The sequence below is a fragment of the Hevea brasiliensis genome, chromosome 9 (genome assembly GCF_030052815.1).
Source record: "Hevea brasiliensis isolate MT/VB/25A 57/8 chromosome 9, ASM3005281v1, whole genome shotgun sequence".
In the NCBI taxonomy this organism is placed as follows: Eukaryota; Viridiplantae; Streptophyta; class Magnoliopsida; order Malpighiales; family Euphorbiaceae; genus Hevea; species Hevea brasiliensis.
The window spans coordinates 396,567-457,514 of record NC_079501.1 but is presented as its reverse complement, the minus strand read 5'-3'; the positions used below and the strand labels follow the sequence as shown (position 1 = coordinate 457,514).

General features: G+C 35.3%; 4 protein-coding genes, 1 non-coding gene and 2 pseudogenes across 8 annotated transcripts; 3 read left to right on the top strand and 4 right to left on the bottom strand.

Moving 5' to 3' along the window:
* The first annotated feature begins 522 nt into the window (after positions 1-522).
* LOC131183705 (small nucleolar RNA R71) lies at positions 523-629 on the top strand. Its single transcript, XR_009151742.1, has one exon. It is a non-coding gene; the product is annotated as a small nucleolar RNA R71 (small nucleolar RNA).
* An 8,037-nt stretch (positions 630-8,666) lies between these two features.
* Positions 8,667-16,737, bottom strand: LOC110663929 (eukaryotic translation initiation factor 4G). 2 transcript variants are annotated; one of them, XM_058152262.1, is made up of 11 exons: positions 16,423-16,737; positions 16,132-16,332; positions 15,876-16,009; positions 15,533-15,682; positions 15,346-15,419; positions 15,210-15,266; positions 13,473-14,888; positions 13,151-13,366; positions 10,146-13,045; positions 9,413-9,607; positions 8,667-9,311 (listed from the first exon to the last, which is right to left on the bottom strand). In XM_058152262.1, exons 2-11 carry the CDS (start codon positions 16,293-16,295, stop codon positions 8,981-8,983), a joined length of 5,637 nt encoding a protein of 1,878 aa, XP_058008245.1. In that variant the 5' UTR covers positions 16,296-16,332; positions 16,423-16,737; the 3' UTR covers positions 8,667-8,980. The 2 variants fall into 2 exon arrangements, with proteins under 2 accessions (XP_058008245.1, XP_021679115.2); XM_021823423.2 differs by having other exon boundaries at positions 10,146-13,366.
* Positions 16,738-17,596: 859 nt separating this feature from the next.
* LOC110663932 (probable dolichyl pyrophosphate Glc1Man9GlcNAc2 alpha-1,3-glucosyltransferase) lies at positions 17,597-22,612 on the top strand (annotated as a pseudogene).
* A 2,259-nt stretch (positions 22,613-24,871) lies between these two features.
* Positions 24,872-27,407, top strand: LOC110663933 (probable serine/threonine-protein kinase PBL19). Its single transcript, XM_021823429.2, has 5 exons — positions 24,872-24,995; positions 25,360-25,735; positions 25,823-26,083; positions 26,291-26,413; positions 26,620-27,407. The coding sequence occupies exons 2-5, from the start codon at positions 25,385-25,387 to the stop codon at positions 27,169-27,171; spliced, it is 1,287 nt and encodes a 428-aa protein (XP_021679121.1). The 5' UTR covers positions 24,872-24,995; positions 25,360-25,384; the 3' UTR covers positions 27,172-27,407.
* Positions 27,408-27,501: 94 nt separating this feature from the next.
* Positions 27,502-32,934, bottom strand: LOC110663930 (pentatricopeptide repeat-containing protein At1g09900). 3 transcript variants are annotated; one of them, XM_058152265.1, is made up of 3 exons: positions 28,818-32,934; positions 28,191-28,245; positions 27,502-28,030 (listed from the first exon to the last, which is right to left on the bottom strand). In XM_058152265.1, the coding sequence occupies exon 1, from the start codon at positions 32,116-32,118 to the stop codon at positions 29,371-29,373; it is 2,748 nt and encodes a 915-aa protein (XP_058008248.1). In that variant the 5' UTR covers positions 32,119-32,934; the 3' UTR covers positions 27,502-28,030; positions 28,191-28,245; positions 28,818-29,370. The 3 variants fall into 3 exon arrangements, with proteins under 3 accessions (XP_058008248.1, XP_058008247.1, XP_058008246.1); XM_058152264.1 differs by having other exon boundaries at positions 27,502-27,965; XM_058152263.1 differs by having other exon boundaries at positions 27,502-28,245.
* Positions 32,935-34,311: 1,377 nt separating this feature from the next.
* Positions 34,312-35,109, bottom strand: LOC110663928 (FCS-Like Zinc finger 3). The gene is made up of 2 exons (XM_021823422.2): positions 34,892-35,109; positions 34,312-34,801 (listed from the first exon to the last, which is right to left on the bottom strand). Exons 1-2 carry the CDS (start codon positions 34,981-34,983, stop codon positions 34,624-34,626), a joined length of 270 nt encoding a protein of 89 aa, XP_021679114.1. The 5' UTR covers positions 34,984-35,109; the 3' UTR covers positions 34,312-34,623.
* Positions 35,110-38,864: 3,755 nt separating this feature from the next.
* Positions 38,865-45,976, bottom strand: LOC131183402 (ATP synthase subunit delta', mitochondrial-like; annotated as a pseudogene).
* Between the last annotated feature and the right edge of the window lie 14,972 nt (positions 45,977-60,948).

The window sequence follows — 60,948 nt, the reverse complement described above, 5'->3', positions numbered from 1 at the left end:
TCTGAAATTCAGGGGGTGCTGGCAGTCTGTACCCTTGCTGCTTATTCATGGGCTGATTCTGCTAGTTAAACCATGAAAAATTAAGGTGGTTCCTCGATCCTGGGTTGTAAGTATTTGAGTATGGGTTGTTGAGCTGCCTCTGGTTGAAGTTCCCCTCGTTATTCACGTAGTTCATCTATTCTGTGGAAGGTTTATTGAAGTTGTTACATTCCGAAGTCATATATCGTCCTCCACAGCTATCGCAGTATTGGTTGCTTATTCCAATAGTGTTGGTTGCTTGTTCCAATCCTCTTCGTGAGCTGGTCAAACTGAGCATTTATCGTACTTAGGGCATCCACTTCCGAGATCCCTAGTATCCTCCTTGTATTTCCCCTTTCATTTGACCACTTGTAGTTGTGATACGCGACCCTCTCCAGAAGTTCAAGTGCTTGTGCTACCATTTTTTCCGCAGTTGAATCTACTGTGCTCCTTGTAGAGGGCAATAGCCCATTATAGAAATTCTGAACTAGGAGCCAAACTTCTATGCTATGGTGTGGACATTCCCTCTGCAGGTCTTTATACCTCTCCCATGCATCATAGAGTGATTCACCTTCCTTTTGCCTGAAGGTGTTGAGTTCAACCCTCAACTTTGCAGTCTTTGCAGGTGGGAAATAGCTTGCTAGAACAGCTTGTGTGAGGTCTTCCTAAGTGGTGAATGTTCCAGCTGGTTGAGAAAGTAACCACTTCCTTGCTCTGTCTCGAAGAGAGAATGGAAATGCTCTGAGTCTTATAGCTTGATCAGAGACTCCATTCATTTTGAATGTGTCACATAGGGCAAGAAAGCACTGGAGGTGGTAAGGTGGATCTTTTGTTAGTGAACCCCCAAACTGGGTCTATTGAATCATCTAGAGTCATGCTAGTTTTAATTCAAAATTATTGGCCTCCACTGCAGGTCTTGTAACACTGGGCTAGAATCCTCGTATAGATGGAGCTTCGTAGTCCCTCAAGAGTCTTGGCCTATTGTTATTGTCAGCCATGATTAGAGTTTCTGGATTTCCTTGACCTTGTTCTTGGTGTCTCCTTTCTCTCCTGATGGCTCTTAGAGTTCTATCTATCTTGGGATCTAAGTCTAAAACTTCTTCCTCTAACTTTTGTTCTGGTCATGCACTACCAAATACCTGAGAGAAAATAAAAGAATTAATTAAGTAAATTTAAACAATAATAATAAATGCCTAAATCAGCTAAAGTGCCTATCGCCTAATATTGTTAAAAATAAATTTCTCAGTAACGGTGCTAAAAACTTGTTTGCCAATTTTTCAACCCCGCAAGTGCATGAATCGCTAACAAGTAATAAAGTAGTGAGTAGAGTATCATCCCACGAGAAATTTAGTTAGCAAGTACCAAGCTACACAATAATTTTAACTATTTAAGCTACCGAATATAGATAGAGAGTAAATTAAATCTATTTTGGATGATGAAAATAAATTTTGAATAAAACTTTCTATTAAAGCAATTTCAGAATTAAGATTTCACACTTTAACCTTATTATGGATTTAAATCTTGTCTATTCATCGAATTGAGAATCGTTGCTTTGATAGAAATTAATCCTAAGATATCCTAGGTCCTCTCTCAATGCACCTAAAGTGTGTTTTAACCAGGACCAAACCCTACTTTCGTTGGCGATTAGTCCTAATAAAAATCCTTTAAAATCTATGATTAATTATGGAACTCCACGAAGCATTTCAGCCTATCTCTAGGTTAGATTTTCTAAGTTCAATATTCTAATTTTCCAACACTAACCTTCACCTTTCAGTCTTTTAATTAATATCTTATATCATGTCTAAGTGGGTACCAACACATATCATGCATTATTAACACAGAATATTAAATCAAAGAATAAAACTCAAATCCAATAAATAAAGCTTAATATTGATCCATAATAATGATTACAAGTGCTATTCTCCTAATTCCAGAATAAAGGAATTACTCACTCATTGTGAGTTTAACCAACATAATGAAAATAAAATGAAAGAACATAAAAAGTATGCTTAAAGAAATAGAACAAAAGAACCGAAGAGGATTTTCTGCAGCTTTGGACTTGTGAAACTTCGGCTAAGGATTTCCCTTTTGTGCTGATGCTCTCTTCTTCAAGATGGCTGTGAAGAATATGTATGTGAAAAGATGAAAGAATCCCCCCTTATGTTTTCTGCTGCTCCTCTTTATATTGAACGATCTAGGGTTAGGTTTTTAGAGTCCCCAAGGCATCAGGAGTCTCTTCTCTTTGCAAAAACTAGAGCTGGAACCCTAATAAGGAAACTGGTTGTCAGCTGATATGCGGCCCGTGTGTCACTACACTGCCCAGGGCCGTGTAATTACTGGAGCTTGAATGGTTGCATCTTGTGTCGGGGCAGGAGTTTACATGGGCCTTAGGTAGTTACATGGGCCTGATTACACAGCTTGTGTACTGTTGCTCTTCCAGGAACTCTTCGAGCTTTGCCAGGCATAATCTTACACGGGTCTCGGGGGGTTACACTATTCGTGTTACACGGCCCGTGTACTGTGTTTCTTCTCTGACTTCTTTGATTTTCTCCTGGCAGAAGGTTACATGGGTCTGTGGTTGTGGTTACAAGACCCGTGTACTTTGTATCAGCAACAATATTCTTTTCTTGAGTCTTTCTAAGCCTCCTTCTTTACTCCTATGTCTTGAAACTTCTTCAAAACACCTGGAAACATGCAGGAAATATAGAACTCAGTACAAGGTGATGAATTTTGCAAATGTTAATGAATTTAGAGATTATGTATGAAATTATCTATCTAAATGCTATGAAATACTGTATAAATATACTTAAAAACATCTATATAATACAAGTGTATCAGTAACCAGAGGGTGTACAACAGTAACTCAAACTATCTTATCAGATAAAGAAGCAAAATAAGTAGGCAGTAAGTTGAATAAAACTCAACCTAATAAATTCAAATATGCCTAATGGGAGAAAGGAATAAGGGATAATGGCACAAAGACTTGATGTTAAAATTCAAAATAGAGAGGCCTAAAGTCTATAATCAGGGGATAGGTAGGCATTTTCAGTGTGACCAACAGGATAACTTTGTAAAAAGATATGAGTGATAGTCTGATAATATGTAACAGACCACTAGGAGAAGATAGGATAGGACAAGATAGGTATAGATATTACTCACAAGTTATTAGAAAGTACAAAGATTAGAGGAGTGATTGTTAGCAAGACTGAAGTTAGTTCTAGAAGAATCTATTAGTACTTTATCTTCTAGAATATAGTAGAGTATAAGGGGCACTGGACAAGTGATTATAAGTATAGAGGACAAATGGAGAATAAAAAGAGATTGTAAATTCTAAGATGACATGTTAGGTGGGACAACAGTACAACAAAGGGTAGGTGCAGCTGATATCTAATAATAAAGCATAATAATTGCAAAGAGATAATGAATTTGTAAATGAGGATTAAGAGATATAGGTAAATATGAGAATGATGTCAGGAAAGCTATAGACAATAGATGTGGTTATATCAAAAGAATGAATGCATAAAATATCTTGTCTAGGATTATGTTACAACACACATTTCTTACTATTATGATAGCTTAGGTGGAACTTGTAAGTTCAAGAATATCTATCTAACCATGAAAAGCAATTCCCTACAAAGGATAGTAGGGAACAATAATATTTTAATGGTCATGTTATGAAGGAGGTACAGAAAGAATCATCCATTGTGAATTGCCTGAGTTTCATAATATGAGTTATAGGTTAGTGCTATAGCCAGATACTATATGGTGTTTGTGCTAGTGAAAGCCAACCACAAAGTTAGAATTTTGAAAGTAATGGAGTTAGCAATCAAGTTAGAATTAAGAAATAATAAAAAGGTTAAAGTTAACATTGATGGAATGGATATCTTCAAGGAAAAGGCAAAAGGTGAGAAAAGATAAAAAAGAATGGTATGAGAGGGACACTAAGGATGTTTAGAATAAGTTGTGGTAAAATGGCAGGTTAAAGGAGTAGTGGAGCCTTGATCGAAGTGCCAATGTGTCAGGAAGTACTTCAGATAGTAAAAAGTTTCAAACAAAAGTCAAGGAACTCCTTTTTTAGGAAAGGACTAGGATATGATAAGTCTGTTGACTGGGTGGCTAAAAAATACATAAATTTTTGTTATGTCAGAGGAGAGACTAGTTCATTTTCCAATGTTTATAGATGGTGTAAGAAATGTTTGGCTTTTGGATGGAACTCTGCACAGCTAATTACTTATGAGATAGGTAGGAGTTGGTACAAGGACCTTATTTGTGGCACAAAATAAGTGAAAAGTTCACAATATCATGGAATTAAGAAGTACAAGCGCTTCTAGCATGAAGAAAAGTCTTGCTAAGGTCCCAATGGTGAAACAGGATTAGCAATGATCTTGGGTAAAGTGTGTGCAACGATAGCTATTTCAGAAGGGCGCTTCATGAGACTTTGTAAACAAGCAATATGCATCACTTTTACGGGCCACAAAGATTGATAATAGAAAAGAACAGAGATTCAAACTTCAAGTTACTATATCTGAGTGTAATGGAAGAATAAAGAGTATTAAAGATATCAAAAAAAGATTAAAGAGTGGTTGGATGTAGGAGTTTCACTATGAAGGGATGATGATGGCTTAGACGCCACAGCAAAGTTAGAAAGTAGTAGAACAAGTTTAATGGCATAAGTAGAGTTCGTGGAGCAATAACCAACCACCTTCTTTTCCTTGGCCCTTTTTGTTTAAAATTTGGGGATGGATTTCTCTTAAGGAGAGAAAATTATAATAACTTGAATTTTAAAAATATAAATTTTATATTTTTATATGGTATTTAAATATTATTTAATAGTATCTAAGTAGTTTATACTTTTAGTAAAACTTTCATTTATATATTTTAATGTTATTTATAAACATATTTTATAAATTATTTAATAATCTAATTTTAATTGAAATGATTAATTTTAAATATTAATATTAAATCAATTAATAACATATATTACTACATTATTATTAACCTTGACTCTAAGATTTAATTTAATTGTTATTAATGTGATTATTATTATTATTATTATTATTATTAATTGTATTTTCTTTATTATTTAATTGTACATACATTTGTATTTTGGGGACCCATTTGAATATACCCAAAAAGTTTAGGGACTGAAAGTGTAATTAAAATTTTCAAAACTGCACAGACCCCCCCCCCATTTTCTCTCTCCTTGACTTCACTCTCTCCCTCACTTTCTCTCTCTCATTTTCCCACTGGTCGGCGAACCAACAGTGCCGATGGTGGACGATTAGCCTCTAGTGACGATCGGCGAGCTCCACGGCAACAGGAATGGTGACGGCAACGATCGGACAGCGAGGAACACGAGAGAGAGAGAGAGAGAGAGAGAGAGAGAGAGAGAGCGCCACGTCCGACTGTTCTGGCTAGTGCCGGATAACAACACCGGTCCCAATCAATTTTCTTCCACTTGGGGAAACTTTTTCGACTAGTATCACCGTCACCAGCCACTAGATTTAGCAAAATGAGGAGAGAGAAAGATATGAGTTTCGCCACTTTTCGGCAAGATTTCAGCCAATATGACCATTGGATCAGAAATCTGAGATCACCATTGAACTCAAAGCGACAAAAACTTTAAGATGGGACCGATCACACTCTGGTCGAACACCGTTTGAAAAAAGGCGATCATTAGACGGTCCAGATTGCTTGGTGCAATCGGATCGACAATAGCTTATTGGCACTAGGAATCGAGTTTCTAAGCCAGTCTGGGTGTCAAGTGAGCTATCCTAGAAATGGGTCATGTTTACAGTTATTCCTAGCATTTTTAAACATTTCGGACGCATTCCAGTAGCAGAACTTGCAAAGGTGATCAGTGTCAGCTATCTTTTCCTTCCAGCTAGACCAGTTGCAGTCTAGTTGATCAGTCTGTGAGTTGAATATTAATTATTTTTGTAATTTCAATATTAATTATATATTTGACATGCTCATGCATTCTATAAATAATTAGTTATGCACATAAATAGTTAATATATTAAGGGCATTTTTTGATTGCTGCACATTTAATTATTGATATTTGTTGTGATTGCCGCTCTGAGGATAATTTGAAGCTATGTATATGTGTTAGCGTGAGTATGGTGTGGATATAGATATGGGTAGGATGGGTAGTCAGTCTGGAACTTGACTCGCTGAGACCCGATCCTTATATATCGATAAGTTAGGGTGAGTATGGCTTTGAGTTGATCTCGTTGCCCCCCACACTTGGATTGTTAAGCGAAAGTCTTGCTTGAGTTGACCTCGCTGGCAGGTGTTGGATTAAAAGAGCTATATAAAGGATCGGCTTATATATATATATATATATATATATATATATATATATATATATATTGATATTGATGTAATACACTGGGTGTGCAAGTAGCTCCAAATTAACTTTTTATGCAAATATTAGGTGAATTAATTATTTTATGTGTTGGATGTGCATTTCATTGTAGGATTACACTAGTTTTATATAGTTATAGAAATTACATCTATAATCAATATCTAAACTCTCTGAGTTGAATGCTCATTTCTGTTCAAATATTTTTCCCAGATTATACGATGAGCGAGTTTATTTCTTCGAGTCTAACCTGCATTTTCCTCTACAGATTGTGCTTCTTAGTTATAGTTTATTGTGTCTATTTATTTATTCATTAACTAGAACTCCGCTGTGCCATTGATTTATGTATAAATTATAATAATTAATGAAAAATTTATAATATTAAATATATTATACATGATGGATAACAGGGTTAAGCTAGACTCCCCTAATTTTGGTTTCCTAATAGAAATCAGGTTGTGATGGCCTAAAATAAATTTATAACATTTGTTATGGGTTCGGGAATAGTGAGTTTTACTATAGGTCTCGGGGGTTCCATGCTAGCCCAGGTTCTAGTGCCGGTCTAGCCTGTGGAATCGGGTTGTGACAACTAATATTTTGATTATCCATATTTTATTATATTTAATTTTCAATAGAATTATTTTTAAATTTTAATTAAATATCTATATTTTTATGTATAAATTATTTCTCAACTATATTTTTATATAGAAATAGAATTTCAAAGATAAATTACAAATATAATTGTATTAAAAATTTAGCTACAAATAAAGATAATTAAAAACAATTAAAGTTGCAGTATTAAAATTATGAAATCCATTTTTAAAAAGTAGTATGTATTTTTAATATTTATTATATTAATAGAAAATGATGATATTTTAAATTTTTAATTTTTATGAGATATATTTATTTTATATTATAATTTATGTAAAGTGATAACTATTTTTGTTAAAGAATTATTTTATAAAAAATATATCATATTAATAAAAAAAGATTTTACATTTAGATAGGATAATTTTAAAAAATAATATAATATAATGTTATTTTTAATTAATAATAATATTATATATTTTCATTATTATTATTAAAATTAAATAATTCAATTCATCATCAGTAATTTATTTTTTTTATTATATTAATAACAAAAATATTATATTTATATATTTTTAAAATAATATTATTTTCTAATAAATTTAATGTATTTTTTGTAATTTATAAAAAATAATATTGATTTACATAAATTATGAGATAAAATATAAAAATTTCATAAAATTTAAATTATTTTTTGAATAAAGTATTTTTATTATATTTTAAATGAAATAACATGGAAATTACTATTAATATATTTATAAAAAGAATTAAATAGATATTTTAATTAATTATATCATAAATTAATTAAAAATTTATTATTATAACAAGAAAAATTTTATTAAATTAAATTAAATAAAAAAAATTAATTTAAAATTAATTTAATAATAATAATTTATCTTATTTAAAATATTATTAAAAATTAAATTAAAAAATAAAATTATAAATGGGCATTATGCAATAATGATTAATCTCATTGCAATTCTTTTTCTGTCATTAGTTGTGATATGCCCAAAAAAATCTGTAAAAGAAGCGGCCATCATGGATGTGAAGACCATCGTCCGCATTAAGCAACTCCTCAAAATTGTATCTACTGCTTGCCAGCTTTGATGTCTACGCTAAACCTTTCCGTCTCTGATATTTGATGCAAACTGCACTCTGTAATCCAATATATATATTTGATATTAAGGACTTGTCATAGTGGAGATTTGTCACTGTTGGCTAACAATTCTTATATATATATACTAGTTATTCTAGTTGATTTGAGCGGAAGGAGAAGGGATGTCCTCAATGAGAACATATGCATTGCTTCTTTTATGTTCTTTTGCATTCTCCTTGTTTTCATAATTGAGACTTTCGATGGTAGCTGAGCTGGGGTAGACCCCGAGCACTTTTGTTTAGCCTCTGAGCTCGACGAAGTTTTTTGTATTTATTTGAGATATTTTTACTGCCATATACTCAATTAAGATAGTAATTATATATATATATATATATATTCAAAGAGCACTCAGCAGCAAGCACAGAACGTCCAAAAAGGAGTTGCCAAAGCAGCATTAGCAATCCTAGACGTTTCACAAGAAACGCATGATGCACCATACTTGGCAACAATCTTCTCTCAGCAGGAGCCATTGACCCTTCCATCCATAAGCGACCGCAGCTACAATCGCATACCATCAATTGGTTAGGTAACATAAATACATTGACATAAAAATCATGAAAAATAATTGATCACGGATAACATGATAACATAAACGGTTGTTCCAATATCCTCTCCCCCTCCCCCCCAGTGATTTGAAGTCCTAAAATTCCGATGCTCAATTGAACCTTTCATAATTGCAGTGAATATTTTAAAGAATAACATTAGGACATTGAGATTATAACCCCATATAAGTCCCCACCACCCACCCATGTCGAAAAATATTTTTGCAAACTATAACCTAGATGCACTAGACAGTGGGAAATTTTTTTTTTTTTTTTTGTTCTAACAAAGATTACAATGAGCATCACTATCATCTAAATAAAATTTTCTAGTATCCTTGATCTGTTAGGATCTGGAGGCCGGAAATCCTCCAGATGCAAATTGGAGCTAATTCGAATCTCATTTAAGACACTCTCCCCTTTCTCTGCTTTTATCATCTCCAATGTACTTCCAAGAACATCCCCTGCAAGTCCAACCTCAAGAAGACGGCCTCGCTCCTCTCCACCTTCATGTAATAGCTGCCCAATCTCTGTCAAAGGGACTAAATTTTCTAATACAACTTTGGCAAACATGCGGCCAAGAAATTCTGCTGCTTTTGGGGCATCATTAACAGCATCCTCCAAAGAGGTGAGAACTGACTCAAACCTGGCCAAAAGGAATCAAACAGACGCATATTATATTATCTATTATTAACTAATAAAAAAGTAAAGCTAGGAAGCAACAAATACAGAGTAGCAATATCTTACCCTTTGATGAGCTGGGGTGGAGTTAATATGCCATCTTGAGACTTTGCAAGATTGACAAGAAGTTTAGCCAAAAGATCTCTCTCCATGTCCTTCCTCTCAAATGAATCCGTCACCCAGAGAGAGATCATTGAAGGATGGAAACTTAACGAATTCAATTCCTTGATGCACAAAGCAACTTCTTTCTCGTCTCTGACACTGAAAATGTCAAATTACACTCTGTTGTCAATAAATAAAATCATAACTTCTGTGCATGCTATGTTACACTAAATAACATTTGATATCTATAAACATGACTATCCAAAATTCCAAATGAAGATGCAAAAAAAAAAAAAAAAAAAAAGTGTGGTGCATAATAGACATTTGGGACAAAATTGAACCAAAAGGAATATATATATATATATATATATATATATATATATATATATATATATATATATATTCTAAATTGCACTACATCTATTCTTAAATTTCACTGAAGTTCAATCCCAGGTTGCACATCACTTGACACTAGAATTCTAAGCATGCTAAATGGACCACTGACCTAAATGCATATCTATTTTTTGAAGAAATTAGTTCAGTGACATATCCAACCACAGATGATAATTGGAGAAGCTATATATTAAATCATTGGTCAAATTATTAACTTTAATACTAATGAATCCTGATTCTAATGCAATAAAATAAAAACCAACACAAGACAAATACTTGGGTATTAAATGCTTGCATGAGATACCTGTAAAATTCTTTAATTGCTGCCATTGACTTGTCTCGTAGTTTTTCTTCAGGCCACACCTTTTCTGATGGAATATTTTGGGTGACAGCTGGTACCTGAGCTGTTGCAGGTGGAGATGTTGCATGAGGTCTATCAAAACTGCGATCTTGATTCCTAGTATCCCTATTGACATAACTCATATTTCGTTCCTGAGCACTCATTTGATCAAAAGCAGCTGGAACTGCAAATCTCTCAGGAGCATATCTTGCAACAAAATCCTCCCTTGGACTATAAGCTGGCCTCTCAGACACAGTACTAAAACCATTCAAACCTGCGGCGATTCTTCTCGAGTCGCCTGAGCTAGCAGAGAGATCAGCTACAGGAGTGCTTGCCATTGCAGGTAGCCCTCTAATAGACATTCCTCTGGCAAGCCCACCTTGTGGACCCAAAGTAATTGAATCATCACCAAGAGGCCGAGGTAAGGGAACTGACAAAGTCCTAGCCTCATATGGCTGCCTCTCCTCAAAACGAACATCCTGGGTCCCATACCCGCGAACCTGGGCAGGCAAACCATGGAAACCACCCATCTGAGCATTTGGGGAAGATAACATGGCCGAACCTCTTGGCCCAAAATCCCCAAGTGCCTTTCTTGCAGAAGAATTTATGCTAGGATTGCGAGACAGCCTACTAGTTTGATGCTGCCGTTCTTGAGCAGCGTCTCTATGCACTTCCTCAATCTTTTTTGGCCCTTCAACCTTCCTCCTCTGCTGCCATTTGTTCTTTCTCAGATCAATGGCATCCCTTAACATAAACCTTACCCTCGAAGATAGTTTCATGTTGTTTGATAACTTTGCCATCGTGTCAAAATAGGCATCCATATGCTCCTTGGCTTTGGGATGGTCAATCATATATCCAATTGTGCTCATTAGTTTGCATAAAGCCTCAACATCTTCCTCATCAGGATTCTGATACTGACCCAGGAGTTTTTTGATGCATTCATGCATTATTCTCTCAGTTAACATTTTCTTCTTATACAACTCCCCAATTAGTCTTATATTGCCAAGCATTCGTCTTCGTGCCTTAATTCTTTTTTCTTCTCTTTCTTCTTCAGACTGTTTAGTCTCACCGTCCACATCAGCTTTATTAGCTTCTTCTTGCTCTCTCTCCCCTCTCTCAAATTCCTCCTGGCACTTGTTAAGAAGTAACCTCTTGAAAGTTATCTTTTCATTATCTTTAGTAAAATCAGGTAATCCTCCAGCCAGATGATAGCAAAAGTTGGCATACATTTCACAGAAAGTAGGCTCCATTAAAGCTTTGTCAAAGATCTGCGAGATAACACCAGTAAGTGTGGCAGTATTGTCTATGTTAACTGCTTTCACTTGCTCAAAAAGTTTTTCAAAATTCTGCGGAGTTAGCTTGTTCAAGATAGCTTTCAACTGCCTTTGTTTGGCCTCTTCTTCATCTGACACTTTACCCACTTCGTACTTTTTCTCAGCCTTGTGCATCATCTGCAATGGAGTCTGAGGAGAAGGAATCAATCCCTTTTGTTGGAAATTCGTAGCACGCTGCCACCTATCAGCATCTGGGCTATTTCTTTGCATACCTCCCTGAGGACCCATTGACTGCACAGGCCCGGATAGGATACCTCCCACATATTGAGGACTCTGTGCTCGTGGATTCCTTAGAACACCATAATTTGCTCCTTGGCCAGGTCGAAATCCAGTATTACCTCCAAAACCAATATCCACACGTAAATCCCTCCCCATGCCAAAGGGACCAGGTAGTTTACTCCATCGATCATCATCAGCCATACCACTTCCACGACGGTCCATCCGAGATCCACTATTTGACCTGTCAATGACTCTTACAGGACTAGGATATGAATCCCGTTCAACAAAATGAGAAAGACTAAAAGCCTCTGCAATATCAGATGAAATTTCAAAATGTTCAGGAAGATCAGTATATTGCTCAGAAAATTTCAGAAGGAAGTCTCTGGAATACTTTTTTGCTGTATTAGCATTCTCAATTCTGCCATGTTGCATTAACCCACCAAGTGCCTGCTCCCCATTATCTGAAGTTTCCAGTTTTGGTGTAGAGATGTCAGCAGCATCTTCCCAATCATCCGGCTCAGCTTTATTCTGGATGCCTGTCTCACTTGTCATGGAATCCACTTCAAGTGTGTCCACAGGTGCCTGCTTCACATTAGAGCTAGTAGAGGTGTTTTCCATTGCTTCTGCAGAAGCAACACTTTCTTTCTTTTCTTCTGGACCTTTATATGCCATATAAAGATCAGAAGTTGTCCCAGCAGCATCAGCTTTCCGAAGATATTCCCTTCTCTTATTCTTCAGCTTGGCAGTGGTACTCTTTGTCCTAGTCAGGTCAACAGCTTTGTCCTTGGAACTCGATACTGCAAGGGAGACCAAGCCAGCACCACTATTTTCCACAACTTCTCCTTCATGCCTTGAAGTTGCCTCAGTAAGGTCCGAAGTTGTAACTGGGGCACACTGCTGATCTGATGCACCAGATTTCATAACAGATACTTCTTTACCACCCATATTATCACTTTTGCTTGAAGACTCATCCGACATCAGGTTGTCATCAGAATGGAACTTTCCAACATCTGCAGATTCCAAATTTTTGGATGCAGAAACAATCATGTTATCTGACATCCCGTTATTTTCTATGTGGCAAGTCACAGGTTCATCTAGCCCTTCCTGCATGGTCTCTATGTTTATAACCTCATTGCCAAAATCTGTACCTGTTGAAGCAGATTCCTCCGTACTTTGATTGACTATGTCTGCTGATTTTGAAGTAATAGATCCTGAAGAAATCTCCGAAATATTATCATCTTGTTTGGGACCTTTAGGCAATCCCTTGTGTCCTTGCCCTTCAGTTTCTGGAGTTCCATAATTAAGCTGTTCCTGTCGGGAAAAATCATTTACCTTAGCTTGATGAGCAGAATCTGCAATATCAACAATACCTTGAACACCAGAAAATTCGGAAGGAACACCAACAAAACCATTTACAGAATCATCAAATTTGGCTTCAGACACTTGAGAAGTTGAAGCACTGATCATTGGAACTGATTCCTGCCTTAATTCTGCCAAGCCTTCACTGGTTGCTGATGAAGAAGTAAGAATTCTTTTACTTTCTACAGAATCAGACAATCCGCTGTTAGAAGATATTCGCCGTTCTACATTATGACAAGAAAAGCCTGACATTGAGCTAGATTGCCCACCAATCTGTAAAAGACAAATCCACGCTGATAAAACAGTCTGAAACAGAATTTGAATGGTGATTAAAAAAAAATTAAAAAAAAAAGGTCCTTTCAAAATTACAGCACAGTACCTGTTGCTGGGACTGGTTATGTACTTTTTTGCCTGGCTTCTTCTGATGATCCTTAATGGAGTTTGACCTACTCAGAGTTTCCTTTCTTTTGCCTTCACTGTTGCTCCCAACAAGCATTAATTCTTCAGATAGAGCAGGAGCAGCAGGCAATGAAGAATTGGGTGCCACACTATCAACAGTGACTGCAGCAGATTGTCTAGATTCCACCAGCAATGATTTGGATGTTGAAGATTCACTATCAGGTTTTGAATGCAGTGAAGAACTTTCTAGAACTTTCTCTAAATCCTTTTGTACATTAGATGAATTAGCTTCCATGGAGGGCCCTGAAGGTTTAACATATCCAACCTTTTCAATTGCAGACGAGCTATTAGATGACACTGAATCCACAACCTTCTCCCCAATAAAACTAGCTGTTGGTTTCACTTTCACCTGTACAGTTCCTGAAGAAGCAGATGAGATCACATTATGTGCATCGCGAGTATGTTCCGCATTTGATGGTTCTGCCACATGCATTGAAGTCCCAGACTTGTTAACCGGCAGAGAATTAAGGGAAGGTGGATTCAAGGATGATACATTTTGTGGACCTTGGCTAACAGAATAGTTAAACCTAGTTGGCTGAGAATTGGGTGCTATCTGGCCACTGGTATGCGGTAGTGAACTCGAAGGTTGAAAAAATAGATTACTTTGATTATAAGAATTTGAATAGTAATTGATTGGATGAGTAGGTGCAAATGACGGAATTGGCTGGGATTGAGGAGGCATATTAGGATGATGTCTAAGGGCTGATGATCCGCCATCTACATATGTGTCTGTCCGCTTATCAAGCCTCAACTCTTCATGCGTTCTTGGATCAGTTATCTTAACTGTTGTTTTACGAGGACCACCAAATTTTCCTCCCTGTTGTTGAGGATATTGTGAGGTGATCCCAATTCCTAAGTTGCCTAACTGAGGAGGCAGCTGAGGACCCATTTGAGGTGGAAAACTCAAGCCCTGGCCCTGATGCATGATTCCCTGAGGCTGCATCGGATGGGGTTGAAGACCTTGAACAAACATTGGCTGTTGCACTTGAGGGGCACTTCCCATTGGTAATGCTGCCATTGGCATTGGCATTTGAAGTGATGTTGGGGTGAGACCTTGTGACTGCATCTGTGGATTTGGGCCACCAAACTGCACAGACACAGGTGGCTGGTGAAATGGCATTTGCATGGAAGGCATAGGAAGGGGAAGAACAGACGGCTTTTGTGTCTGGCTCACAGGCTGTGCAGTTGAGACTTGGACATCCTTCTTGGCTTTGGGCATTGGATGAGCCTCCCCAGCACTAGAATGGTCAACACCACCTACATCCTTCCTTGGTAATTGTTGCTTAGGAGCAGGAGTTGGCAATGGAGGAACAGATCTAAATGTATCATGGCGTGCCTGCAAGTTAAAAATCATGTAGCTAGTTTATATCTTTTTTATTTAATTTTAATCTATTCAAGAAAAAAGTACAACTGCAGACAGAAATATAATGTGAATAGCCTTACTAATATAAAGGATCCAAAAACAATAACTTGGGCAAATTCCATTCACAAACAGTCAAACAAAGAATTGGCCTATCATGTTTTACATTAATTATAGGACTACACCACTGATAACCAGAAACAAAGGGAAGATATTACAGGATGACAACCTGAACTCATCAAACCTTCTAATGGTCGACAAAGCATGAAATGCAAGTAGGAGAAAAGGCTTACACACCTGGTCACGTTTCTGCTCATCCAAATTTGGAGGAGCTGAGCTTGTTCGAGCAGGAATCTAGAAGATAATCCTTATGTTACCAACAAATAAAAACTTACAAAAGTTGCATTCAGAGCATAGAAGAGGAGAAAAATACCTGCATCCCATTCATGAAACCAGGACTTATAGACCCGAACTGAAATGGGAATGCCTTAGATGCATCTGCAGGACCTACACCATCAAAAAACATTGTGAATGATCAACTTAACTATGCCAGTTTGAGACTAGAAAACACTAACACCAACAATAACAGACATCATACCACAGCATGTAGACAACCTCACCTTTAGCAGGTGTCATAGGTGACGCATTCTCAGAATTCATGGTGGGAGATTGAGAAGTTGGAACCTTAGGAACAGCTCGGGTACTCCTCTGAGTGATCTGCATTTCGTTTGGCTTGCCAGTACCAATTGAAACATGCGCATCAGATGCTCCTATCACAAAATCAACAAAAGAGTTGCAAACTGTTCAAAATAAACTTACTGGGGCCAACACCCAAAATTATCTTCAAATATCCCATTCCTTAGCGTAGAAGATACAAAATAAATAATGACAATTTCGCAACATGAGTGGCTATTAGTACAGAGGAAATTTTATCTCCTTTTATGCTGTATGATCAAATCATACCGTGTAACGGAGGCTGCACATGGGCACCATTCTGCACATGTCGGGGCGCAGAAGAATTAGCAGGATCGGAAGAATTGACAGCTGGTACGTGTACCCTTGATTGCCGTCCTTGTACATTGTTAGGCTTCTTAAAACTATCATAAAAAATCAGAAAAGAGGGATAAAAAAAAAATAAACAAGGCATAGGAGATGAGAACAAACGGAAACCCTAAATTTGAAAGGAAAGACAAGAAAAGTTAGAAACCCTAAATCATACCTCCGATTGGAAGAAATAGAAGAAGACGGTGAAGGGGCGGGCCCGCCGCCGCCGCCCTTACCGTAAGCACCTGAGGAGGTCCGCTGCTGATTAGAGCCTGCGGATCGTCCTGATTTCAGATAGTGTGACTCGCTCTTATCGGACCTTGATTGATTGAGGGACATATATCCCTACTATTAAACCCCCTTTTAGCTTTTGTTTCTGTCGAGGCGAAACAGATCCAGTGAAAGAATCAATACCAGCAAACACACACAAGAAAAAAATGAATTTAGAGAAAGGCAGTTGAGATACCTGTGGAGTGAAGAGTGTAAAGATACGAAAATTAGGGTTTTAATGGACGGTCATGACCATACCCAGCGACGCAGAGATAGAAAGAAGAAAAGGAAAAAAAAAAAGAAAGAAAAAAGAAAAAAATAGAGGGAGGGAGAGAGAGAGAGAGAGAAGCAACAAAAGAGTTCTGGTAAGAGAGAGTTACTAGAGAGAGAGAGAGGGGTAACAAACTAACCAGCCAAGGTGGTCAAAAGGTAGGTTTTTTAGGAGATCGAAATCGAATGGGTCGCTCGTTCTGGGAGAGCTCTTCGCTTCTCTCTTTTTACTCTCTCTTTCCTTTTTTTTCTTTATTTTTATTTATTTAAATTACTCTTTTCAACTTATTGTTTACCTTTTCCATTTCACTGTGTTGCACCGACCTTCATATCTTTTCTTTTCTATCTCGCGTTTCTTCTGCACGCGCCGCCACAACACCTCTACCCACTGCCATGTTTCAATAGCCGTGAATAGTGAATTCCTGTGCCTGTGGGAACCTTATTTATATGGCCATTCGCCAACTCAAAATAAATTTATTTTGAGTGCCATTAAAACTAAAATACTTCGTACTAATAAATAAAATTGTAAACCTTTTTTTTCCTTAACAGATAAGTTAACAGTTTAGATTATAATTCTATATATATATATATATATATATATATATATATATATATATATATATATATATATATATTATATATTCATTGTTGTTGCGAAAAGTTTACTTTTGGCAAAAAGATTTTTCTCAAGTCTTTTTGCATTATTTGAAATGAGTTCATAGAGGGTGAACATAATATACATGATGCTTTATCTATAATTTATGAAATATTTTATTTATATTTTTAATTCAAAGTTTAATTATATTAAATCAAAACTTAATTGTTATACTATTAAATAAATATTAAAAATTATATAAATTAGCTTAAAAATATATAAATTATATATTTTTAATAATTTTTATTTAAAATCATAAAAGAATATAAATATATTCAAATAGTAAAAAATCTATTAAAATGAAAATAAACTATTAAAAATAATTTCGATTGAATATTAATATAATAAATTTAGTTTTTCTGTCTTTAAAATAATCTAATCAAATTAAATAATATAAATAAAAAATTAAAAATATATGGGACAATCCTCCAAAAATTCTGCTTTCAAATGATATGCCCAGCCCTTTTGCAATTGCCAAAACCCTGCCCACCAAAAAATGAACAGGCCCTAAACCCATGTCTGCTCTCTCTTTGTCGTTCTTCTTCTTCTTCTTCGATGTTCTCTCTCTGCGACTCTGCCTCCCTCTTCGATCTTCAATCAACTATTCACTCGTTTTTGTGTCGTGAATCGCTGCTAGCTAGTTGCTCTCCATTCTCCATCACTTGTGACTCGCCACCACCGGCCCCGAGATTGAAGACTGAAATTGCTGCATTTTGACTATCTGTTCTCAACTGTAAGTCTCTTCCTCTCTGGTTGATTACTGTATTTAGCTGAATTAGAGAAGGATTAAGGCGCATGGCTGCTGATCAATCGCTTCTCTTTATTTTCAAGAATTTATTTTCTCGTGAATTTCTTTTTAGTCAGGATGAACTTTGGAATAGAAAGAGTAATGCTTGATCAAATACTATTTCTCATTCATTGAATGCAGCAATCTCATTTTATTGTGTCTTCATGTATTTGCGAAAATAAATTTTTGTCATGTTGATTTACTTTAGAAATTCAATAGGGTGATTTTGTAGCAAGTGGTCATATTGTAAGTGGTTGTGGTGATCCGATTTAAACAGATTTTTAGATAAGCAGCCTAACGATAATAATTGTCCAACACTGATAAAACAATGACGTCATCTTCACCTCCTCTATCCAAAAGTCCGCTAGATAAACGACTCGTTTTCCGTCATATATATCCCCTTCTCCTCCTTCTCACGCGTTTTAAAGATTGATTATTGAGATTTTTCTAATTTCCTTAATAAAAATTTATAAGAGAAGCAGCACCATCTGCAATTTTTTTCCCTATACTGGTAGAATCCAATTTCTCTCAAGTATGTCTCGTTGCTTTGCTAACTGAATCTTCTCTGTTATCTGCCATCAATTCCATCCCTTGTGAAATTTATGTGGTGCTGATCTCTATTTATTTTATCTTTTCAAATGTTTTGTTTTTGTTTGAGACTTTAGCCCTGTCCTCTGTTTGCTTGCGCTGAATGTATGACCATATCATTCACATGGATATAGGCAATTTCACCCTTAGCTATATTATTACCCCAAAAAAAAAAGTAATAAAGAAGGAAACTAAAGATAACTGGTGCGTACTTTACCCATTTCAGATGTTTATTATTTTTTACAAGAATTTTGAATGCAAATCAATATATTATGTTTATTTTGTGTTCTTTTCCTTTCATTGTAACCAAACAATGTATTGCTTTTTGTAATCTTCATCTTTTTTTTTTTTTGGTTCATTTAGTATCACTTGTTGATGCAGACTCAGAAGGCATTGTTGAAGCAGTTGAAAAGTTTCATACACTTCTGCCATCCAGTGTACTAATTTTCTGGATACATTGGTTTTGACGTTGATAACATTGACAAGCAGTTATTGGATTCACATATTGATACATAGGCTAGTTATTGGATTGTCCCTGTGTGCATTTTCTTTCTTAGCTAATCAGCTTCAACCATGGAAGGCCAGAAATTCCAAATGCATGAGAGATCCATCAACTCACAGCAGCTTTTATGGTTCTTTGGCATAGCAGCATGCATAAAGCTCCTACTGATCCCATCATGCCACAGCACAGACTTTCAGGACCATAGACATTGGCTCGCTTTAACCCACTCACTCCCTCTCCCTTAGTGGTACTTTGACGAGACAAGCCTATGGACTCTTGATTACCCTCCATTCTTTGCCTATTAGGAATGCATTCTCTCTTTCTTTGCCCATTTGATTGACACCCGAATAGTTGACAACACGGTAGTCTATTTCCAAAGGATCAGCGTGATTGTCTCAGATTTGTGTCTTTTATATGGGGTTTATGGATTGAGTCATTGACTAAGAATTTGGAGTCTAGAAAGGGAACATTAATTTGGATATTGGTGGTTTGGTCCCCAGGCCTTATTGTGGTCGACTATATGCATTTCCAGGACAATGAGTTTTTGCTAGGGCTATTGATGTTGTCCATTTCCTACTTGCATGAAGGGAAGGATTTGATGGGTGGCTTCTTTTTTGTGGTTTTATTATGTTTTAAACACTTGTTTGCTGTGGCTGCACCAGTTTATTTTGTGTACTGTTGAGGCATTATTGCTGGAAAGGTTTTTTAAGTTGTTTTGTGTGGCTTACAGCTACGGGGCTTGTTGTTGTTGTGGTTTTTGCTGCTGCATATGGTCCATTTTTTGTACCATGGGCAGGTAATTCTTCTCTCCTATGATTTAACTTCTTGTAAAAATTCAAGTCAATGTGACGTTTAATTGCCATATTATACAATTGTGTCCAACTAATCACATCATGCTGTTTTATTTTTCTTTCCTAGCTATGATTTTAACTTTTTCAAATGTCAGTTTAATATGGGGACTGTAACAGATATAATAAAATCATTTTTTTCATAAGTTCCATCTAGCCGCCTGTAATTTTGCCTAGTTTCAGTATACCTTGACTTAGTCTGTAAGAAATTTGTATGCTTACTATTTTTAAAATTTTTTATCATACAGGTGTACTTGTTTTATACCTTTTCATTGGACTGGGTGATTTTGGAGTTTTTGATATCACATTTGTTAATTATTTTCTGGTTCTTTTCCTCAAATGTTTTGAACAATATTGACTTCTTACGAGTCTCTTTAGTTGCCCAGCATGTAACTTTGTTGAGCAATCTGTCACAAGGATGGATTTGGGAACCTTTGTCAAAATCCCCAGAATGTTTTGGGCTAGTACAAAGCAAAGGATTTCTAAGCAGGCTACTTATCTATCATTTAAGATAGAGTTTTATGCATACAGCCCTATGTTAGGCTACACCAATCTGTTCTCATGGAGCACATGCTCATACCCATGAATAGTTCCATGTGTTATTAAGATGAGGCTAGCTGCTCATGCTGATCTCCAGTCCTAGAGATTTTACAGCTTTGACAATTTGCATATTTTGTGAAAACAAAGGTTTGCTAGACTGAATCTGTATAGCTGATATGTTCATGACAATTCTCTTTTTATGGAAATGTACTCTCTCTCTCTCTCTCTCTCTCTCTCTCTCTCACACACACACACACACACACACAAACACGCAGGCATGCACGCACACACACTCACGTGTTGTTTTAGATGTAGCATTGCTTCCTGATTTCCTATGCATAATTAATTTTCTGCAAATACAAAATGATCTTTGTTTGTGCTTTGCAGATACACATCTAATGTTCTTGCTGATGCAATTTGATGACTAACAGCTAAGTCATTAGGATCTCTTGTACTACATTTGCATGGTGCATTCATTATATAATTTGCACTTTGCAGATACAACAAGTTATCAGCCGCATGTTTCCTTTTGGCAGGGGACTTTGCCATGCATACTGGGCCCCAAATTTTTGGGTATTTTATATTATATCAGATAAAGGGTTAGATATCTTGCTCAGAAAACTTGGATTGAACGTCCAAGCACCAGCAGCATCATTTACTGGTGGCTTGGTAGGGGATTCACTGCCTTTTGCGGTATTACCTAAAGTACTTTTAATATGTTCAACATGCTGTTTCTCCTTTTTTGGTCATTCATATATCAGCCCAAGTCCCACTGCAGCTGCTGTGTTCAAAATGGTCTTGATTGATTTTGAACAATATGACCTACTGATGAGGGAGAGGCATTTATGTTCACATCTTTGATCATCTGAGCAATGCCTATTGGACAGATGGTCCTATTGAACTTGATTGATTACTGAACTGATGGGATTCATTTATGGAATTAGTAGCTGAAATTGACTCTAATGATGTTTAATTTGTCGTTCTCTAATTTGATTCTCAAAGCATTGGAAAGACATAACATTATATCTCAAAATTAATCAAATGGCAGATCAACCACATGACAACCTTCATCATGGTCTTGCTTGCCTTATCTCTTTGCCTTTTTAAGGCTTGGAAGAGTCCCCAACCATGGTTGGTTGCAAGATGGGTTGCTTATGCTTATACATGTAGCTTTTTATTTGGGTGGCATATTCATGAAAAGGCATCACTCCACTTTGTCATCCCTTTTGCTCTTGTTGCAGTGCACAGTTTGGAAGATGCAAGGCATTACTTCTTGCTGGCTCTAGGTATGTTAGCTCATGCCAAAATTGTATCTGTTGAAGGATAATAGGGAGTTTCTGTGATGACTATTGAATTTTTACCAGCCAGACCTATGTTTCAGTGCTAAGGTTTATATATGTTTTACCATTCCCTTTCTTTTCATCTAGGCATCAATATATTTTCCGAACAAGCACATTGTTTCTCATGTAATGAGCATCTTGTTTGAGATGAGAACTCACCCCCAACCCCAAAATATCACACTTGCTAGCATTGGTGCATTACTTCAATGCTCAGCCAACATGGAAAGGAATTAAGAAGGCCAGCATGAAATTCTTATACAATTTATACTCTTTTTTTTTTTTAAGGTTTTGGGGGTGGGGAGATGATTAGGCTTTCATCACCAGTTCTATAAACTGATGTTGGATATTTATATGCAGTTTTATGCTTTTCACTATTTCCACTTCTATATGAGGTTCAGGAATATCCTATGAAAGTGCTGTTATTGCTATTACATTCCATTCTAATATGGCACTGCTTTTCTGCACAAATCAACAAGGATGCAGCAGCTAAAGTGACAGTATCAGCAAAGAGAGATGAACAATTGGGTTCACTGAGATCTTCAAGTGGCACTGATGAAAAAGAAAGAATCCTTATTGGGTGGGTTGGTAAATGTTACCTACTCGGTCTTTTGGCTGTTGAAATATGGGGGGCAGTTTTTGCATCCTCACCTCTTTGGTGATGAGCTTCCCTTTGTACCCATTTTGCTTCTTTCTATATATTGCGCACTGGGAATGATTTACTCATGGATATGGCAGTTGGAATGTCTCATGATATCCACCTGATTTTTAATCCCTGTGAGTGATGTTTGTATAGTATCTGAGAACACATCTCAAGCACCTTTTCTTTTTGGCTGAAATCCTCAAACAATTTTTATAATTTCGTCTACAGAACTTTCGTCGCGCAAAGCGCATCTTGAACTTGATTCAGGTTGGCTTTCAGAATTAGTGTTGTACAGTGTGGTTGATATAGCCATCTTCTGCCTTTGTTTAATAGGGAAGAAAGCGAGAAACTTATAACTGAAAGTCATCTGCACCGAAAGTCATCTGCCAATCACTGAACCATTGGCTCATGACTTGCAATTTTAGTGATAAAGGAAATAAAAGATTATGAATTGGGTGCATGGGGATATGTCCCTGTTTCATGTCTTTCCATTTTTATTGGACTATTGAAACCATTGAATGGAGCTGGTGAACCTTTTTCTTTTTTTTTTTTGAAGGAAAATTAAGGTGGAGGTTAAACCTCGGTTGCTGGGATTCAAAACTTTTTGCACTAAAACGATAACCAGTACCAGTTGAATAAAGCTGTGACTTCCTGTGACGCGTGAAAATTGTAGTAAATGCTGTTTTTAACCGCGAAATGTATCCAACAACTGAATTGAATTGAATATTGATATTTTCCCTCAAACTGAAATTTAATGCTTCCGTTGACTTTTGGGTTGGTTCATAAATTTTGGTCAACAGAATAACTACCTGTATATATGCTAATGCCCCGAGAGCTGAGGTTGAGAAAATGAGTGGAGAGAAGACATGACGAACTGGCTGAGAGTGCGATTGTAGGACGGTGAAGAGGAATGAGGGTGAAAGGGAGAGAGAGAGAGAGAGAGAGAGAGAGGAAGGAAATAGAAGAGGAATTTAAAAATGCGCTCCATTTGTCGTTTGGAGTTGGGGTTGTCAGTTTTAAAAAATGTATTTTTATATATAAGTTTAATGTTGAATAACTTTTAATATTTTCTGATTAATATATATTTAAGAAAATATATTTTTCAACAATAATTTCAATTCTAAAAGAAGGAGGCCGAGAGCTATGAGAAGTGAGAACTGAGAAAAAAAAAATTAAGAATTTTAGTATACCGTCAGTTTTATTATTTTAATTTTTTCTCACAACAATCAAATTAAATTAAAATAATTAAGATGTTCACACTATTTTATTGTAATAGATGATTTAGAAAAAAAAAATCATTTTATTTGTTATTTTAAAACATAAGAAAGTCTTAAATTCTTTTTCTAATTTAACCCTTATATATTATCATTCTTAATATATTTATCTCTTCTTATCACTTTTTTACATTCTAATTTCAATAATATTATAAGAGTATTTTAGTCAATTATTTTTTTAATCTTTATATAAAAATCTTAAAAAGTTATTAAAATGAAATGGAGGGAGTATTAATCAAATTGAATCATTTAAGTCAAATACCCATTTAATTTAACTCGTTTGCTGGCCAAGAAAATCCATACTTTAAATCTGATCATGGTCAATTTTCTTTTTTAAAGCATCGTCATGGTCAATTGTTTATAAGAAAGAAATGAGAAAAATTATATTGCAATTGTCAAGGATTTTGACGGCTCTTGCCTTAAATCTTGACTTAACCGAAGAGCCAAAGCTGCGCCTAATCGACCATTTTATTGATTCAAATCAAAAGCTGGCCCATTGTGCTGGTAAAACTGCCAAAAACCCAACCACACCAATTGGTATTATCTATACTGATTTATAGAATCCCAAGCAAATCGAGGACTCTCTCTTGGGCATAGAGCCTGATCCATTTTCTAATGGCAATTCGCGGGGAAATAGGTTCCTTTGATATCTTAACATTATTCGCGGACTAAATACCAAACCCCCATGGATTTCTACCTCCTTTTTTTTTTATTTCCTCTTTTATACTTATTTCAACTGGCATGTCAGATTAATTATTGAGTCATATTAAATTACTCTCTCCAAAATCTAAATTGGCCTCTTTTTTTAATGAAGTTATCCCAAATCTAAGAGGAGAAACACCGATGTGTTAAAAAAAAAAACTAAATTAGAAGAGATAATTAGGTATATGGAGAGCACAAGAATTTAGGTTATTTTTTTAATTTACAAATGTGAATCTTTTATAAATTATACAAAACGTATTTTATGTTTATATAAGCTATATATAAGAGATGAATCTCTTGTATATTTGACGTCAGATCCTGGAATATTAAAACGGGGTGAAATTTGTCAATTCCCTGCGTATAAATCAGGACAAGTTAAGCCTAAGCATCTCCAAGTACCCTGGGCCCTGGTGCCCTGTTTTCACTTTTTAATGGGGTTGCCAACAGTCAACAGGACCAATAGCATTTACTTCATTTTAAAACCCTTCGGCTTCTGACTCCTGAGTTTTGAGTATTTAAATCGGAAAGTTGAATGAAACTATTCCCCAAAGTCTCCTTACAAGCAAATTGATGGAAATCTCTCTTCCAAATTCCAACCCCACCAACTCTATCCTTATTATTAGGTAATTCATTCATTTGATCAACATATCTGTGTTTTGCACTTTTTTTATTCTATAATAATATAATATAACTTGTTTTGTCAACCAATTTCTTCCATTATATATTTTTTTCTTTTTTCTCATCTGGGGTTGCTTCATTTTCATCCTTTGTTTATCAAATATTCATCTGAGTTTTCTCAGGCTTCTTGCTTTTCTATCAAAAAAAATACCCTTCTTAATCATATTCCTAGTTGTGTTGTCCCGTTTCTCTGTCTATTCAGCTTTCTTCCTTAACAATAATAATCTTCAACCCTTGCCTAACTTAGTTTCCAATTTGTTATTTGGTTCCCCTGTTTTGATCTCTCCGCTATTTTAAATCCTGAAAAAGCTCCAGCCATTGAGATTATTGTAAAATGATGTGTTTTCAATACTTCAAAGACAAAACCAGAAGCAGGCAACAAAGGTCAGCACCAGAGTTGAAAGAGCAATCAAAATCTGACTATTCGGGGACACAAAGGATCTCAAAATCTTCATGCTTAGAAACTACACCGCGTGGTATACCCGAATTATATGAGGAAAAGGCTCACAACCTGCGTGTCTTCTCTTTTTCAGAGCTCAGACATGCTACCCATGATTTCAACAGACTACTAAAGATTGGGGAAGGTGGATTTGGGAGTGTCTACAAAGGCTCAATCAAGCCTGCTGACGGGAACGGTGACCCTATTGTCGTTGCAATTAAGAAGCTCGACAATGATGGTTTGCAGGTTTGAGTTCTAAACGTGTTACAATAAATAAATTTAGGATTTGAGCAAAAATATTTATTTGCAGACTGTTTCTGATATTCATAACAGGGTCATAAACAATGGGTAGCAGAAGTTCAATTTCTGGGTGTGGTGGAGCATCCAAATCTTGTCAAACTCTTTGGATATTGTGCAGCGGACGGAGAAAGAGGAATCCAGAGACTACTTGTATATGAGTTTATGCCAAACAAAAGCTTGGACGATCATCTTTTCAATAGAGCATACCCTGCACTTCCTTGGAAAACAAGATTGCAAATAATACTTGGAGCAGCTCAAGGATTGGCTTACCTACATGATGGCTTAGAAATTCAGGTTTTCTTTTACAACATTGCTATCAACCTTCTCTCGTTTTCTTTTTGTGTGTCATGTGCGATATTGCGTTGAGACCAATATCGCTTCATCTGTATCTGCATGTTCTGTCCAGGATTCAAGTTTATGCCTCAGCTGCTAACTCCATTCTCCAACACCCCCAACAACCCCCCGCGTCCCCCTCTTTCTAATTTGTCATTACTCGTGTAGGTTATATATCGAGATTTTAAATGCTCCAATGTTTTATTGGACGAGAATTTTAAACCGAAGCTTTCAGACTTTGGGCTTGCTAGGGAGGGGCCAGTGGCTGGACGAACGCATGTTTCAACAGCTGTAAGTTTTTTTTTTTAGCACTTAACATGAGCATTCATCGCCTGCAAGAATGCCTACTATTGTTGGACTCCAGCAAATTGTTATCTCCACACACACACGCGCACACACAAACCCATTTTGACAGCACCACACTTAAAAGCAATTTTATGGGTGTCCATGAACCACTTGCTTAACATTATACAATAGAACTTGGTTTTTATGACCAGGTAATGGGAACATATGGATATGCTGCTCCGGATTACATAGAGACAGGGCATCTCACGACTAAAAGTGACGTATGGAGCTTTGGAGTGGTACTATATGAGATTATTACTGGCAGGCGGTCCTTGGAAAGAAACCGCCCAAGGGTGGAGCAGAAGTTGCTGGAATGGGTTAAGCAGTTCCCTTCCGATAGTAAAAAGTTTAGGTTGATTATTGATACTCGACTTGAAAACCAGTATTCTATAGCAACAGCTCGTAAGATTGCCAAGTTGGCAGACGCCTGTTTGCTGAAGAGTGCAAAGGATAGACCAAAGATGAGTCAGGTGGTAGAGTCTTTGAACCAAATAATCCAGGATTCAGATGAAGAAGCAAACATTTCTCAGGAAAGTTTTGAATCCTCGGAAATCGATTCCTCTGAATCCAGTAAGAAGCCAAATCAACTGGAGGCCACTGAGTCTTGGAAAAGAAGGATGACTCACCTGGCTAAACTTGGTGAGCACGTGGAGGGCGCAAGTAGAAGAAGATTTATGATCATGCAGAGAGCCAAAGTGCCCTGAAAGATTTTCCATTTGTAGATTGCATAGCACTTTACTGGTATAATCTAATGGATTAATTCATTGGGAGCTAATCGGTTGGTTAGATAGGAGGGGGTATGATTGTGCCATTTGTACTGAATATGATGGCAATTTCTTTTTGTATAGAGGCCCCTTCTGTAGACGAGCAATTTAATCTTTGCTTTCTGCTTAGGCTCTGTATAAGATGCTTGATCATTAGACTATTGATCCAATGGCCTCTCCAAACTCCAGTGGATTCTTATATATATATATATATATATATATATATATCCTCCATTGAAAAAAAAAAGTATATAGACTTGTGGAGTAAAATCGCAGAAAATATTACTTCGTATTATCTAAAATTATAAAGCAGATGGCAAGCTATCAAACAATAAATTCTTCACCTGCAGTGAAGTTTCATTGCAATTTTTTAGGCATAAAAGTAAATCATATATTTTCAGGGAAAAACAACACATTTCTATTCTCTTGTATTGATGTTACCGTCCAAAATACAAAGCCAACTCTTCTAAGCTCCTGGAATACCCTTTCCTTAATAAAAAGGATGCCAAAACTTTCAGCTATCGGACCACCCCTAAAACATTTGCTGTTTTAGGTGAAACCTTGGAGTCGGATTTGTCCTCAGAAAACAATTTTGTTGTCGCATCACAAGTCTTTAGTTTCTCGCATCACAAAACGCCAAAGATCTCTGTCAGTCTTGAATTTGCACTTTACAGGTATAGGTAACTTCTTCAATTGCAAATATCATCTGACGCCACCAAGCGGCAACTGGGCAACTGAACAACGATCAAGTATATTGTGTTAGTTACGAACACTTACGTGACTGTTTCATGTCATTTACCTGGCACCAATCATCATGTTTCTTATATCATAATAAGGATTATGATGGAGCAGGGAACATTGAAGAACCAGCAGTTAAAGAGCAATAACACTGCAGGAGATCAACTACACTGTAGCTAAATCATGCAAAGCCATCTCATTCCAGGAATAAGAAAACATACTCGTGAAGACGCTTTTCTTGATGGAGAGCCAAGGCATGTAACAGTTGCAAGCCATCTGTGAATGGTAAGAAATACATGAGAAGGCTCGCCATCATCATAAAAGAACTCATAAAAATAAAATCATTAAGCCCATCTCTTTACACCTTGACAGTCAACGTCTCTCTTTCTCTCTCTCTCACAAAAAATTTCACTCCAGGCATTGAGGGCTACAAAGGACCATTTTAAACTTCATATTCAGAAAAGCTGAGGGCATGTTTCGCTGGAAGCCTTAACTCTCTCTCTCTCTCTCTCTCTCTCTCTCTCTCTCTCTAGATAAAGAATGGGTTTTTCATACAAAATAACAAGACAGAGTCAGACTCACAATTGATAATCAAGATAATTTTAAGCCATAAGTCTCTTAAATTTTTAAACCATTACAGTAAGTTGCTTAAAAATCTAAATCCTCCACCAACTCACACCACTTCAATGACAAATTTACTTATTAATCACGCCCTAAAACATAAATGATAATCATGAAGCAGAAGAACAAAACAAAAGCAAAATCCTTAATTCAAATGGAATCTGTATCTCAGGAAGACAAAAAATGCGCACAAACAGAGATAGAGAGAGAGAGAGCTACTACATTACCTCCAAGTAGAGTCTTCCAGTGATAAAGTGCACCACCATAACACCAGGCACTAGCCCAGAAATGAACTAGAGCCCATCATTTATCGGATAATTTATGGCTCCATACCAACAAATGCATGCTTGTATTTCCTCCGAAAGAAATTCAAATGTTATTGCTAATTCTCATTGTTGACAAATAGCATGGGTGAGTCTGGTCATCCCACCATAGACATTATAAACACCATATAATAACCAACAGAAATCAAGTTGTAGAAGTTTATCCAGAAGACTTGATGATGGTCATGTATACTCCTGTCCCTTTGCTCCATCTATGCCAAATCATCCATTAACTCTTGCCTTGCTTATACATTATGACAGACTCCGCCCACCTTTCTGTCTCCTTCTAGTGCTATTCAAGTATGCTGACCAGTATCCACTAATACCATCTTAACCAAAGCACTCAACTTTCCATCACGACCAGTGGGAAAATAAATCCATTGCCACAAAATGTTGCAAAAGATCCTTGCAAACCATAAGAACTAAAGTCCTGGAAACTTATCTGCAAATCAAAATTTCAGGATCCACTAAAACCATTTTCAATCAGTTTATGTGGATCCAAACTTGTCTTCCTGTTAGGTGTACTTCTACGAAAATAGTCATATGTAATATACATAAGGGAGTCCAGAAACAGGCTCTTTGCAGAGGTTGCTCTTAATAGTTCTACTTTGTTTTGCAACTTAAGGTAGGCTTTATCCATAATTTTATACGAAACTTTGTCGAAAGCAAAGGAGATCTCGCTTAACTTCTGACCCCAAATTAAAGTTTTCTCAGGCATCCCTTGCTTGCAAAAGTGAGACAGTAGTAAATTGGTTGTAACAACATTTGGAACAAAAGCCATCTTAAGCAATTTCGCAGTTAAAATCATAGCACGATCCAGTATGTCAGTACAAACAATATTCATCATGGTGTTGTATGTTACCGTGTCTGGGACAACACCCACTGAAATAAGGTCATCCAGTATCATCACAGCCTTACTTGTTTTTCGAGTACTATAAAGTCCATGAATACATATATTATAGGTGGTGATATCTGGGCCCCATCCACTAGCATACATTTTATTCAAAAACTCATCCGCACCAACCATGTCAAATGCTTTACAGTACCCACCAATCAATGTGTTATAAGTGACAATATCAGGGGTTAGCCCAATACGATGCATGTCTGCAAAGACTTCAATTGCAGACTTCATTCTGCCCTCTTTACAAAATCCATTAATGATGATATTGATTGTAAAAATATCAGGAAGCAGACCCTTTTGCCTCATCTCCCTCTCCAGCTTCAATGCTTCATGAAGCTTACCACAGTTGCAAAATCCATGGATCAACGAGTTATATGCATAATTGTTAGCCACAAACCCTTTCCTTGACATATCTAAAAATACGTCATATGCCTCCTCCACTAGACCAGCTTTGGAAAGGCCATCAATAAATGCTGAGATGGCAACAGCATCAGGATATATCCCCCTGGCTTCCATCTCATACCACAGACTATGTGCCGCAATAATATCCCCCGCCTTGAAGTACCCATCCAAAAGCACTGTAAAAGCCACTTTATTTATGGGAAAGCATTTCTCTATCATCTTATACAAGAGTTCCCGTGCTTCTTGCAGTCTCCCATTCTTGGATAAACCCAGAAGCAAAGAACTGCAAGTTGAAGATGAGGGAACTAGACCAAACATAACCATGACTTTATATGCTTTATTGGCATTCTCTTCTAATCCTGCCTGGCTATAAGCTGCAATTACTGAATTAAAAGCAATTACACTTAGAGGTATTCCTTTCTCAAGCATATCCTCTAAAAATTCCATGGCCTCATCCAACCGACCAGCCCAACACAACCCCGCAACAGAAATATCATATAATGAACAATCTGGAACCAAACCTCGAACTGATAAATCCCTCAACAACCTGAGACTATCCTCTTCTCTCCCATACTTGCAATGCCCTGCAAACAATATATTAAAAGTTGTGCCATCAGGAGCTATACCCCTGTTCCTCATTTCTTCATACAGGATGTTTGCTTGACCAACGTCCCTTGCCTTAACATATCCATTCATTAGAGTGTTATACATTCCAACATTTGGAGAAACACCCACCTCTTGGATCTCGTCAAAAATCTTCCTTGCTTCCTTCACATTTCCCTGTTTGCAGAATGCGTTTATTACAGTGTTGAATGTAATTAAGCTCGGTTTACAACCATTCTTAATCATCAAATGCACCAACCCAAGAGCATCTGAAGTCCTTCCACTCATACAATAAGCACTAATCAAAATGTTATATGTATAAACATCTGGTTCACAACTAAACTTTTGCATAACATATAACAAACTCTCACCAATCCTGGCATATCCTTTTCGACAAAAAGAAAGAATCATTACATTGAAATTACTATTGCAAGGGCGAGGACCTTCACGAATCATGCCCCTCAAAAGCTTCCAAACACTACCATAATCACCCACTCTAAGCAACAACCTGAAAAGAATTGTTATTGCTGACAAACTTGGCCTCACGTCCACCTCCCTCATCCTACCCACAATATCAAGTGCCTCGTAAACCATCTGCACATTCAAAAAACCCCGCATAAGAGTATTGAGGACTGAGAAATCCGACTCATATTCATAGTGATTGGCCCACATAAACTCCACCAACTCTGTACTCCTGCTAGCCCCGATTCTCACAATAACCCAAGAAATTACATCTTGTGCGAGGAGCTGAAGATTCTCGGCAGCCAAGACATGCGCGGCGATGCAACATGACTTAACTGTAGTATCGGAGTCGTTTTGAAATGCGAATTTGAAAAATGCAAATGCAGAATGACGGGATTTGAATAGTTTCATGATATTCACTAGCAAATAAGGGCAAAATTTAAGGGAAAATCCCTTCAAAATGTATCCTTTCCGTTGTTTGATTAGTTTAGATAATCCGACAACTATTAATCGACGGTCATTCGAATTTAAAGAGCTCAAATAATCATAATTGGGAAAATTAAAAGGAGAAAACTGATAAAAAAAATCGAAGGTTTTAAAATTGGACGAGTGAGAGGAATAAGAATTGGATGGAGAGAAATGAAGGTTTAGGGTTTTAGGGACGTAAATGACATTGAAAAGGGAAAAAGCCTGTGAGTGGGTAAGGAAATGGAAAGAATATTGTACCTTGAGGGAATTACCCAGACGGAACACTTTAGCAGACATCCGGCGCCGCTGGAGAGTGGCTGAAGAATTTTGCGTTTGGAGGGAAGAGTCAGCAGCGGCGCATTGTCGCATGAAGAGAGAGCTGTAGATGGTGGCAAGGGATTGGACCAGAGTGATTTATTGGGCCGCCCACAAATGCGTAACCCAAACTTGGAAATTTCTATCTTGCAGAGAGAGAGAGCATGATCCCAGCATGTCACAAAGTGAATTAATACACCCAATCAATAAATATATAACATATTATACTAAATTATTATTCACACCATTAAAACTAAAATTGCTCTGTTAAAAGACCTAACAAAATAGATATTAGATCCGCGTTTTCTCTCAACTTTTCTATCTAGAGTTCTCTGCACAATTCTAATTTCCAAAGGAAGTCTGCCTCTTGATCGTCGATCCTTCCCTTACCTCCTTAGATCTGTATTTTTTTTTTTTTCTTAACTGTTTTGTTTTAATTGTTTTGCTTTACTTTAGTCTCCTTTTATGGAGAGTTAGTAACCCTCCATCAAATGCGGCTTTTGTTGCATGGTTATGGGGAAGCTCTGCATGTTGGTCCTTGGACCTTCATGTTGCTGGTCGAAGACCATTAACGCAGTTTTCCCTACTGCTTGTTGTTATATTTTAGTGAATGGTTATAAGGGATCTCCTTGCTTTGGCTGGTAGCTCAAATATCCATCTAGTGCTTACTTGGGTGGTTGCCAATTGTGAATCTGTCAAGCCTCTCTTGGCTCATCAGCATTCTATGATCCATATCTATTTGTGTTGGCTTTAAGTCTGGTTTCCAAGACTATTTGTGACCTGAAGCTGATATAGTTTGAGATCTCTACATAGTTGTTACATTTTCTATGTTTCAGTGGAGCTTTCTCTATTAAGAGCTTAGTTGGAGGAAATTTTTTGAGATAAAGGACGAGTTTTTAAAATATCATATTTGTTTAGAAGAAAAGTTTCTTAAAGAACATAAAGTCTTTAAAGATTTCAAAATATCTTAAACCCTCATTTTTTTCAACTTATTAAATTGGTAAGTTTGGAGTTTGGAGACATGGCTACCTTATCTTTCGTTATTTTATTTTATAAAACCTTTCCTCACTCTGTCAAAACAAACTCTGTAAACGACCTTAAGTGGCTGTCTTTGCGATAGCTGGATAGAAAATCCTAGTAAGGCGACGAGTGCTCCTTCTTTTTGCCGGGTTTGATGTATTCAGGTTTGCTTACCCTATATGTTTAAGGTTTTTAGTGAGGGCATGATTTTAGAAGGGCATGAGTTTTAGTGTTTTAGTTAGACTATCTAAGTATAGGGCCTTTATAATTGGTTTGAATCATATATTTCACTCTTTATAAATGAAATATGCTTATTTCAATAAAACAAAAATTGCTCTACTAAATCAAAAATTCCTTTATAATACTAGCAGTTACCTTTTGTCTTCCCTCATTCAACACATCATTTTCTAACTCACTTTATGAAATGATCTGATGATGCTTATAGCATAGCACACCAAAATCATTATTAGTTCATGTATTGATTAGATCAGTCCATTATAAATTTAAGATACAAAATGTTTAATAAGACACATCTATTAAATACTTGAATCCCACGTCTTTATATTTAGAAAATTCATCATTTATTATTTATATTTTTTTCTTAATTTTTTTTTAACATATTAAGCTTCTGTTGATTTTTATAAGATATATGCTAATATTTATAATTTTTAATAATTTACATGACACTTTTGGAAAATTATTAAATAAAATAAAAGTGAGGAACTTCTATATCAACTTGCAATTGCAAAGCATTCTCTTTGAAGCCTGATGCGAACGTTGTTTAGATGTTTTTAGAGCTTTGTTGAACCTCTCGGTTATTTTTATGGGTTTTAATTGCTCTTACAGAGCCACTTAATACAACAAATGAAAATAAATACCTAATTATTGAAAAAAAAAAAGTATAAATGATTAACCTTTAATTTTTGTATACACTTCAGCATAAGCTATAAGCAAACTTGCACTCATTTATGTTAAACCTTTTGAACATCTTTCAAAAAAAGAAAGACCCTTTTAAACATCTCTTTATGTATGCAAAGCAATTGAAGGCAAAATCATATTTTTTTTTCCTTTTATTTATTTATTTATTTTGAAAAGCTTCAATCAATCCATCTTGTCCAAAACTTCATTGCAGCGCATGGGAGGGAAGAAGAAATGGAGAACGGAGAAAGCATCATTTGAAATAGTGACATTATTGTAGTACGTATGTGGAAGCGGAATAAAAAATGGTGGACAAAATAATGGATCGACGCTCTTTTTGATTTCACAGCCTCAGAATTTTCCTTCGGCAATACAAAATATCCATCCACATCCATCTTTATGAACATTTCAACCACCAATTTAAATAAAAAAAGATAATTAAAAAAAAAAAAAAGCGATGGGCCTTGCTTCCTTTCCATCTCTCAAAGCTTAATTAGCCCCCGCCCATCACTCATTACTTCTTTACAGATGAAGAAGAATGAACATCCGCAATTCTTTTACATTGGATTATGAAAATTCTAAATTGGCTTAGCCGCTTGTGGCCTAGTTAATTAGTATTCCTTAAGCAACAACAACTGTGCCTGTCCGTACAGTTTTATTGGGGGAATTCTCCTCTGCCTCCGATTTCCTCAGAGATCTACTAGAAGAAGAGGACAGTTTCCAGTTCTTCTTCTTCCTCGACTCATCCATCTCTATCTGCTCTTGTCTGCACTCTTTGCTACAAAACGGGGTATTCCCTCTGCAAAATTCAATTCCAATTCCAATCAGAAAATAAATTAAAATAGCCAACCAAACAGAGCAGAGAAAAAGGGAACGAGGGCTATCTAACCTGTACATGAAGATGTCAGAGTTGCAACCAAGAGGTTTCCGGCAAAGAAAGCACGCTTCGAGGAAGTAAGGCTCGTGACCGTAGTAAGACATGAGATCGATCTTTTATGTAAAAGAATGAAAGAAAACGATGCCTACAGCTCTGGCGAGCAGAAGTGAAAAGGAGAAGGAGGAGAAAGCAATTCTGGGACGGAGGACAAAACCCAGCAGGGCAGTGGATGTATATAAAGTAGACTTCAAAAGAATCAGGTAGTGGATGGACCACTATGTATAGGTGGTCTACGGCAGCCACGTTCCTTGCTTTAGTATGAAAAATGAATTTGATTGGTCGGAAAGAAAATAAGATAAAAAAAGAATTCCCAGGTAGGGTAAAGTAAATATATTAAAACCAGCGGCCATCTCACGGAATCCAAGGGGTGGTACTGGTTTTCTATTGACGAATGGTATTTAGTGCATGCATCTCTCATCTTTCTGGAAAGTTACTTATTTCTTGACCACTACTACTTACTACTTTTTGTATATTTTATCATTTGGTGCCCTTTTTTCTTTTTTTATAAAGTGGTATTTCTTTTCTAGGACGTTCAAGTTTCTACCTAAAATCAAATTTATTTGCAATCATGCTCCATCTTTGTTTTTCAACATATTAAGTGGGATAAATTAAAATAATATTGAGCTCAAATATGCTTAAATATTTTTTAGCCCTAAATTGTATTAATATATATATATATATTACTTTAAATAAAATATTTTTATTTGATATCTATGATAGAACAGAATTAGTGAACAATTTGAAGCTGAGCTCGTACTATTTCATTTATACTTTGCTAACAGGAATCGAAATATTTTCGGGAAGGGCTTGGTGATTTGTATATAGTCGGAGGAGCAGGATGGCAACTGAAAATTTGATTTCAGTCCCACAGCCAGTGGACCACTTGTCAGTTACTGCCACCGTGGACCTGATGATGAGAGGCCCCACAATCCCATAAACAACAATAAAAACGAACTTGGAGTTGAGTAGATGTAGGCCCCACGACCACCCAATAAAACCAACAAAACGCCATGGAATCTGGGACCCACCTGATGCAACATCAAGCTGGCTCTACTTTCAAGGTCCATGTCTATCGGCCCCACAACCAATTCCCGTGTCCCTCGCTCAAACGTCTCTCTTCACACGTGCGGGCTCATGGGGTTACCACACTAACCAGCGCAACGCTACATCATAAAAGGCTCCATCTACGTGGCAACTCATTACAAAAAGAAATGCTGTCATTTATTGGGAAAGCTCGCGATACTTGAGGTATATCAGATCAACGGTAGAGAAGCTGCCACGACGGGAAATCGATGATGGGCTCAATTATTTGGGTGGTACGGCTGAGAAATTACACAGTAAAAGGGGATAGCATACTATATCATTACTAAAATTAAAATTAAAAAAATTATTTAATTATCAAAATTTTTTAGATTCATTTTATTATTATAGAATAAACTCTATGAAATAATTGATGTTGAGTAAAATTACTGGCGTCTCCCCACACGTCGGAGCATGAGCATGTGGCCTGCTAAAATGACAGTGCTTTCCGTGGTCAAGGAGATATGCCGCGCTCAGACTGGCGTCCGTGGGTACTATTTTTTTTCCGCCATTTTATCATCAGGCTGAATTTGTTTAACAAAGAAAAAATAAAGCTGGAATTTTTTTTTTCCACGGAGTAAGAGGGGGCCGCCGGTACGGATCTTTATAATTTAATTACGTGAAATGACCCATCCAGTTATAAACATTCAACACTGCCTATCAAACAGATTTAAAAGAAAAAACAAATAAATACGCCCTCAATTTTTGATATTGAGATTTTAGATTAAAAAATATTTTTTAAAATATTTATTTTAAAAATTTTATAATTAAAAAAATTAAATAGTAAATTAAGAATAATAACAAATAGACTCTATCTATAATAATATTGTACATCTTGTGCGACTATTTTACTTTTCTAAATTTTCATTTATGCTTTTTAAAATTTACTTAAGCCTGATTTTTAAATATTTATATTTCATTGTTTTTTTTTTTTTTTTGGAACAGCTCATTTATTATGTTATTGATGCATTATTATGAGTAATGGAGCTCGAAGAGTATAAGGGATTTCTTTTGGTAAGAAGAGACATGGATAAAGTGACGGCTCAGCTGTAATGATTAAAGATATGGAAAATAAAAGAATGTTATTTGGGTTAAGAGGAAAAATATTTGGAGAAAAATTATTTTTTTTAATAATAAAATTATAATTTTATCTTTAAATGGTTAAAAGAAAGAAAATATGAAAATATTTTAATAATTTTAAATATTTTTATTTTACTTTCTCTTAATTTGAATAAAAAATATGAGTGAAATCTAACTTTTATTTTTCTTTCAAAATTTTATTTTTTTATTTTTTATTTTTTGATTAAATATAAATAAATAAATAAATAATAAAATTATTTTTCACTCAAATTTTCTTTCTTACCTTATTTTTCTTCAATTCAAACACAATGTTAAAGATACTACTTAAGTTTTTCTTTCTTTTTTTTTTTTTGACTATAGAAGAAGCTAGATGTCAAGCAATATCTTGAAGTAATCTATAAATAATTAATTCGCAAGATGGTTTAGAAAAACACAAAATAGATTTAGAAATTAACAAGAGCCGCCTTTTCTTTTATTTTGGGACTAAAAGGCCCACCACTTCTCAGAGATCTTGCAGTGGTAAATGTGACACATTTTTCTCTTTTTTACTCTTTATTTATTTATATTAAATTTGGCTGCTTTTGGGACATAAGTATCACGTAAGTTTTGGGGCATACACGAGGATGGGTTTATTTTTTCGTTTAGTACTCTCAACTTACATGTTTAACAGAGCTTGATCTATTTTGCATTCACTTTTTTCTAATTTAATAACAAATTTATTTAAAAAATAATTAATTTTTAGAGATATTATGACCAACATAAACTTTAGAATTGTAAAATTTTCAGTAAAAAAAAATTTTAATAATTATTAATATTTTGTATAATATAAGATTTTAATAATTGAAATTTTTAAAAATATTTAAATTAAAATTCATATTTAATATGATAAATTAATTTTTATATAATAAATATAAAAAAAATAAAAATAAAAAAATTATACCACATTATAATTTTTTAATTACATTTATTAAGGGGGTGTTTGGTTTACCTGTTGGGTGTAGCTGATAACTGATGGACACCCAAATAGATAAATTATAGTGTTTGGCAAGCTCAAAAATAGAAATGATAGCTAACAAGAATCGATATGATACCCATCACTGCGGTTTGTATCACTCTATTTTTAGAAATTGCTTTCATCACCGGTGATAGCTGATTTGGTTTTATTTTTTATTTTGACCATATTATCCTTTTTATTTAACTTAAAAATTAATATTATTAGTATTTTAACTTTGTTAAAATATTTTTTATTAATAACATAAAATATAAAATATTTATTTATATCTAAAAACTTAAAATTAATTATAATTTTTTCTATTAACAATAATAATTATTTTATTATTTTATCTATATTTTTAAAATTATTTAATTATCTTAAAAAATAATTATTTTCTTATTTCAATAATAAAATAAATGATATAATATAATAGATTAATAATTATATATTTATTTAAATAATATAATATATTAATTTAATAATTATATATTTAATTTAATAATAAAATAAATAATATAATGTAATAAATTTATAATTTTATATTTATTTAAAAATTAAATAAATTATATGATATATATTCTTATTAGTCATTTCACGTATTAACATCAACAGCTAAATATAATTTTACCAAACACTTAACATAAAACAGCTATCATTAGCTATCGATTATCACCATCATTATGAATATGTATCGCCTAATGCCTATCAACAGATTCAATAGTTAAACCAAACAGGCCCTAAGTTAGGTGATACACAGTTCCAATTTGGGCTTCAGCACAGTGGGCATAATTTGGTGTGCATAGTGCTCTCAACACTAATTGCAGTTCGGCCTGTGAGCGCAGTGTTAAGAGCACTAAGCACATCAACTCCCATTTGGGCTTCAGCTTTCTCCAGATCAGTTGAGGCAGAGCCCTGCTTCTGGTTAAAATCTGCAACTCCCTCTTGCACTAGGCTGGCATCAATTTGATCAAGTGGCGCACCCTCAACAGCAATTATATCTGCAAAAGAGTTTGCGTGGATGAATGCAAAGCCACTGCCAACAAAATACTTTGTCACTTCATTCCCTTCATGCACATATAACACCCCAGGTTTCAACTCTGCAATTGTTGATACTTGTGCAGTAAGAACACCCATTTGCCCTGTTGTTGCATGAGTTATGACCACGTCAACCTGCACAAAGAATTTGAGGAAAGTAACACTTGATGGTCATGAGATATTACCTTTAGCTCTATGATTTTAAGGAGTTTTTCTAACAGATACAATCATACTATAAAGACAGTCACTCAAAGAGAGAGGGAAAATGGCAGGGGAAAGAGAAAAGGAGTGCCACAGTAGAAGTCCGGCAGAAGGGTGCATGATAATAGAAATGCCAAATCAAGCTTGTTTTAGGTCATAAGTAGAATCCCTTTGAAGAAGTAAATTTTACAACAGAAGTCTATATCTGTATTAGGTTCATAGAGTGAACTACAGGAATAAGAAAGGAGTAAAAGGAAACCGTTATGTTCACTTCACATTAGCAGATACTCAATGAGAAGTAAAATAATGTCTGAGAATTTTACGATCAGAATGCGTTGAACAGCAACAGGATTAAGAACTCTCATAAATTCCTATAGTAACTTCCACCAAGCACAGTAATAATACACAAGTATGAAAAAAATTTAGAGCTTGATTGTGGAAATGCACTAGGCATTTACCAATCTCTAACAGTTAATTCTACATGAAATTTAAAACAAGGGTTGCCATTGATTTACCATTGAGTTCATTTCAACACGACTATGTATGAGTCTAACCAACCTAATTCACCAGCTAGATAGAAGAAATTTTCTCCATTCGGCCTGCTTAGAGCAAAATTGCTATAGTATGAGATCAAGATTCAACCATGATACAAAAAACAAGGAAAAAAAAAAAAAAGAAGCTATATTCTAAGTGCTTAGAAAACTCAGCCATAAAATTGTTAAAATGGAATGAAGTAAAAACATCCAAGAAGCTCAAAAATGCAGAAAATAATTCAGATAAGTTGTTTCCTAATCAACTTTTCCTAAATTAATATAGCATTTCTGTCCTAATCAACCAGACAATCAAAGAAGAGGACAAATTTTTATTCACATTGATGGAGACAGAATTAAAGAAAAAAAAAAATAAAACTCAACATTGATTCTAACCCATATTCATCCAATTATAGAATCTCCATATTTGTTTCTCTGTTCCTCGAATTAATCATAAGTTGTTGACATGAATTATAACAATAATTCATAATAATGTTCCAAATTGTTAAGATTGACAATATCTTTAAAAGAAGTTCGAAAATCAATGTAAAATGGTAATATTTTTATTACTATTCTAATCAATAACAACTTCCTTAAAAAGGTTTGCTATTTAAATATTTAATATGACCACTTTTAGCTAAAAGACTTAACTCTTTATATAAATATATCTGATATAAATCTTTATGTAACAAAAATTTATATAATTATACAGATTCATTATTTTCTTTTAATATATTTTTCTATTTCACAAAATAGAAAACTATGCATTCGCGCTGATTCACATTTGTAATCCAATTCACTTACCAATAAAATAAAATGGATTACGCACTCATCTCTTTAGTGGACAACTCAGAAGCATAGGGGAGCACGAAGTTAACGGTGAGTTTTGGAGGGATAGAAAAAGAAATAGGAGGGTGGGACTGCATGAAGTCTTGGGTGACTCTCTATTTGGGATCACTTTCTTCCATGCTCTCGACTAACCTGGAGTCCGTAATCTGAACGTTCAGAATATAAGAGATCTTGACACTTAAACACACACATATTACATATAGACTTTTAAAATTTAAGTTTTTATTTAAAAAAATATATAAATTATTTTTTTATAATTAATATTAACATATAAATATATAATTAAATAATTATTAATACTATATATATATATATATATATATAAAAGCTAAAAACTCAAAATTATTAACTAAAATTTGATACACTTATATTTTTCATTAATTGACAATTGAGATAATTAAAAAATAATAATTTTATTTAAAATTTTCATTTTAATTATAAATTCAATTTTTATGAGACTTGTTACTATAATTAAGAAATAAAAAAACTAATATATTAAAAACTCATATTAAAATATTAAATTCATGCGACATTTTCAACTTTATCAAATATGCTAGAAAATTGTATTTTTATTTTAGAGGTATTCAACTTTTAATTATATTTTTTACTTAATGCGTTTACATTATTTTCTATTATCATGTATATTAAAAAAAATTTTTACTAATTATTTTTTGAGTTAAAAATTGTAATTTTATTTTTAAAAATATTTATTTACAGAATTTCTTATATCTTTATTTTAATTCAAGCAATTATTTTGATTTAAGTCAAATACTATTGATAAATATATGCTAGCTAAAATTTTTGCTAATATATAAAGAAAATAAATAAGTTAATCAATTAAAGTTTACTTAATTTATGTCGAATAAAAAAATAAAAATTTAAATTTAAATTATTATCGAGTAATGTGTAGACAGATGAGATTTTTTTTTTTTTTTTTTAACTTTAACCAAATTATATCAAAATTATGGGTCCACCTTACATATTACTCAAATTTTACTTTTATTTTTTTAAAAGTAGATTTAACTCAATTTAAGTTATTAAAAATTTTAATTTTCTTTTGTAAAATTGTATATTTTAAATTGACTCAAATCGTAAATTAAAAACTTTAATTGTATTTTTTAAAATTACACAGTGAAATTATCTTCTATTTTCAATTAAGATAGCTGATTTTATATTTTCAATTTTTAATTAAAATGTCTCTCTTAGAATAATTAAGTTGATATTCTAATTGCACATTTGAATTGACTTCCTATTTAAGACATAAAATTACATAAATAAGTTAATTTATATCTTAAAGACAGCTAGTTTTCCATTTGTAATTAAGATGGCTTCATCTCCCTTAACACAAGGTCCTATAATCCTTTACCTTCTCTTATTTCTGAGTCTAAAATGAATTGAATAACCTCTGGTTATTGTGTATGGACTTGCAAATAGTAGATAAAAAAGAGATTTTGGTTGTGAAATAGCAGATGGGGAGGAGTCGGTCAAAAAAAAAAGTGAAAGATGGGCGGTATCAATTCATAATTTGTCTAGGAATTGTAACTAATTGAAATTTTGGTTTGATTTAGATTCGATTCTTTACTCAACTCAACTAAGTCTTTATCTCAAAAATTTGAGGTCGGCTATATAGATTTTCTTCCTTCACTCTAAATAATTTTGAGTTAAATCCTTTGAAATGTGTAATGCTTCTAGGTCTTGTTGTACTACTCTCCTCCAAGTCAATTTAAGTTTACCCATTTTTTTTCTTTCTATCCTCTACCTTAATGTACTCTATTTGTCTAACTAGAGCCTCTGTATGTCTACGCTTCACATGACCAAACCACATCAATATCCCTTCTCTCAATTTATTCTCAATTGGTACTACTTATACTTTTTCTCTAATCCACATTATAAGATGTGACGAAATTTTTACGCTGATTGTCACCTACCACAACTCTCCTCCTTTATCCTAACTTGAAACCGGTTAAGCGTAAACTACTTAAACGGAGTTGATTTGATTCTTTTCTATTTTATTTTAATTTGATTTAATTATTTAATACTTTGATTTCATCTCAGTTCTTTGCGATTCTGATTTAAATTTTAATTTTTTAAATAATTTTATGTATTTATTTTTACTAAAAAAAATACTCAAATTGCCATTTAACCTTTACAATTAGTTATATATATATATATATATATATATATATATATATATATATATATATATATATATATATATATATCATGTAACATGCATTTTAACTATTTAAATATATAATATTTAATTATAATATACATATATAATTAAACATATTAATATAATATAGTGATACAAGTATATTACATAATATACCTTTTAACTATTTCTTACTCATATAATATTAATACCTATGAAGTACACCACTACATATATTAAGAATTAAATATATTATATAATATATTAGTACACTTTAAAATTAAAAATTATAAAATAATTTAATTTATTTATATTTAAAATTATTAAGAAAACAAAGAGAAATAAAAAATAATATTAAATTATATATAATACACCATTATAATATATATATATATATATATATATATATATATAATCTCAATTGCATATAAACGTATATATTTAACATGAAATTTATAAATTTTAATTTATAAAATTAAAAATTTAAACAATTAAAATTTTTAATTTTTTCACATCAGGGACTATTTGTTGATGAATCAAAACCTCACTAATTATTTTGTTTCATATTGAAATTTATAAATAATTGACATTTTGATTTTTTTTAATTGATTCTAATTTGGATATAAAATTGGATAGAGAGACTAATTATAGGTTTTTTAAAATATTAATGATTAAATAGGTGAGTTTTAAAAATATATAGACTAATATGTAGATTTAATAAATCTTAGAATTAATCTATAAGTTTTATCAAATCTTAAAAATTAAATTATTACAGATATAAAATATAGTAAATGACATTTTTATTATTTTTGCTAAGACTAATAGTGTCACGACCCAACCTATGGGCCGGACCGGCACTAGGACCTGGGCCAGCCTAAAGCCCCCGAGGCCCGTAGTAAGCATAACTGTTCATTAACCCAACTCTAAGGCCCATTTGGGCCCTATTTCAAGAAATCAACCGGACAGAGTCCGACCATAAAGTGAACCTTTCAACGGGGAGTTTTTGACTCACCCGACCTGTAAACAAAATATATCATCAATTGGGGAGCTCAGCTCACCCTCCACATACTCATATCATCATAAAAATAAATGGAGCTCAGCTCCCTCATCCAGTCCATCAAACATGCATATAATAATTTTACAGGTCCACAATAATAATTTAGTTTACAGACCCAAATCAAATAAACATTTCTAACACATGCGGAAATTCTAGGAGTAAATAAAATTACACAAATATTGATAAACAACCTGCGAGGAAAGGAAGCAGGTTAACCTCAAAAATATCCTCCTGTGGCCTGGAAAAATATTGAACAGGAGTGAGCATTCGACTCAGAGAGTAAAATATCAATTTTAACCATAATCTCTATAACTATCTAAAACTAATGCAACCTGTGGAATGAAATGCAACATCAGCAATAAATTCACATCATAGCATCAAAAAGGTAATTTGGAGCACTCACGCACCCTGTAGCATCAATCATAATATATGGGAGCTGATCCCCTATACAGCTCTCTTAAATCCAACCTGGTGCCAGCGAAGAACTCAGCTCGGACTTCCACTTAATAACCAAATCGAGGGTCCCAGCGAAGAACTCAAGCCGTGACTACCCCTCGAAGGATCGGGTCCCAGCGAAGAACTCAAGCCGTGACTACCCGTCCTATCCATAGTCCACACCACATCACACGCACGCCAACGCACACACACTGCTCCAAATTACCGCAACAACATTCATGGCACTTTAACAGTTATCAATGCAACATAAATCGTGCCTAGAGTTTTTACTACATAAATATATGCATATAAGTGATGCATGGGCATGCTGAACATATAATAATATCGAAATTACAATTAAAATTAATATTTTACTCACAGACTTGACGACAATCACTGTGGCGGCTGGGCGGAGGAAGAAGGTTGTCCCGGCTCACCTGACAATTTTATTACAATCATTTAATAGATTTGACTCAATACAAACAAAGAAAAAGACCAATACGTCCTAAGTCGTGCCGAAAATCCGGCAGAGTCTCCCCTATATCTAGGACCTACCCAACCTGTAAAAGGGCTCAAAACACACTTCTATATCCACAATCCATATATCCACAACTCAATCACATCACACAGCCCCTCCTGGGCCCATCAAATCAATCATCCATCACAATATGTAAAATTTCAATTTAGTCCTTATAATTGATCATTTTTACAAAAACTGCTCAAATAAGCTCTAAAAATTATAAAACTCTGCCCCGCGGTCCTTAGAAATATTACTAAGCTATTGCAAAAAGAATCGTAATTTTCTAAGCTACCACGAAAATTTTATGGATTTTTAATCCTATTTAAGCACTAGAAAATTATGAAAAAAGCAAGGTTCGGGTTTACCTTTGCCGATTCTGACTTCGGGAACGTGCTCGGGATGCTTAACAATGGTGGGGTAGCCAAAATCTCGATCCAATTCGGAGACTTTTCCTAGTGGTTTGTTCGGCGGAAATTCAGCATCCGGACAACTGTCGAATTTCCGCGAATTGAGGATACCTACACGAAGCCCAATAATAAGATATAAAAAATCAGGGGTGTTACAAATAGTGACTTAATTGTGATAATAATAGCAATGACTAAACTGCAGGTTTAATAAAGTACATGATTACACATTTAAAAATATAAAGACTAATATATAGATTTCGTGCTAAACTCTTCCACTTGTTGGCTCCTCCACAAAACCTTAACCATAGGGATCTGTTTTGATCTTAGCTGTCTCACTTGGTAGTCTACTATGGCTACAGGTTGCTCCTCAAATGTCAAGTTCTCTTTTAGCTCTATTACATCTGGTTGTAGTACATGAGAAGGATCTGGAATGTATTTCCTGAGCATGGAGATGTGAAACACGGGATGAACGTGAGAAAGGTTGGGTGGTAGCTCCAACCGGTAGGCAACTGCTCCAACTCTATCAGTAACCTCAAAAGGTCCAATATACGGAGGTGCCAACTTGCCCTTCTTTCCAAATCTCATGACTCCCTTCATCGGAGAAACCTTCAGGAATACATAGTCGCCTACTGCAAACTCCATATCCCTCCGTCTGGGGTCTGCATAACTCTTCTGCCTACTGAAAGCTGTTTTCAATCGTTCCCTGATTAAAGGAACTATCTCTGAAGTGTACTGCACTAGGTCTATATCATGCACCTTCGCTTCTCCCATTTCTGTCCAACACAGAGGAGACCTACACTTTCTTCCATATAGTGCCTCATAGGGTACCATCCCTATGCTGGAATGGTAACTGTTGTTGTAGGCAAACTCCACCAAAGCTAGCTGATCATCCCATTGACCTCCAAAATCCAAAACACTCATGCGAAGCATGTCTTCCAGTGTTTGGATTGTCCTTTCGGACTGTCCGTCTGTCTGAGGGTGGAAAGCCGTACTGAAGTTCAACTGTGTGCCAAGTGCCTCCTGCAACTTTCTCCAAAATCGAGAAGTGAACTGGGGCCCTCTGTCAGATATTATGGAAGCTGGAACTCCATGCAATCTGACGATTTCTCGAATATAGAGTCGGGCGTACTGTGCAACAGAATATGTAGTCTTCACAGGCAAGAAATGAGCTGATTGGTTAGGCGGTCTACAATTACCCATATCGAATCATATCCTCGCGTGGTACGAGGCAACCCAGTCACAAAATCCATAGAAATCATTTCCCACTTCCATTACGGGATAGGGAGCTCTTGCAACTTCACGGCGGTCTCGTGTTCAAACTTCACCTTCGACAAGTCAAGCACTTGGACACAAAGTCTGCTATGTCTCTCTTCATGCCATTCCACCAATAGCTATCTTTCACATCATGGTACATCTTGGTGGAACACAGGTGGACATTATGCAGTGTATAGTGTGCCTCGCATGATTTCATTTACGAGATTGTCCACATCGGGCACACATATCCTAGAACCTTGCACTAGGGCACCATCATTGGCAAATCCAAACTCACCACCTTCACCTTCTTTGTACTCTTTCTATGATCTTCATTAATTGTTGGTCTCGTCTTTGGAAAATCTAACTCTGTCCCGTAAGTTTGGCCTCACTAAAAAATGAGCCAACAATACCCCCTCATCTGAAAAATCTAGGATTAAACCTTGATCCATCAACTCATGTACTTTCTGAATCAACGGTCTCTTCTCTGCTGAAATGTGCGCCAAAGCGCGGAAGATTTTACGCTTAAAGCATCTGCTACTACATTGGCCTTCCCAGGTGGTGCTGGATGGTGCAATCATAGTCTTCGTAAGCTCCATCCATCTCCTCTGTCTCAAGTTTAAATCCCTCTGTTGGAAGATGTACTTCAAACTCTTATGGTCGGTGTATATCTCGCACACTTCACCATACAGGTAGTGTCTCCAGATTTTTAGTGCAAAGACTACAACCGCCATTTCCAAATCAAAGGTCGGATAGTTACCTTATGCCTCTTGGTGCCTTGAAGCATAAGCCACTACTTTTCCATTCCACATCAAAACACACCCTAGGCCAACTCTGGGCGTCCACGATTACCACGGTATATCCTTCACCGCTCATAGGTAGTGTTAACAGGCGGTGGTTAGACACTCCTTATCCTCGTTATTATAACTGACTCTATCGAGCTCTCTTCCTGTCCTTTGCATCTTATCCACTTCCCTTTTCCTATTTTTGGTATTGTTGGTATCTTTTCAACCTGCTGTACTTATTCCTTAATTTTAGTCCTATCTCATCCTTACACCTTTTCCTTCAAAGACGTCTATCCCACCATCAACTTTAACTTTCTTTTTATTTCTTAGTCTTATCTTGATTACTAGTTCCATTACTTCGAAAATTCTAACCTTACGGCTTACTCCTGCCAGCACATTCTTCACCTTTTGTAACACTTATAATTAACCATAGAAAATTTGTTTTTGTAACCCCTTTCCCAACTTAACTATCAGAACATTATCATTCCCTACCAGCCTTAGTAGGAAATTGCTTATCCTGGATGGATAGGAGCTCCAGAAACTATAAGTTCCATCTGAACTAACACGGCCGTGGGAAATGTGTGTCATGCCTTAATTCTAAATAAGATACTTCACGTGTTTATTCTCTTTAATATAATCACATATACTGCCCACAACTTTCCAAACTTCAACCTCAAATTACCCATTAGCAATAATTTCATCTATTGAAACTCATCCACAATTAGTATTTCCTCTAGCTTATAGTTTAAAACAGTTGCAAGCCTTAGTAGCTAACTCAATTTAACTCCTGTCATTACTCTGTTTGTCCTTTCATACTTAATACTAGGTATGCACTTACTGTCATTCTCATATCAGGAAATTATGTATGAATTTGTGCCTACCAAACTCTCAATAACTAGGTCTCCTTGACTCAGTTTCTGTTCCTTATATAACCTTCTAGAACCAAAAGCACAAGCTAAACTTGAAAAGAAAGAAAATATCCTCTTATATTCAACTACACCCGATTGTCATATTATAACGTTTCACCTAAGTTTCTTTGTCTTTCTCTCCAAATTTCATCATCTCCTAGCACAATTATGCTCTACCTATAAGGTATCATCTGCATGAACCCTTTACCGTACCATTTTCCTTCTTGACATAATATTTTATAATTTATTAACTTTACTTATACTCGACCTATGATTCATATCTATCATCGTTTTTATTGTGCCCTTAACTTTTGTTGATTCCTGAAAGATTTCTCTCGCTAATAAATTCTTCCAACACAAATTCCACCCTTATCTAGGGTCATTAATTTGATCCTTGAACTTTCTAGTGATTTATAACCATCCAGACTTGTCACTTTTCGTTCTACCCCTACTATTGTCCTGTTGTTATTGCTTCACTACAAAGTGATTCTGTTGATCACACTAAAAATGTTTGCCTGACATTCATAACGAACCTCTAACTACCTTCTCACTATCTCAAAAGTCTAACCTAAAACCTATGTGTCATTATCTATCATTCTTTTCCTCTCATCATACCTATTTGATCCCTTAGACTGACTTTTATTCAACTTACTGCTTACTAACTTCTCTTTCTCTACCTATTTAGGTAGTCCGCAATACCATCGCACACCTTCTAACATTTACTCATTATTATTGCATTCCATACCTCCATCACTTTTCTCACTAATGTGGTCCCATTTTGAGTTTTCCATCCTTGTCATTCTCCTTGTCAAGAATAACACTTAGCCTATCCTATATCTTAACTTTGTTCCTTTTATTATGCGCTCTTTAGGTTGTCCTTTCATTTATTTCCTTTGTCTTACCCAAAATAGAACTTGACTATTCTATCCCTGGTTCCATTCTTTTTCCTAACATAATAGCTGTACTTGCTAACTATATCTTTCAGAGTCTCTATCGCGTTATCATATGTCTGTGCTACTCAGATTTGGTCCTTTGACCACTCTAACTAGCACTTCCACTAGCATTTAGATTATATTGCATCTGCAATCAATTGTCCAAACTTTCATTCAGCACTTTCTTTGTCCATTGGCCTTCTGTGATTTATCTTCGCTAATTTATTACTCTTAACACTATTATAATTAGATTATACTATTGTTTTGAATAATTTGAAATTAGAAAGGAACTCAACAAATTACAGTCATACTTTTATTGTATGATCTCTATTCTTATCCTTTAGCTTACATAATACCCTTACTACCTCGAGAACTAATTTTGCAGTAATTTTATTATTATTATTATTATTATTATTATTATTTTCCATGTTTACTCAACTAGCCAAAACTTAAGATTCCGGGCACCCAAACCTGTCATCCAATTCAAAGGATTTACATCCATCATTATCTGATTATATATGATTCCTATAATGGAACTTGTATCCTCTCCGGATACAGAGCCAACTACTCTCTACCATACTCTACAGTCCATCTGGACACTATTCCATAAGTCATCATTATCATTAATAACCTTGATCCATTATGAATAGATAGGACTATATCCTAACTTGCTGCAACAAAGGTACTACATCTGCCACCTTGCCAGAACCATGTCAAGTTAATGACTCTTTTATCATATCATAGCTCTATAAATCATCAATTCATAGTTTCGACCTTCTATAGGTAGTAGAGTTGTATTTTATTCCATACTGATACACACAAGGTATACTATTCTCACTCTATAAGTGTCACCTTTACTTTGCAACTAGTCAAAACCTGCAGTGCGATGGCAACTCTTGATGTAACTCTAGCTCATCTTTGGGAGTAATCGAGTCATGACTCTAGTTATCACCCAAGCTGTGACCTTTCAATATTTTAACTCTAGACTCTTAACCAAGAGTTCCCAACTCCTCTGCAAATCTGAGAACTGCATTGCGCATAAGCTATACCAAAGCGAAGCCATCTCAAACACCCTCATTATGGAGCACCATGGGGATGCACGCGACTCTACACAATAATCTCATGTCGATCAGTAATCTGCGACTTACGGAGGCGGACATCGAGAACATTGTATAGTTACTACGATACGTCCTGACAGACTAGGTCTCCTAATTTCTTATCTCTCCTGAATCTTCTATTATCACAAACTTATTTTGACCGGGTCATCTACTGATGACTGCCAGTAGTGGTATCCTCATCCTTATCTAAGGCAACCGTACTTTTAAGACTCACTTTTATGTACTCGTGCCTTACACGAAATGGGCACACCATTTAAACCCATACTGACAAAAATATAACATTTCTTGGAGTACGTATCCTCATGATAGACCTCACATGTCTACTAACTCTATTTCACATTTCTATGTACTCCACGAAAACCAAGACACTAACTGAGGTAATCTTATATTTCCCGAGGTAATACATAGAATCTAGAAACAAAGAATTACAGGAAAAGACGAAACAGAATCCTATACTCCGCATGTGACTCCTAGTAGACTCTTCCCAACACTTAGATGATTTTTCCCTATGAATCTGGAGCCTAAGCTCTGATACCACATTTGTCACGACCCAACCTATGGGCCGGACCGGCACTAGGACCTGGGCCAGCCTAAAGCCCCCGAGGCCCGTAGTAAGCCTAACTGTTCATTAACCCAACTCTAAGGCCCATTTGGGCCCAATTTCAAGAAATCAACCAGACAGAGTCCGACCATAAAGTGGACCTTTCAACGGGGAGTTTTTGACTCACCCAACCTGTAAACAAAATATATCATCAATTGGGGAGCTCAGCTCACCCTCCACATACTCATATCATTATAAAAATAAATGGAGCTCAGCTCCCTCATCCAGTCCATCAAACATGCATATAATAATTTTACAGGTCCACAATAATAATTTAGTTTACAGACCCAAATCAAATAAACATTTCTAACACATGCGGAAATTCTAGGAGTAAATAAAATTACACAAATATTGATAAACAACCTGCGAGGAAAGGAAGCAGGTTAACCTCAAAAATATCCTCCTGTGGCCTGGAAAAATATTGAACAGGAGTGAGCGTTCGACTCAGAGAGTAAAATATCAATTTTAACCATAATCTCTATAACTATCTAAAACTAATGCAACCTGTGGAATGAAATGCAACATCAGCAATAAATTCACATCATAGCATCAAAAAGGTAATTTGGAGCACTCACGCACCCTGTAGCATCAATCATAATATATGGAGTGATCCTATCTGACTCTCTTAAATCCAACACGGTGCGTGAAGAACTCATTTCGGACTTCCACTTAATAACCAAATCGAGGGTCCCAACGAAGAACTCAAGCCGTGACTACCCCTCGAAGGATCGGGTCAATGAAGAACTGCCGTGACTACCCGTCCTATCCATAGTCCACACCACATCACACGCACGCCAACGCACGCACACTGCTCCAAATTACCGCAACAACATTCATGGCACTTTAACAGTTATCAATGCAACATAAATCGTTCCTAGAGTTTTTACTACATAAATATATGCATATAAGTGATGCATGGGCATGCTGAACATATAATAATATCGAAATTACAATTAAAATTAATATTTTACTCACAGACTTGACGACAATCACTGTGTCGGCTGGGCGGAGGAAGAAGGTTGTCCCGGCTCACCTGACAATTTTATTACAATCATTTAATAAATTTGACTCAATACAAACAAAGAAAAAGACCAATACGTCCTAAGTCGTGCCGAAAATCCGGCAGAGTCTCCCCTATACCTAGGACCTACCCAACCTGTAAAAGGGCTCAAAACACACTTCTATATCCACAATCCATATATCCACAACTCAATCACATCACACAGCCCCTCCTGGGCCCATCAAATCAATCATCCATCACAATATGTAAAATTTCAATTTAGTCCTTATAATTGATCATTTTTGCAAAAACTGCTCAAATAAGCTCTAAAAATTATAAAACTCTGCCCCGCGGTCCTTAGAAATATTACTAAGCTATTGCAAAAAGAATCGTAATTTTCTAAGCTACCACGAATATTTTATGGATTTTTAATCCTATTTAAGCACTAGAAAATTACGAAAAAGCAAGGTTCGGGTTTACCTTTGCCGATTCCGACTTCGGGAACGTGCTCGGGATGCCTAACAATGGTGGGGTAGCCAAAATCTCGATCCAATTCGGAGACTTTTCCGGTAGCTGGTCTGTCTGGCCGGAAATTCACAGATCCGGACAACTGTCGAATTTTCGCGAATTGAGGATACCTACACGAAGCCCAATAATAATATATAAAAAATCAGGGGTGTTACAAATAGTGACTTAATTGTGATAATAATAGCAACGACTAAACTGCAGGTTTATTAGAATGTCAATGATTAAATAAATAGTTTTAAAAATATAAAGACTAATATATAGATTTTACTAAACTTTTTATACTAAATTGTAATTTAATCAAAATATTATAACGAGCTTGACTAATAGAAAATCTCAAAATACTTAAGTAAAATATTTCAATCATTGACATAATTAAATGTTAATGTCTTTTTTTTATTAAATCATTGGAAAACTAGTCATTAATTGTAATAAATAAATAAATAAATAAATATATATATATATATATATATATATATATATATATATATATATATATATATATATATTTCAATTTGCTCATGCCAAGGCTAGAGTTTTTTTTTTAACCTACTCGCATCAAACTCTTAACTTGGGAGCCTGAACCAGTTTTAGTTGTCGTTTGATTCTATACTGAACAGTGAAGATGAGTTTCAACTAGTGTCTTAAATTGATTCGATGTAAATGATACTCGTGCTTTCTGAGAAGGTTGGAAATTATAAGATACTCTCTAGCATTAAGTAATGTCTATTTACATATGAATTACTAATAATTTTAATGAATAATCACATTAAATTGTAATATAATAATTTTGTGCAAGGTTTTTCAAGTGATTAATTGTGTAGACTGGTTTCATCACCTCCTGGACTTTTTCTCTCATCATGACTAGATTGTCTACTTTGTATGTTGGAATATATGGAAAGCAAGAAATGCAGCCATATTTGAGTCAACTAATCTAAATCTGTGATAACTTTTAAAAGGGCACAAAATGCCCTTGAAGAGATGCAAAATGTGGAGTCTCCGCAAGTGCATTCTCTGTTTACTTCTTATGCTAAATCTAACGATAGGTAGGGATCTTGGTCTCCTCTAGCTGCTGGTTCTATTAAGTTTAATATCGATGCATCTTTTGATTATAAGTTTACAGGTTTTGGTGTGGTGATGCGAAATGCTGTAGGTTGTCTTATTGATGGACGTGCTGCTTCCTTTCTCTGCTCTTCAACTCTTGCAGTTGAAGGATTTGCAATTAGAGCAGCTTTAAATTTTCCTATAAGTCGAGACTTAAATTCCTACACTTTGAAATCTGACTCCCTATAGATTGTTAAGTTATCTTTTTAATTTTTTCCCTTTCAGCTTCTTGGGAAGTTGAAGCCATCATTCATGATTTTAGAGTTGCTTTGTTAAACTATCCTAGTTTACTTCATTGTTATGTTCTTAGAGCAGGCGTGCAGATTGGGTAACAAATATTGTGAGGGAAGGTGCTTTTAGTTCTGGTTTGATTTCCCATTCTCACCCCACAACTTGAATGCTTGTTAGTGTTGGATAGTTTGTTCCCAGCTTCCTTTTGAATGAAAAGGCTGTCCCTCTTATAAAAAAAAAAAAAAAAAAAAAAATTGTGTCAATAATGGATTTGGGGTATTTGTACATAATTAATAATTTGTCATAATAGGTTTCTCGATAAGTATCTTGTAACACCCTAAATTTTAAATATATTATTTTGTGAGTAATATTAATATTTTTATTTTATTTAAATTTTAGAAAATTATTTGAAATTTTTTGGATTTTCGAAATCGGGTTTGATTTCCCGAAAATATAAAATTTTGATGATTTTTAAAAATTAATTTAAAGACCACATGGCAAAACTAAAAATCTATTTGGAGTTTGCAAATTTTTCTGAGTTTTCTAGAATTTTTTCAGAATTTTTGGGCCTCGTTTTCGATCCCAAGGCAGAGTAAAATTTAAAATTTTGAATCTTGAATCGGACTGGCCCAATCGAATCAAATCAGATCGGACTGGTCGAATCGAACCGGCCTTCTTCTTCTTTTCTTCCATGTCCCTCCTCCTCTCTCTCCCATTTTCTCTCTCCTCCCTCACCCCCAGGCCGCGCCGCCGCCTCCCTAGCCTCCCCACCTCGCCGGCGCACCGCTCCGACGCCTTCCCACCGCCGGCCAGCCTTCCAAGCTGCCGGAAACGACCCGCGAAGCTCCCTCTGCGCGGGCGCGCTGTTTCGACTTCCCGGCTGAAATCCTGCCAATTCGACCACCGATTGGGCCGGGTCTTGTGTCAAACAACATCTACACCTCGAGAGCTTTTCATAGACACCAAGAACACCAAAATCCATCGAGCGGTTTGTCTAATTTTTGTCAGGAAAAATTTAGCCTATTTTGAATTTCGGGCTAGATTTCTCGCAAACCGTGAACCCCACGAGAAAACCGAGAGTACCAGAGCGCTCCACTCGTCGAGAGCTTCGCGGCAATATAAATTTCAAAATTTTCCGACATCGTTTTTCGATAAGTCCCACGAAACTTCGCAGTGTTTTTCCGAGTATTAAATGAGCTTAGAAAATTCCGTAAAAATTTTATACTAACCCCCGTATTGTGGGCTTCATGTAGGTATCTTCAATTCACAAAAATTCGACAGTTATCCAGGTCTATGAATTTCCGGCCAGACAGACCGGCTACCGAAAAAGTCTCCGAATTAGATCGAGATTTTGGCTACCCCACCATTTTCAGACGTCTCGAGTGCGTTCCCAAGATCAGAATCGGCATAGGTAAACCTGAATCTTGCTTTTTCGTAATTTTCTAATGCTTAAATGGGATTAAAAATCCATAAAATATTCGTGGTAGCTCAGAAAATTATGATTCTTTTTGCAATAGCCTAGTAATATTGCTAAGGACCGCGGAGGAAAGTTTTAGAATTTTTAGAGTTTATTTGGATAGTTTTTGCAAAAAGGGTTAATTATAAGGACTAAACTGTAATTTTACATATTGTGATTGATGACTGTTTGGATGGGCCCAGGAGGGGCTGTGTGATGTAATTGAGATGTGGATGTATGGTTGGTGGATATAGAAGTGTGTTTTAAACCCATTTGCAGGTTGGGTAGGTCCTAGGTATAGGGGAGATTCTGCCGGATTTTCGGCACGACTTAAGACGTCTTTGGTCTTTTTCTTAGTTTGTATTGAGCCAAATTTATTAAATGATTGTAATAAAATTATCAGGTAAGCTGAGACAGCCTTCTTCCTCCGCCCAGCCGTCACAGTGACTGCTGTCAAGTCTTTGAGTAAAATATTAATTTTAATTGTAATTTCGATATTATTATATGTTCAAGTATGCCCATACATCACTTATATGTATATATCTATGTAGTTAAACTCTAGGCACATTTTATGTTGCATTCACAACTGTTAAAGTGCCATGGATGTTGTTGTGATAATTTGGAGCAGTGTGCGTGTGTTGACGTGCGTGTGATGTGGTGTTGGCTATTGATAGGACGGGTAGACACAGCTTGAGATCTTCGCTGGGACTCGGTCCTTCGGGGTAGGCACGACTTGAGTTCTTCATTGGGACCCCGATTTGGTTTATTAAGTGGAAGTCTGAGCTGAGTTCTTCGCTGGGACAGGTTGGAATAAAAGAGTTGTATAAGGGATCAGCTCCCATATATGTAGTGTTTGACATTATCGGGTGTGTGAGTGCTTCAAATTACCTTTTTGCTATTATGATGTGAAAATATTACTGATGTTGCATTTCACTCTACAGGGTGCATTAGCTTTAGATAGTTATAGAGATTATGGTTAAAATTGATATTTTACTTTCTGAGTCGAACGCTCACTCCTGTTCATTATTTTTCAGGCTATAGGAGGATTTTTGTTGTGGTTAACCTGCTTTTCTCCTTCGCAGGTTGTTTATAAATGTTTGTGTAATTTTATTAACTCGTAGAATTTTCATATGTGTTAGAAATATTTATTTGATTTGGGTCTGTAATATAATTATCATGTTGGAACTGTAAACGTATTATTATATGCATGTTTGATGGACTCTCATTTATTTTTATGACATTGAGTATGTAGAGGGTGAGCTGAGCTCCCCAATTGATTATATATTGTGTTTACAGGTCGGGTGAGTCAAAAACTCCCCATTGAAAGGTCCACTTTATGCTGTCCGGTTGAATTCTTGAAATTGAGCCCAATGGGCCTTAGAGTTGGGTTGAGGAATAGTTAGACTTACTATGGGCCTCGGGGGCTTTAGGCTGGCCCAGGTTCTAGTGTTGGTCCGGCCCATAGCTTGGGTCGTGACATATCTTAAGATGTTTAATTTAATTTTGGATGAGAATTCTATAAAATGTCTATATAGTGAAATACTCTTTTAATATTTGTAGACACTATATTTTGATCGATCCTCAAATACATAACTTGTGTAATTAATATCCAATTGTCTCTTAAAGTTGTAATACTTTCTTAAATGGATTTACTGCCTTAATGTTATCCGATCTCAACTAATTACCTGACTACGGATCATTTTCTCTAAACCGGTAATAGTCCAAGATATTTCCTAGACAAATAACAAATTCCAAGTTTAGGCTCAAGTTTGGGTGTTTTCCTGATCTTTTAATCCTTATTTGACCTGTTCATATCGATGTCCGATCTTTGGACCATTCGATCTTACGTTTTGTACTTTTTGATCTGGTTGTGTTCAAATACTTCAAAATTCCAAACTGCAGTTAGCTTTATGATCAGGTACCTCACTCGAATTGTTCAAACATATCTTCACCAAGTTAATGTCTTATCTGATCTCTAAATAATTGTCTCAATCCTAATTCCACTAAGACCCGATCTCAAGTTATTTTTCAAATCTTTACAATTTTACAAATCACTCTTCAAATGCTTCAAAGTTTCAATCAATATTCGGTCACAAGATCTTCCGATCTCATGTTCCTGTGTAATGATTTTCCAATCTCTTTAAGTGGTTTTAAGTTTTATGATTGATAACTGATCTCAGGCTCTTTATTCAATTGATTAAGAGTTAATTCTATTCAGTACTCGAGCAAACTTGACTTGATATTTTCCGATCTCATCAAGAATTGATTATAAAAGAACTTGATTCATTTCAAAAGGTAGAAAAATACAAAGTCATTCAGCAGGAGGGTCTTCCCTAGCCTGCTCTTCAGGTACATTTTCAATAGTCTCTCTCTCCTCTCTCTCTTATTCCTCCTCACTCTCAACCTCAGCACCTAGAGCAAGTTCCTCGAGCCAGGCGAAGTCCTCGTTGGGATAGCACTTGACAAGCTCGGCAAAGAGATCACTATGGGCTTTCACATAAGCCCCAACTTCTTTCATCAGAGCCTCCTCTTCCTTCGCTTGGATCTCCTCGGAGAACTTAACTTGGACATCGTCAAGCTCCTTTACCAAATGAGCTGCCCTCTCTTCATGAAACTTCACCTGTTGTTCCAGTTTGATGATCCGAGCATTTGTGGCAAAGAGTTGATTCTGTGTTGCCATCGCATCTTGAGACATCTTTGACATCTCCTTTTTCATAATATAAACCTTCTCTCTGACTGCGTGCTGGGTCGCCATCGCTTTTGAACTTAAACTCATTGAGAGACTGAGAAGGTCATCGACACTTTCGGGGCCCATTCTAGTCCGGTCCTTAGAAAAGTAGATCGTAGCACTTACTACTTTTACTGTCACGACCCAAAATTTTGAGTCATGACTGGCACATAATTTAGGTATTTTTAAATTATGTAAGCCTTATCAGAGTATCTTGAATAAATATATTGTCACTTACTAATCCCAAAAAATAGACAAAATCCAAATAAATAAAATACTGAATAAACATCATAAATATCCCATAAGTTAACTGCGGAGTCTCTACAGATTTCAAATGAAAACTTAAACTGTTCAATAAACTAAACTAATTATTAGCTTGAAGAAACATGAATTTGGGCATACCATAAGAACAAATCAAAGATTGTCCTTCTCCTGAAAATGGACTGAATATTTGAATCGACTCTGAATTCTCTTGATGCAAACAGGATAATGACAGAGAAAATGTGGTTTGAACTAATACTCAGTGAATGATAATTATAGCACACAACAGAATAGGAACAGGCAAACGCTTGATTAATTTCGCAATAAATTTTCTATCCAATAAAATCATGCTCATGTTATCAAAATCATTAATAAAATAATTTCATAAAACATATTTACAAAAGAAATTCATTCAATAAAAATTTTATGGTACAGTGCACCAGGGTGATGATACCCCACATCACCAAAGGCCAGATGGTAAGCGCGCTACCAGATATTAGATACCTTCCTCCTCCTTCACAGATATCAATGCATATGATATTAATGCAAACCATAAACTGCAATGATGCATGACTCGATAATGCAACCTAATACTGTGATAGTCTACACGGTGGGGCTAGATAACAAAAACAGATACTGGGCACAGGTACCAATTCAAAACAGAAAATCAAATTGTACAAATCAATCAAAATCAATAAAAAATTTTAAATAGCAAATAATAACTGATAATACAATTCCAATAATTTATTTCAATAATTTCAGAGAGTCAATAAGATCAAATCAATATCAAATAAATTCAGTATGACACATCAGTAAATTTTATAGTCAGATATCAATCAATATAAAGACACTAAAGGCCTGATCCCAGGATCCTAATGGCTCTAATACAGAGATAATTGACAAAATCAATTATTTAATCAAAATCGAAATAAAATTCAATAATAAAATAAAACTCTAGAACCTCACATGTAAAATAATTGTTAAAATACTGATTTAAAATTTCATTTAATAACAATTTTAATGCTAAAGAGTTTTAAAAGTACTATAATTACCACTCACCTGTAACCTCCAAGACAATAGTTATTTTCAATGGAAGAGAGACAATTTCAACTGACAGATTAAATATTCGAATCTCCTACACACTCAAAATATAAAAGAAAAAAAATCAAATAATAATAAAAAAAATAACTTTAATATATATATATATATATATATATATATATATTTCCGGTGGGGACGTGATGAATGGGACGGATGAATGGGATGACGTGATGAATGGGAAGGATGAATGGGACGTAGAGCATTAAGGGACACAGAGCCGATTCTTTTGTGTATATATATATAATAACAATCAATTATTGTCTAACAGTAATTATGATTAACCCAATTCAATACCAATGATCAAAAAGGAAAAAAAATGAATTTCTAGAGTAGTTGTAACAGATCAAGGAAATAAAATAAAATAAAATTAGATTCACCCATTATTGAATAAAGAACGAGAATTTTTACCTTGAAAACAGAATCAAATGTGATGAATTGAGAAATAAAAATTTAGGGATTTTCTGCGCACATCAGATTATAAATAGTAAATTTTTATATATTTATTTATATATGTACATATATAACAATAAATAAAAGATGATGAAATACATGTTGAGAGTATTTGATGGAAAAAGGAGGTGACAAACAGGTTTGAGAGCAAAGTTTAGCAGAAGAGATGATTAGGGTATATATATTTCAAGAGTTCTATTAGGTGTAGAATGGGATAAGAGTTATTATTGAATTGGGTTGTTCAGATTACAGATATATATTTAATTTCAAAAAATAATATATATATATAAATAAACAGGCTATCTAATAAAATATTCTTTATCTTATTTTATTTTATTTCTTGATAAATATTTTAAATTATTGTTAGATAATTAAAATAAATAAATAGATAAATATTGGGTTCCCACATTAAGGTTGCCTCGCACCGATTTATTTTTCTCCAATGATTGGAGTAGAATTTTGGCACCTTGCGAGAGAGGTCGCCTAGACGAAGCTCCCCGCCCTAAGGATCCACCCTCTATAGTTGAGGAAACCAGAGGTCGAGGAGGTTTACATCGAATGGGAGGCTCCACGATGGGGATTTGCACCTCTGGGATCGGTTGTTCTTAGGTTTGAGCCTCGGAGATCATCTCTTTAGTTCGAGCTCTCTTTCGAGCTTCGGCTCTCTTCATTTCTAATACTTTCCTGCTAAGCTCCTTATTCCGCTTTTGAGTTTCTCTCGCAGCTTCACCTCCCACCATATCTGCGTAGAAAAGCAAGTTAGTGAGATAGCTAGGGTTAAGAGATCAAATATTCAGGTTTTACTCATCCCAAGGCCAAAGTCAGAGAGTTACAGCATGATCTCATGGGCAATCACACTTATTAGCCACCATTTTAGATTGTCAAGAATCATGTCCAAACATGAGTATCTGTGAGTGGTCACCTGGCTTTTCAGTTCCTTCACCATGGTGTCCTCCGCTTCGTTCAGGGTGATTTTCTTTTCTGGCTTCGGCATCAGGTAATTCTAGTTACGGGGAATGCCCACAAAGCCATTGGAATGTTTACTCCTAAGGATAAAGAATTGATCTTTCTAAATTTTTAGCGAGGAAGGGAGATCAGTGAAGAGCCCGTAATTCGGCTTTACTTGAAAGAACCAGACTTCATCATATTTTTGCCAAGTAAGCCTATGAAGTTCAGCGAAGACCTTCACTATGGGCTCTAGTCCTTTGGCTCGGC

Excerpts from the sequence above, each read along its gene's own strand:
- LOC110663929 (XM_021823423.2), bottom strand. The coding sequence starts at position 16,295 with ATGTCCCTCAATCAATCAAGGTCCGATAAGAGCGAGTCACACTATCTG. Across the intron at positions 14,889-15,209 it reads ATGAGCAGAAACGTGACCAG|GCACGCCATGATACATTTAG; the intron begins GTGTGTAAGCCT and ends TTTAACTTGCAG. Across the intron at positions 9,312-9,412 it reads CCACCCCAGCTCATCAAAGG|GTTTGAGTCAGTTCTCACCT; the intron begins GTAAGATATTGC and ends CCTTTTGGCCAG.
- LOC110663933 (XM_021823429.2), top strand. The coding sequence starts at position 25,385 with ATGATGTGTTTTCAATACTTCAAAGACAAAACCAGAAGCAGGCAACAA. Across the intron at positions 25,736-25,822 it reads TCGACAATGATGGTTTGCAG|GGTCATAAACAATGGGTAGC; the intron begins GTTTGAGTTCTA and ends TATTCATAACAG. Across the intron at positions 26,084-26,290 it reads ATGATGGCTTAGAAATTCAG|GTTATATATCGAGATTTTAA; the intron begins GTTTTCTTTTAC and ends TTACTCGTGTAG.
- LOC110663928 (XM_021823422.2), bottom strand. The coding sequence starts at position 34,983 with ATGTCTTACTACGGTCACGAGCCTTACTTCCTCGAAGCGTGCTTTCTT. Across the intron at positions 34,802-34,891 it reads TCTGACATCTTCATGTACAG|AGGGAATACCCCGTTTTGTA; the intron begins GTTAGATAGCCC and ends TGAATTTTGCAG.
- LOC110663930 (XM_058152263.1), bottom strand. The coding sequence starts at position 32,118 with ATGCGACAATGCGCCGCTGCTGACTCTTCCCTCCAAACGCAAAATTCT.